This window comes from Pristis pectinata, chromosome 40 (assembly GCF_009764475.1).
Source record: "Pristis pectinata isolate sPriPec2 chromosome 40, sPriPec2.1.pri, whole genome shotgun sequence".
Lineage (NCBI taxonomy): Eukaryota > Metazoa > Chordata > Chondrichthyes > Rhinopristiformes > Pristidae > Pristis > Pristis pectinata.
Window position 1 is genome coordinate 807,543 of NC_067443.1, and position 72,089 is coordinate 879,631.

Here is a 72,089-nt window from a genome sequence, read left to right on the forward strand (position 1 = left end):
TTACAAACCTGTGCAAACACAGATATCAGCAGACACATTGAGCAACCAGACAACGACTGCAACGAAAACACCAAAAGAAACTTCTCAGAACAAAGCAAACCAGAACTACAAGGTATCTTACACCAACACAGCAACACATATTCTCTGGAATCATCTTCAAACGTATGAGGACTCGGACACATAAAGCGTCGGACGCATAATGCCGAAGGAGCATTAACCGCGTCAAACAACATGCAGCCCCGTGTTCCTAAAGGACCTGCGGCATTACTGTACCTCAACAGAGTGCAATGCATTACACAAGTTGGACACCTCAATATGCGCTAGAATCTCAGACCAACAGACACTGCAATTAGTAAAGCAACGTATCACTATGGAACACTAAATAACAGATCAGCTCATGACTATAATGTATTTTAAGTTCATTTAGCTGCACGGACTTCAAGCAAAGCAAATCAATGACATTACAGAAATCAGTCTCGTGAAGGTCTCAGACAAGCTATTCGAATTGACGTAACTGATAAGGTACATGAAGTATCACGAGTAAGATGACAGCACAGGTGTGGAGAACCAGAAATATTTGCCACGCCTCATCCTAAACGGGCGGCGAATGTGAGCTTGCATACAAAGACACAACGCACTTAAAATAAAAGTGAAACTCTGTCCGATATGTTACCAACAATAATTCAAAAGAACAGAAACTTAAAAACTACAAAAATCGTGGTTTCGTCCACAAATTCCCACATCCCCCAATAGAAGTATCAGGCCCAAAAGGCAACAAGAAAACACGAGACAATGGGAAATTATACAATAATGGGAACAAATATCACACCACGCATGTGGCAACACAGCCAGTGAAGAATATTCCAGGGCGGAAAGGAATCAAAAATAAACAATATAAAAATTCAAATGAATACAAAACCTCGGATTCATGCAAAATAATACTGCGTCGAGTTCGACCCATAAAGATCGTTAAAATAATGTAGATCAGACTAGAAAAAAACAAAGCAGCTCAAGATGGTTTTCCACCTCAAGTCCAACAATGACCTCAAAACAATTAAGTCGGTGAATAAATTTATCAAGCAGATCCCCTTTTCAATAACTTTCCAACTTGGAGGAACGGACTTGACGACATAATATTGCTCTGTTTCTACTGAGAAATTTTAGCCCAGTTTTTTTTTCTTTTTTTTTTCTTCTTTGTTTTTCTTTTAAAAAGTTTTTGTTTTTGTTTACTTTATATTGTTTATAATTTTTTTATTGATTTGGGTTTTCTTTTAAATTTATATAATAAATGTTTTTCTTTCTTTTATATTATATTCATTTACTAAGAGATCGTTGGATCTACAGATTTTTTTATATTTTATTGTTCTTTATGATTATATGCTATGATTGTTATCCTGATCTCTTTGTATTACATGTATAAATATTGATGCTTTATATCAATCTGTATTAATTTGAAAACTAATAAAAAGATTGAAAAAGAAAGAAAGAAATTTATCAAGCGTATTAAAATTTTAACCAGCCCACGGCAGCAAGTCAACCAGAATAGCAACAACTCAGGCCCATAACAGAGGTTGAATGAATATTCAATGTCAGACCTCAGTTCGATTTAAAATCTCAAAATAAAATAAATGTTGGGACGATAAAGCAGGGCCAAATAAAAGAACGCTGCTTCAGTTCCAGGCGGTTAATGGAGAATACAGGTGAAGGATGGGACTTATCAACACTTGGAATACCCAGGGGTAAATGAAGGGTAGCAAAAATCTGCTGCAGGAGTCAGAGGGCAAGCATCATGTATGAGGACAAAGTGATGGCAATGTTTCGAGTTTAGGTCATCAGGACTGAGAGTGTAAAGGGAATATAGCCAGTGTACAGAAGTGCAAAGAACGAATGAGAAAGAGGTTTCCAGGTGATCGGTGGATTGGTGCTGTTCCTTATACTCGTGCAGAATTTGACAATTCTTTACTACCTTTTCCGAGAACTCCCACTCTGACCTCAAATTCACCTGTTCTGCTTTATTTGTGTTATTTCTGACACTCCCTTTTATGGATCGTTTTGTCTCCAACTCAGGAGACAAACTATTCACGATATCTGCGGTAAACCCATTGTATCTCAGAGCTAATTTGACTACACCTCCTCCCACCTTGTCTCCTGTAAGGCCGCTCTTCTTTTCTCCCAGTTTCTTTGTCTCGGCTGCATCTGTGCTCAAGAGACTCTTCTTTTGTTCCAGACCTTCCGAAATTCCCTTGTTCATCAAGAAGTATGGCTTCCCCACTACGGTAGTTGATGAAGTCCTCACACAGATTTCCGCTATTTCCTGATGTCTGCTCTCATTTTAATTGTATGAATATTGAAGTTTCCAGTTTCAGGAAGCCTACATCTGCTGAATTCGTTTCCCACTCCGACCAGTTCACCGAGATTATCCCTCTGTTTGGCCACCTTTCCGACCACGCACCTCCTTATCCAGACTGACGCCGCTTGAACTAATAAACTCTGCCAGCAGTTAGTAATTCATCCCAGAATCCAGCATGCGCAGTTTCATTTGCCGCCTTCAATTGAAGTTAACGTGGTTTCGTTCGGGAGCAGATCTTTCTGAGCAATATGATCGATATTTTTTCGAAGAGGGTAAATGTAACCATGAAGACATTGTAATTTAACACCCAGGTACGTAAAGTAATCAGTCACTAATCTAAATGGCAATTGCCTATAAATTGGAACTTGCATATTTAATGGGAAAAGTTCACTCTAATTAAAATTTAATCTATAACTAGAGAAAACACTAAACTGAGCAAGTAGTGATAATACTGCAGGGATAGATTTCTCCGGGTTAGCGATATAAAGTAACAGGTCATCTGCATAAAGAGATATCTTGTGAGCCCCCTTTCCGCGAGTGATACCAAATATGTTAGAAGAATCCCGAATGGCAATTGTCAAAGGTTCCAAAGCAATATCAAATAATAAAGGACTTAGGGGGCAACCATGTCTAGTGCCTCGAAATAGCCTGAAGAAGGGGGATCTCTGATTATTAGTAAGTATTGAATCCATAGGTGTGTGGTAAATCAATTTGATCGCGGATATGAAATTTGAGCTAAAATTAAGTTTCTCTTTTCAATCTTTTTATTAATTTTCAAATTAGTACAAAATAATATATATAACCTTAGTAATCATACAAATGGTGCAAAGAGACCAGGAAAGAGAAAATGATAAAGATACCACTGAACATGCATCTTATAGACCTATTTCTTTATTGAAATTAAATTTCTCAAGCGTGTTAAATAAATATTCCCATTCGACTCTATCAAACGCCTTCTAAGCATCTAACGAAATAACACGTTCTCGGATTACAGATGAAGGGGTATATATAATAATCATTAACCGCCTAATATTAAAATGCAAATAACGATTCTTAATGAATCCTGTCTGGTCATCAGAAATAATTTCAGGAAGTACCTTTTCCAGTCCAGGAGCCAATATTTTAGAAAAAAACAGAATCCACATTCAATAAAGAAATAAGTCTATAAGATGCGCATTCAGTGGATTCTTTATCCTTTTTAAGAATTAAATAAATAGTTGCTTCATAAAAGGATTGTGGTAATTTACCCACTGAATGAGCGTCTTTAAAAAATTGTAACTAACCAGGGAGAGAGAAGGTCAGAAAAAGGATTTAAAATAACAAGTGGAACTAATCGTGCGTCAATAAAAAAGTAATCAATCCTAGAGTAATTGTGATAAACATGCGAAAAGCATGGAAACTCTTTATCATATGGGTGCAGAAATCTCCAACCTTCTAAAAAACCGGATTCAACTAAAAAGGAATTAATCAATATAGCAGATTTGTTAGGAAGTTGCAAGATTCGACACAGATATGTCCATCGAGGGGTTTAAACAACAATTGAAATCTCCTCCCATAATCAACGTTTATTCCTTTAAATTAGGAAAAGATGCAAATAAAGGTTTAAAAAACTCAGTATGATCCACATTAGGCGCATAAACATTAACCATAACAACTTTTTTGTTATGAAGTAATCCAGTAATTTAAAAAAATATACCATTCAGGTCTGAAATTGTCTCACGATGAACAAATGAAATTGTGGAGTCTATAAAGATAAAAGTCTATAAAGACTCCCTTCACCTTTTCTTGTGAGTTAGAGTGAAACTGTTGACCACTCCAAAATCTAAAAAAACGCTGATTATCCTCTCTCCTGATATGAATCTCGTGCGCAAAAATAATGTGAGCATTTAGTCTAAGAAAAACTTTAAAGATCTTCTTCCGCTTAATTGGATTATTGAAACCGTTTGTATTCCATGTAACAAAATTAATCATCTTATCCATTTTAATATACTAAAAAAAATATGGTATGTAAAGGGTTAACCTTATTGCATGGGAGATTCATTAACAGGAAGAGGAAAAAAAGTTCAAAGAGGAGCCGGAAATGACGACAATTCAGACATATTAGCAGTTTCTCAGTCCAGAAGAAGAAAAAAACAACTAAACTAAAAACAGCCACACACCCCCCGCCACCCACCAAAGCCCGAAAACTGGCCAATAGGCAGCCAGAATGCTACCCACTAGTACTTTACACCAATTCTTTTGGTGGTAAATCTCCAAGTTGAAAAGAATGCAAGGCACCATCAATAGTCTAAACATAAAGGCAGAAATACCCAAAACAATTTTTCAAAGTGGAATTAGACTTGCCAAGAGAGTTCAACACAGTCACAAATATAAACGGTCGACATTTAAGAAATACAGTCTTATTTTAATTTCAAAGAGAAAACAACAATCAGTTACTCAGTTAAATTCTCAATTATTATCCAAACAGAACATTAAAAATATTAAAGTAAAATATTAAAGAGAAAAAAATATTAAATTGAAACATGGTAAGTTACCATGCTCCAGAACCAAGCACGAAAATATTAACAAAAGGCAGTGAAGTATCTCCGAGCTTAAAAAGTCTTTAAACCTGTAAGTTAATCATTGCTTAGTAGACAAATTAAGCATAAAATCAAAGAAAAGCACATTTCTTGACCATCTAGAGTCAAAAAGTTCACCTTGGAGGAAATCTTCGGCTTCTTTAACGGAATCAAACCATCGGCGTGATTTGTCAGGAGGTAAAATTCTCAGGCGGGATCGGGGTTCGATGGCCGTCGCTGTCTGTAAGGAGTTTGTACGTTTTCCCGTGTCTGAGTCGGTTTCCTCCGGGTGCTCCGGTTTCCTCCCACATTGCAAAGAGGTACGGGTAGGTTAATTGGATTTAAAATGGGCGGCGCGGACTCGTTGGGCCGGAAGGGCCTGTTACCACGCTATAAATAAAATTTAATTTAATTTAATTCCCTTGATTAAACCGTGACATAATCAGTTTGTAAAGCATTCTCTTTTCATAACTTCTGGGGTGTAATCTGCAACCAGACGAAACTTCCAATCTTTATATTGAATCATTCCTCGATGATGAGCAATTCGAATCAAATGTTCTTTGGTACTCACATAGTGAAATCTTAATATTACTGGCCGTGGTTTTTGCTCTGCCGGAGGTTTTGGTCTTAACGCTCGATGGGCACGATCAAGTATAGGGCGTATATAAAACACTTCAGGGTTAAACACATCCATCAGAAGTTTAGTAAAGAATTCAATGGGATTACCAGATTCAGATTTCTCGGAGAGGCCGATGATCCTCACATTATTTCTCCGACTGTGGCTTTATGAATCAATAATAATCTGTCTTTTCTGTTCCAGTCTTTGTTTGGTCACAGTTAAATCTTTTTCCAGTAAGTTCAGCTTGCGATCTCTCTTTGCTAGCTTCATCCAGTTCAGCAATTCATTGCTGTTGTTTAGCATTCTCCTGTAAGAGTGTGGTTTGTCTGTCTTCAATACCTTTTAACAGCGTTTCCAAAGTGGCAAATCTCTGGTCAAGCTTTTTATCCAGTTTAGAGATAGTTTCCAAAGTGAGTTGAGGGTCTCCGTTACCCTTGCCAGCAGCTCCAGTCGAAGCTGTGGTATTCATTCCGACACTTAAAAATCAAAATCAATCTTATTAAAGGGTGGTGTATGAGGAAATAATAGGTGAGTGCAGCAGAGCCAAGATACGACCTACTCCATGCAGCGTCACCAAAACGTGCAAGTCCCAATTTATAGGCAATTACCATTTCGATTAGTGACTGATTACTTTACGTACCTGGGTGTTAAAATTACCAAGAAACACAAGAACTTATTTAAAGTTAACTTTCTACTTTTAATTGATTACGTTAAACAATTATTTACTAAATGGTCCCCATTCTCTCCATCATTGATTGGCCGAATTAATGCAGTTAAGATGAATATTTTCCAAAATGTTTGTATCTATTTCAGGCGATTCCAACTTTCAACTCGAAGTCGTTTTTCGACACCATTGATTCCAAAATACTTTCATATATATGGCAGAATAAAAACTCAAGGTTAAGTGAGAAATATTTACAAAAATTAAAAGAAGAATGGTGGTATGGTTTTGCCTAACTTCAGATTTTACTATTGGGCAATTAATTTTCTGGGCATAAGATTTAGATGCAATTCAATATCCTCGTTGGGTATACCTTGAGTGTGAATGAGTGCAAGGATTTTCATTAGTTTCTATTTTAGGAGCTTCATTCCCTTTTGCACTTACTAAATTGAGTAAACAAATCACTAATCCTATAGTTCAACATACAATACGGATATGGTTTCAATTTCGTAATATTTTTGGATTGAATAAATTTCATTTATCAAGTCCTATTCAATCTATTTTTTTTCTTTCAAGCATCCATAATTGACTCAGTTTTTTCTTTATGAAAAATGAAAATGGACATGTTTTCGTGATTTATTCATTGATAACTTTTTTTGTTATCTTTTGAACAGCTGTCTAATAAATACAATTTAAGTAGATCACGTTTTTTTCGATATTTACAGATTAGAAATGTTTTAAAAATTGCTTTACCTTCTTTTCCGACACTATATAAAATTGAAATTACGGAAAAAAGTAGGTTTTAATCCATATCAGAAGGGCCCGATAGCAATAATTTATAATCGGATTATGAAAATACGTCCAGAGGAACTTGGTAAAATTAAGACTGAATGAGAAAGAGAACTCCAGATACCTTCACCTACAGAGACATGGAAGTAAATTCTTCAATAAGTTAATACATCTTCAATGTGTGCTAGACGCTCTTTGATACAGTTTAAGGTGGTTCACAGGACCCATATGTTCAAGGACAAGTTAGCCCGACTTTATCATCATATAAATCCTATATGTTACAGATGTAATTCGAAGGTGACTTCCCTGACACATATGTTTTGGTCCTGTCCCCTTTTGGAAAAATATTGGAAAGACATTTTTAACATTATTTCATCTGTATTGAATATTGATTTACAACCTCACTCTATCACTGCAGTTTTTGCGTTACCAATGATGGAATCTGGCCATTAATCTGCTTCTGTTTGCGGCATGATCGTTTTTGTCACATTGATGGCCAAGCGAACCATTTTGTTCAAATGGAAGGATCCAATACCTCCCACCACTTTTCAGTGGTTCTCTCATGTTTAAACTTAGAAAAAAATAGTAGTGGTACTGTTTATCCGCTTAAATTTGAGGAAGTTTGGAGTCCTTCCATTCAATATTTCCATATGATATAAGCTGATCTTTTTCAGATCCCTTTCAATAACCCTTCAATACAGAGGAGCGGAGTTAACGACATAATAATTTTTTTTGATTGTAGAAATATCAGTCAAGTTTTTTGAAGTTTTTAGTTTGTTTTGGTTTATTATTAATATTTTTTTAATTTGGAGGTTGTTTTCTCATAGAATTAAACCTTCAATTCTCCTTTTGTATTATGTTCTTTTAAAAAGAGAACGGGAGGTCTAGATTACTTTTTTTACTCCTTGTGATTATATATTTCAACTGTTATCATTGTTATCCTGATCTCAGCACCATATCTATAATTATTAATGTTTTATATATTAATTTGTACTAATTTGAAAATTTTTTTAAAAGTTGAAAAGAGGGCATTGTAATTGATCAAGACAACATGGGCTTCAATAAATCCTTCGCACCAACAGAATCAAAGACAAGTTGGCAGAATGGATTCCAAAGTGATCCGGTATTGGTTTTGGTATTAGTTTATTATTTTCACTTGTACCGAGGTACAGTGAAAAGCTTGTCTTACAAACCGATCTTGCAGGTCAATTCATTACACAGTGCAGTTACATCAAGTTAGTACACAGTGCATTGATGTCGTCCAGGTAAAAAAAAATAACAGTACAGGGTAAAGAACGTATTTGTGGTGTTTTATGTTTGCTGGATTGTTTTGCAGCACATAGTTCGGTTCTGCGATACTTATTATGTGGTATTTACAATATCACAAGATCACAAGACAAAGGAGCAGAAGTAGGCTATTCGGCCCATCGAGTCTGCTCCCCACTTCACAATGAGCAAAACTATTCTCCTATCTAGCCCCAATTCACAGACTTTTCCCCACATCCCTTGATACCCTGACTAATTAGATACCTATCAATCTCCTCCTTAAACACCCCCAATGATCGGGCCTCCACAGCTGTATGTGGCAACGAATTCCATAAATCCACGACCCTCTGGCCAATGAAATTTCTCCTCATTTCTGTTCTAAATGAGTATCCTCTAATTCTAAGACTGTGCCCTCTTGTTCTGGACTCACCCACCAAGGAAAGCAACCTAGCCACATCTACTCTGCCCAGTCCTTTCAACATTCGAAATGTTTCTATGAGGTCCCCTCTCATTCTTCTGTACAATGAATACAGTCCAAGAGATGACAAACGTTCCTCGTATGTAAGCCTTTTCATTCCGGGAATCATGCTCGTAAATATTCTCTGAACCCTCTCCAACATCGGTATATCCTTCCTAAGATAAGGGGCCCAAAACTGCACACAGTATTCCAAATTAGGTCTCACCTGTGCCCCATAGAGCCTTATCAACACATCCTTACTTTTATACGTTATTCCTCTCGATATGAATGCTAACATAGCATTCGTTTTCCTTACTGCCGGTCCAACCTAGTGGTTAACCTTTAGAGTATCCTGCACGAGGACCCCCAAGTCCCTTTGGACTTCCGAATTTTGAATTTTCTCCATCTCCAGATAATAATCTGCCCGGTTATTTCTTCTTCCACATTGTACAAATATCGATTTGGATTTTAATGTAGGAAGTACGATGAGCTTGAACATGAAACGGAAAAATGGTGTTTTTTTTTTACAGTAGGAAGGATGGCCATAAGTTACATGTGGTCTTATTGACAGAGCTAAGGCAGGTGGAATTTAATCCTGATATTCGCTTCAGGTTCCTCATCAGTTAAACTACTGCGTTTCGTTTCCACGCCTGTCAGACAAGTTTCAATCCGCCGGGTTGCATTTGAAAATATCCCATTGTAGCGGTTGCTACCGCGAAATAAAACAAGACGCTAGTCGGAGGATTGTCGAACAGAAATGGTTTATTTTCCCGCCTCGCGCGGGCCCTTTAAGGGAGACTGTTCCCGCCCAATGCAACCGGCAATGACGTAAGTACTACGTCATCAAGACTTTCCCGCGCGCGGGTTCTCCCCGTCGCTCGGAAAGACGAGGCCCGCTGCCATCTTGGGCCTCGTCGCTACGACGCCGTTCGACCCGACTGCCGAGCCGGTTCCACCGACTAAACGGTGAGTCGCCACACGATCAAGGATACTGATCTCCCAGCAGTTCAGATGCAACCCGACCCTTTTGTACAGGTACCCCTGCTCGGGAAGAAAGCCCAATTGTTCAAAGTTGCTGATGGAACCGCACTTTGAACTTTTTTAATTCGTTTTAAGTAAGGCTGATTTTCAAGCGTTTTAATAGATTTCGGGAATACAAGGTGTTCCTTTCTGCATTAATAATTGTCCTTACGGTATGAATTCGCATCGAGCCCTCACATTGGCCTTTCTGTTTCTGTGCCTAGCAATATGTTTAACTGGAATTCTGGATTATTTTGAGGTGTGTTATGTATGTGTGTTCCTCTACTACCTTTGCCTTTATTGATTGAGAAGACTATTTCTGAGGACAGGAATTTGCTGTCTGAATTTCTGGCTCTGACATACCATGTTCGTTTGAGATGTTTGGAGAATGAAATGAGGCGTGTGAGTGATTCTTTTCAGTTTTGAAGTTATTTATTAGTCGAAGACTTCAATATCTACTGACAATTATTTAGAGAAACGGAGACGTTGAAAAGCATGCATTTAATTAACGGACGTTAAGTGATAACGGGCTCGTGTGGCAATATCCAACATTCGCTCGGTGTTGGGATTTCTTCTGACAAATACGGGCAGGCGTGTGGGGGCGTGGGTGTTGCTCTTTGTGTGATCTGCACCGAGTTTATTATGACGTTATCGAATTGAACTGGGGTCTACCAACGTATTGGGATAGCACGAATCTTCGGTGGTCCTCAAAGAGGGGGCAATGAGGATGAATAGGGGGGCACTCGGACTGCACGGAGACCCAATGGGGATCCCGGGGAACTGGCAGGGCAACGCGGAGACTCAATGCAAAGAAGGTCAACTTGGAGTTGGCTCAGGCAGGTCGATCAGACCGGACTGCGCCGCGGATTCCTCGGTTCCTCGTCACGATCAGTGCATTTCACAATGCGAGTGAGGGGATAATTCACCATCTCCTTCAACTGCTCCCTGAACTTAGTCTGGGTCACGGCGTAAAGAGCCGTATTTGTGCAGCAGCTCAGGAGCTGCAGCATGAAGCCAAGTTCGATTAAGGTAAAAGGTGTACCCCCATACACAGAATCCAAATTCCACAGTCGGTACCACACCGACTGCACCGTAAACAGCGCCCACAATAGGATGAAATTCCCCGAGACGACCAACAGTAAAATAAGGGATTTCCTGCGGCTCTCCATCTCTGGGTCTCTGGGACCCTCCCCACTGCTGAGAACCCGGAGACTTTTTCGGGACCTGCTCGCTACTAAAACGTGTCTGATGGTCAAAGAATTGAGCAGGAGGACCATAACAAATGGGACCACAGGGGTAAGGAGATAATGTAGGAACTCAGCAACTGTCCACCCAACTGACTCTAAAACACCGTCTCTTGCCCAGCAAAACCAGGGTTCATTACTAAGTTGGTATTCAGCTGACAGCATAAAATACCAGAAAATGTTCTTCAAACAACTGAACACAGTCACTGTCCCCAGAACCACAACCGTCGTTTTCTCGGTGCAATATATAGTTTTCAGCTTCAGGTAACAAATGGCCACACATCGATCAAAGGTGAAAGTGACGGTGAACCAGACAGAACAGTCGGTGGCTGCGTAAAGCAGGACAGCGTGGATATTACACATAGGGATAGACCACAGGAAAACAAATTCTTCCTCATAAGCAATTGGAATCTGCCTCAGTACCAAGTCTAGGAACACAGTCAGTAGATCTGCCGTTGCCATGGCCACCAGGTAGCGAGTGACACTTTTAGAGAGACCGCACATTCCCCGGGAAAGGACCAGAATCGTCACCACGTTCACTGTGAGGAGCGAAACGGACAGGAACATAACAGCGGACGGATCCAAGTTGGCAGATTCACTGATCGTTAAATTAAAATTTAAACCGTCTTCCGACATTCAGAGATGTATGCCTTGGACGGGGGCTATAACATAAACGAAATCAACCAATAAACTAACAAAAGTAGGCATCACCTCGACTAAAAAACAGATGAGATGCCTTGGCTGAGGAATCTGATAAATATCGCTGTGTGCAATTTCATGACATGAAGCCGAGAGATGGAGCAATTATTCAATCTCTTGCCAACTGACCTTCGGTTGTCGGAGTGGTAATACATTTCTCTGGTCAGTGTGCAGGAATTATTCCGGGTTCCTGATGATGTTTGTTGCCCAGTAGCCCATAGCTCAAAGGGGTTAGGGTTAGTGGAATTGGTATGGAGACTGGTTCACTTGCATTATTTATGCAGCGAATTCATATTAGTATAATTGACTTAGACCAGGATTCTGATTACCTCCAGTGAGCCAGTGTCAAATGTGTTATGATTCGCTGCATAGTTTATCAGCATAATTCGCAACATAATTTAGCTCCATCAGATACGATAAATACAAGTCATTCAAAATCCTGAAGATTTCAAAGCACACTGTACTATTGAACAGTCGGATCTAAAACCGGATTAGACTTCCTCCAGATACGAATGGGCCCACTGAGAATTGGGGATGCAATGATATGGATACGTAGTTTACTATTTCAGACCTTAGAATTATGAGTATTTTGGGGATTGTGTTAATCGGTGAGAATGAGAGAGTAATGTCAAAGAGCAGGGGCAGCCTGGCGTAACAGACTGAATCAGCCGCACCGAATATGCAGGAGGGTGGTTGCGGTTGGAAAACAGCCAAATTCTCAAGACTGAAATTAGATAATTACTCACACAATAAAAATCGATCCATTGTTTTCCGTGGACAGTTCTGACAGCTGGTTACAGAGATTACCAGATGCACAGCAGCAGTAAGGAAAGAGTGAATTACAGTGACTGCAATGTAGTCAGCAGTTGTTTACCGAATTAACGCCTGGAGTTACCGACACACCAGGCAGACCACACAAACATCAAGAGATGAGAAGTAATTAACACGGGAATAGGTAGCATTGAAGACGATCGATGGAAATGGAAGTTGGGCAGAGTGACTTACCAGGAACAGCCACAAGTGCGAGGACGGGATAGTAGACGGTCTGAATAGTCCGAAGTAAATAATAGATCCGATGGTCCAACGGCAGTGAATGATCGTTAAAAAATATAGAGGAAGCGTATGGGAAAACCTCCTTCCCCATTGCTGTAATATCCCAGTCTGCTGTTCCCAGGCTCCGACCCATTACTGTAACACGTCATTCCACTGTTCCTGGATTCCAGTCGATGAGCATAACCCCCTACTCTGTCATTGTCAGATTTTGATCCATTCAGTAACATCCCACTTCATTGTTCACGGATTCCGAATTATTTTCTCCCGCTCCGTGGAGCTGCTCCTCTCTGTCAGCGACGGGAAGTGCTCTCACTGACATTGTGGCATATCGTTGAATTTCACCATTTATAATACACGTGGGAAACTCTCCAGGAACACGACCGGGCTCCGCGTAGGCTGGCGTTAATTACAGTCAATGAACAAACATCTATGGTTAACCCCTTTATATCCAGACCGATGTAACGACACAGAAAGGTAGAAGTGACCGGGGCTAACGGAGAGCGGGTTAATATGGAAGACCAGGGCCGGGTATATACATCGGGGTGGTGAAGACCGGGATTATATCCAGTGGGAAGAACGAACAGGAACTGAGTGCAATCAATATTAGTGGTGATCTCAGGGCTTTATATCCAGAGTGATAGGGGAACAACAGGGAGCCGCAGCAGTCAGAACAGCGGACAGAAGCCTGGCGTTGTTGAGAAGCAGATTCATATTACTTTATTGTCATTTAAACCAGTGTGCAATGATAATCCATGCTCGGGTGAAGCTCACAAAGTAAACAGCAACGATGGTAATAATAGAACAACAACTATATATGCTCAAATTGCAAATAATACTATAATTCCAAACAAACTCATCTCCAAACAACATTGACCTGGAAATCAACACCTCCGTTTGTGACTCTCTGACCAAAAGACCGCAATCAGCAAGTACAGGCAGCAATACATCTGCCACAGTAATCCCCCCAACACGTCATCTTCAGCCCCTTACTTTACGCCCTGTACACTCACAACTGCATGGACAGATTCTGCTCTAACCCCATCTACGAGTATGCAGATGACACCACCTTAGTATGCCGAATCGCAAATAAAGATGGGTCAGAGTACAGGAAAGAGATAGAGAGCTTGGTGGCGTGGTAACCTGGCAATAACCTTTCCCTCAATATCACTGAAATAAAAGAGCTGGTCATTGATTTTCAGAACGTGGACAGGGTGGGTGAACATGGTCCCATTTAAATCAACGGTGCTACGGTCGAGAGGGTTGAGAGATTCTTTCCAAACAGTGAACATCACCAATAGCCTGCGCTGGTCCAACTAGGCAGAGGTCATGGCCAAGAAAGCGCAGCAGCGCCTCTACATCTTCAAGAGGATAAAGAAATTTGGCATGTCCCCTTTGACCCTCACCATTGTTATAGATGCACCATATAAAGCATCCTAGCAGGATGCATCACAGATTGGTATGGCAACTGCTCTGCACCGGTCCGCAAGAAACTGCAGAGAATTTTGGATACAGCTCACCATATCACGGAAACCAGCCAAGGACTCTGTCTACAATTCTCCCTGCCTCGATAAAGCAACCAACATATTAAATATCCAACCCACCCAGGGCGTCCTCTCTTACCCCTTCCCATTGGGCAGGAGATAATGAAGTCTGAAAGCACGTACTACCAGGGTCAACTACAGCTTCTATGTCGCTGTTAAAAACGACTAAACGGTCCCCTAATGCGATAAGATGGACTCTGGACCCCACAGTCTACCTCGTTATGGCCTTGCACCTCATTGTCTGCCTGCACCGCACTTTCTCTGTAACTGTAACATTTCATTCTGCATTATGTTATTGCTTTTCCCTTGTACTCACTCGATGTGCTCATGTAACGAAATGTCCTTACACTACCTCAAAGCACTGTTGTAATGAAATTATCTGCATGGATGGAATGCAAAACAAAGCATTTCACTGTACCTCGGTATATGTGACAATAATAAACCAATTAACCAATTTATGCAACATTAAATACAGCGACGAGCGGTAAACATCAGAATGATGCAAACGTTACAGTGCAATCTGAAGTAGCTTAAAAAATGTCAAAGTGACAACAATGGAATAACCGAGCGAAGTGGAGTTAAGAGCCTCTGAACGCGGCAGCAACACTGGCAAGGGTTGCTTTCCAGAAGTGGGGAAGAAGCTGTTCGCTCGGGATTTCAAGCCCCTGTATCTTCTCCCAGAAGGTAGAAGATAAGAAAAGAGAACGGACAGGGCGGCCGGTATCCTTGTCGACACTGTTAGCCTTCCTGAAACAACATACCAAGAACATGGATTACTTGAAAGAAAATGACGAGCCTATGATGGACGTATCAGAATTTTTATCAGGATTGAAACTGTTTCTTCAGAGTGAGAGGTTCCGATTAATCATTCCTACTGATGACAGGATGGAAATAAAAATTTGGGAAGTTTGAATCATTTAATCTAACATCACTCTGAGGGTAATTGCTGGAATGGATGGTCGAGATTGTTGTGATCGACATTTTGGACATTGTAATATTGAGGAGGGTCAATTTGTGTTCTGAAAGGTAAATGGCATTCTGCAGTCGACTGACGTGTTCTGAGCTGAAAACACGCAGAACTGATGAGGGTTAATGGTTTGATCTGGCGTATTTAGGTTTTCAGAATCTCTTCGATGAGACGCCAGGCACAAGATTATCACATGAAACTGGAGCGGTGATACGCACACGTGGGATCACCATTTGCTATCATAAAGAATGCGTCAGGAATAAACGAGTCATGAAATTTGAGAGATTGCGAGCACTGGATGTCAATGCTGTCTCCGCTTCTATCACAGCTTCTGCACGGGACTCAAAGGTGAAATAGCCAAGTCAGTTGAAGGAACAATGCTGGGTTATAGTGTGGGCTGTTGGAAGCATGCCAGCGGATTCATAGGGATTTCGGCAGGCTCAGAGATATATCTAAAATTATGAGAGGTTTCGATACGTTAGAGAGTAAAAATCGTTATCCCAGGGTAAAATGTGAGCAACTGGAGAGAATATGTTTACGGTGAGAGGAGAACGTTTAAAGGAGATATGCGCGACATGTATATTTTTACAGAGAGACTGTTTCGTACCTCGAACGCTCTGCCAGGGGAGGTAGAAGCAGATACGACAGCGACATTTTAAAAGAGCTATTCAGACATACACGTGAACAGGTATGGAACAGAGTGATACGGACCTTGTGCAGGAATATGAGATTAGTTTCGATTGGCATCATGTTCAGCGCAGACATGATGGGCCAGAGCTGCACTGCCCGATAAGGTAACAGGCAATGGAGATGGAATAAAATCTCCGCAAATGAAATTCTGCTTATTGGTGTGCCCAATGCCAGTGAACAAAGAAGGGGCATTGGATATTATAGGCGGATAGGATATAGGAAAACCCCATGACTGTTTGTGTGTATTAAGGTCACGGTGTTAACCAGGTAAAGAACAGGGCTGATGAGCGATCATAATGGCGATCTACGCGTGGAGCGGGAGGAGGCGGCTGTGTTCTTAAATGGATGATCATCTTCATCCACCAAGGCAAGGAGATTCTATCCGTCGAATTCAGGGTTGGGGATGATGAAATTCCAGAAAATGTCACAGAAAGAACGAGAAATGAGGTATTGTAGTCCGATTAAATATGCATGTCCCCAGGTCCTTATCAGGTGAATTGTAGCTGCAATGCAAGGCAAGCTGTAGATCACTGGGGCCCTGAATTCGTTATTGAAATTTTCGCTTGCCGCACGTGAGGTGCCAAAAGATGGACGGCAGCGAACGAGTTTCCTTTATTCACGAAGGACGGAAGTTATGAGACTGTTCCCTATAGGCCTGTGAATGTGGAGGTTATTGGAAGAATTCTGAAAGACAGTATTAATCTACAGTTGGGTAGACAGGTCACATTAAAAAATATTCAGCATAGCTTCGTTAGTGGAGATCTAGGAGGAAGAATTTGATCGAAGTTTTCGAAGTCGTGGCTGGGTAATGACCACAAGCAGGAATCTGGGCTGATACCTTCCCACACCCCGCCACGCACTAACCAAGCTTCATGGGTCATGATCGGGGCAGTACGTGAGGGACTGCCTAGACTGAAAGAGCCTGCAGGGAGACTGATCACGGACAGGACCTTGCATGGATATTGGTTATAATAAACTGCAACTTCCTATTCTGATGCCCCACAGTAATTGGTGTGGACTAGATAATGATACAAGAAGAACCATCTGGCACCTCCACTATGAACCGAAGGCTCACTTCCTAATATTGAACGGCAGAAAAGGAGACCATGCCCCTAACGCTGAATACGATGCCTTGGTTGGTGCAGAATCTTGGGCATTTTGCCCACACTAGACAGGATAAGATAAGATATCTTTATTAGTCACATGTGCATTGAAACACGCAGTAAAAATACATCTTTTGCGAAGAGTGTTCTGGTGGCAGCCCGCAAGTGTCGCCACGTTTCCGGCCTGATGCAAACTCTTGCGTTAATTCCTCCAAAACATTCGGGTTTCTGATATGGACGGGAAAAGAGGGCTGATCTTCCACATTAATCGAGCGTCCCTGGATAACTATCGCAAGCATTGTCTCGGATACTTGCCTCATAATAACGCAGGGTCATTGACTATAAACCAGGTGCCGTAATCTGGGCTGCTAAATGACACTAACGCACCGTCAAGTAACCTTTGTCTGCGCCGGGAACTGGGATGACTTCCCACACGCTCTCCGAGTTTATTGCCATTGCTATCGACCAATAATCTGTGCCGATGTCCCAATCCAGCCCAACGTCACCTGGTAACCTCCAGCAGCAGGACTCCGAGTTAATTCTCTTTGCCTAAACCATGTCAACCGGTTAATGATTCGGAGCATGGACCAAAGCGAATTCTCGATGTTAATCTGAGGTCAATGGTGACTATCGGAAGTGGAAATATTCCCTGATTACCCACATGAATCCAGTGTCACTGTTCAATGATCAAGAGCGTGAACCTGTGCTCGTACCCACAGACTGACTCGGGTCACTGGCTAATGACCAAAAGCGATAACTTGATATATTCACCAAAGCAAGCTCGAATCATTGGGTAATAATCATCGCAACAAACTCTGCTGAATCCCCAATAATTGCCAGCGATTCTTGGTTAAGTATCGAGAGGCATAAAGTGCGTTATTCCCATCACACTAATCCAGAGACACTGCCCAATAACCAAGAGCGGGATCCCCTGCTAATTCCGTCCATAATAATCCGAAGATCCTCCTGCGCTCTTCATTGAAACAGGTTTGATCCCACTGGACTACAGTAAAGCAGGGCGTTTGCCGGGCCACGAGGTTGCAGAGTGCAGTTGAGAACAATTCTTCTGCTGCTGATGGTCAAGTCCGAAGTTGCTAAATCTGTTCGCAGTCTGCGCCATTCAGCATGGGTGCAGTGGCACACAACCTGATGAAGTGTATATTCACTGAGAAAGCGGGATTTTGTCTGCACATCCACTCTACTGTGGGCACTTCTTCACGATAGAGTCATGGGCAGCCGTTTCTACGACAGGTAGACTAGTGAAGACGAGATCAAGTCGTTTTATTGCCCTCTGGTTGGTTACATAACCACCTGTCTCTGTCCTATTCCAGCAGCAATGTCTTTTATCACTCAGCCTGCTCAGCCGATACTGGTGCTACTAAGCCACTCTTGTTAATGGACATTGAAGTCCTCCACACGGCGCCTTTAACACTCTCAGTGTTTCATTCATGTGGCGTCCCAAAAGCCCAGAAGTCAGGAAGTGGTCATGAGCAGATGGTTTCCTTGCCCGAGTATAAACTGATGCCATGAGTCCGGAGTCAAAATGTGGAATTTCTAAACATAAACCACTTTGCCGCCGCCTCTAGCAGATCAGTCCTGTCGTTGGAACAGCGTATACGCAGGGATGCGGATAATGGTGTTTGGGACGTTGAGAGTACGCTATGTTTCCGTGAGTATGACCATGTCTGGCTGGTGCATAAATGGTCTGTAAAACAGGTCTCGTAATTTGGAACAATCCCGCAGATGTTGGGGAGGAGTACTTTACTGTGTCGACAGGATAGTTTTTGCCGCTGTTGTTTACTGTGCCTGGGTCGATTCTGCGTGATCCGTCCGGTTTTATCTCCTGGTGGCTTCGAGCGGTTTGTTACAGCTGAATGGCTTGCCAAGCCATTGCAGAGGGCAGTTAAGGTTTCACCACATGATAGATGGCCTGGAGTAATATATAGGTCAGACCCTGTAAGTATTTTATCTCCTACTGGACATTCATGAACAGGATGGGTATTTACTAAGGTGCTGAGGAGGGGAGGGTTGAGAGCTTGAAGTCCTTTGGAGTAAACATCACCTAAAGCCTGTCCTGGTCCAACCACATGGACGTCACTGCAAAGAAAGCTTACCAGCACCTCTACTTCCTCAAGAAGCTAACGAAATTTGGCATGTCCCTTTGACACTCACCAACTTTCATCGATGCACCATTGAAAGCATCCTATCTGGATGAATCACGGTCTGGTATGGCAATTGCTCTACCCGAGATCGCAAGAAAAAACAGAGAGTTGTGGCTAACACAGCCCAGCACATCAGGGAAACCATCCTCCCCTCCATGGACACTGTCTATACCTATCGCTGCCTTGGTGAAGCATCCAGCATAATCAAAGGCCCCACCCACCCGGGTCATTCTCTCTTCTTCCCTCTCCCATCAGGCAGAAGATGCTGGAGCCTCAGGGCACATACCACCAGGCTCAAGTACAGCTAGTATCCCACTGTGATAAGACTATTGAACGGTTCCCTTGTAAGATGAGATAGACTCTTGACTTCACAATCTACGTTGTTGTGACCTTGCACCTTATTTTCTGCCTGCAATGCATTTCCCTGTAGCTGTGACTCTTTACTCTGAATTCTGTTATTGTTTTCACCCTGTACTGCAACATTGCACTGTATAATGAATTGATCTGTACGAACAGTATGCAAGACAAGTTTTACACTGTACCTGGGTACAAGTGACAATAATAAACCAATACCAATACAGCAATCGCCAGTGGCTTTCATGGTCACACCTCTTAATTTGAGAAGGAGAAAATAATGAAAGAGGTATTGATGCCAATTCATCGAATCGAACGAAACGAGGATTATGTTTCGAATGCAAGAGATCGATAGAAACAAAAATGAAGAGTAAAGTCAAAGAGAGGCGAAGAGGGGAGGAGATATAACAGGTTTGCTGCGAAGGCGGCAAACAGTTGACCCAAATACATGATATATTTAAACAGAAAACTAAAATCAGGTTAAATTCTGTTTTAACGATAACGGGTAGAAAAACAATGAGGAAAGATGATATCTGTCTATCGGTTACAGGGATGAAAGAGTGAGGGAGACATGGCAGCGAGAATAAAATAGAGGAAGGTGGAGAGTCGAAGGAATCGTAACAACAGGCAATGTGAACATGAAAATGCTAAAACAATTTCGGAAGAGGGAAGTGGGAAAAAAAAGGAAAATTTCGAGAGGAAAATCGAGAATAAAGTGGAGAGTCAGAAGGCGTAAAAAGGGGCAAAAGAACTGAGTATAAGAGGGGAATACGGAATAGGAGAGAAAAGTAAATGTTAAAAAAAATACGCGAGGGTAAGAGATAAGGATAAAAATAAATTGAATAATCTGGGGAAGAAATTATTTCCTTTATGTTTGGATATCAGTCGGATTGTGATAAACAAGGGGGGACGTACTTAATCGCAAAGACAAAGCAGATTGTTCTCAATCAATGGAGCTCACTCTGAGTGAAGCTGTGCCCAGCAGAGAAAGGTTGTTGTTCATTTATCCCTTGCAATATCAGTCATACAGCATTTTCCGAAGTCCGGGCTATATCAAAATCTAACCCAATATAATTAAAAGTTCAACTTAACCAGTTGGATTTAACCGCAGTTTGCCCTTAAGCATCAACCTCAATGAAAATGTTTGTTTTGTTAAATCCTGATATCACTAAATTCCTGTTTATAAGCGCAGGACTTTTATTTTCCAACGATTTGTTCATCCGCAATTTGGAATCAGAGTCTGTCCTCAACGATGGAATATATGAGAAGCTCTTTTCATCGTAATCTCTACCAGAAGACAAAAATATATAATGAAGCGATGCATCATCAAGCAATTTTATTGTCTCCCTGTGCAGCGCCGACTGTCCTACACTCGTCCTTCCACGGACACTTCACCAGGAGACTCGACCTTCTGACAAAAACTAACATCTGATAAACATGAGTCTAATCTGGTTGATAAGAGTCGAACAGCTAGAGGGAGACACATCACGGAAACGGGCTCTTTGGTTCACCGAGTCCCCGTCGACCGTTAACCAACTCATTTATATGAATCCTTCATTGATGTCATTGTCCCCAAATTCTGTTTATGCGCCTACATTTAATACTCTCATCTACACACCAGGGGTAATTTGCATTGACGATTAAACTAATGACTCCCCATATTTTGGATGGTAACCTGATCTGTCGGAGGAAATCCAGGCAGTCACATGGAGAACGTGTAAACTCCACATCAACAATACCAAGGTCAGTATTGAACTCGTGTCTCTGGCTCTGTGTTTTGTTTTCGAAAATGTAACTAAGTCTGTCGATGACGGTCGGTGCAGTGCATATGGACTTTAGCAACGCCCTCAACAAGGTCGTAAATCGTCCAAAATGTTATTGAGCCAATGGGATTTTTGGGATTTGCAAACTGGATCGGGAATTGGCTTCGACGTAAGAAGCGGATGGCAACGGGCGAGGTTCCATTTTGAGGTTAGAAGAGTGTGAACAGTGAGTGTCCCAGGGAGTAAAACAGGACACCAGCCGTTTGCTGTGGATATTAACCGGCAAGAAGTAAACTGATGGAGCCACTCAGACGTTCAAGCAACCATCTATAAAGTCAAAGGGATAGTTGTTGCTTTTCGAAACACTGCATCAGGTCAGAATTTGTAGAAGGGAGACATTTAAGAAGAAATACAAATGCTGGAAATCAAAATTTAAACAGAACTTTCTAGAAATTCTCAGCAGGTCAGTTCGATGCAGAGTCAAAGTTCCAAGTCGAAGATCCTTCGTCAGAACTGGCAAAGAGACAAAATACGCTTGTTAATTTGCAGGGAGGGTTGGCGAGTGATATGTCTCTGATAGGGTCAAAGTAGAATGATCATTGACATGAGCTATAGGCTGATTTTGTGTCCTTCCCAATTGTCAAGAAGGGTATTTTACCTGAGACATTGACCTTTTCCCGCAGATTAGGCCTGACCTGTGAATATTTCTGCATGTTCAGTTTTGTTCCAAAATATAATTTAGTTCAGTGAAGTCATATAGAGGAGGACGTCTCCACATCCTGACACAGCCCGATCTCCCGGTGTTTCTGAAACCACAGAAGAGGGTTGAACCTGAAGTGATATCTCTGTCACGCCCTGGCTCAGGAGGTGTCAGCAAATGAATTAAGTCCGCATGTGAAGGTCATTGACCGTTTGAACTTGATTGCTTAAATATGTGACTTCTGCGATTAAGAATTAAGAGCATTGGGAGCTCGTTTCTGTCATTGGAAAAGGCAAATCATTTACAACTGGGCCGTGCAGCTCATGCATCGAGGTGAAGAATCTCATGAACTGCCGGCAGATTTTGTTGTTATTATTATTATTATTATTATTATTATTATTATTGTGGACCGGATACCAGAATCTTATTGTGCAAAAACCACATCAGTTTTCCTGAACTTCAAACTGCTGACATAAATCGACCAGCCCCAATCACCTTCATCGCGGTGATCTGTTCCATTATACCTCCTTCTCCTTCCACACATTTCAGTATATAATTGCAGGATGACCTCTTTTGTGCCGCATGGGATTTCTCCCAGCACCCGGCCATCATCAGCCGATTAATCACGCAGGTAAATGTCGGTCCCTCAAGCATTGGCCTCCATATCACTCTGTCGTATTGATTTTATCAATTCCCGTCACACACCACCACCACCTTCAAAAAATCATCAATATGACAGTCTCTGTGTAAATTGTCACTTCGAGAAATATAAATAAATACAGTTTATCGAAGCGTTGAGAACTGTGGTCACAGATTTATTGAGAACACAGTAAATCTCATCTTCACACGCGAATGGTGCGCAAGACACCAATGCGTTCTCAACTCTGAAGTCATTTTTCAGGCCCTTTAATCTGAAGCAGACTGAGGCATCTCTGCACCCATTCTATTTAACACCTGTGGTGCTCTCCTCTCCTCGCAACTTCACATATTTTGCCCTGCCGCTCTGTCACAAACCAGTTATTTTCCTAACACTTCCATTGATTGGCCTGGGCGAAGACATCCACGTGTTACACTTCCCTTCCACGGGAATGGTGATACTTGAGGAGAAACCTACGTGTAGTGGTACAGAGCGTGGAGGAAATAGAGAACATGAAGTAATGATGGAGTAAATGGAAACTGCCGGAGGGACGGTGCGAGAGGGAGACGTTGGGGAGGAAGGAACGGAAAACGGTCGAAGAGAAAACGGTAATTGCGAAGGTTGAGATGGTTAAGGGAGAGGATGCAGTGAGACAAGTGAGGCAGAAATTGGGCATAGGACAGAGTAGGTAGTGTGAAAGACCCGGGGATTGATATAATGAGGTGAGAGATAAGGTAGCGAGGATGGCCAGGGGAGTGGAGGAGAACAGGGAGTAAGAGCAGTGCAGTGCCTGATCAGCATCAGGGATGCTAAGGCACAACAGTTGTGGGATGGGAAGGTTAAAGAGAGTGAAGGACGCAATGAGCTGGAAAGAGCGAGGGTATGTATTCCCATGCATTTCTGAGTGGTGTCGGTCTTTGTGAATCAGTAGAGTGCGACTGCCCGTGGCCCTAACATTGGAAGTGTGTGTGTGTGTGTGTGTGTGTGTGTGTGTGTGTGTGTGTGTGTGTGTGTGTGTGTGTGTGTGTGTGTGTGTGTGTGTTTCGGTGTGCGTGTGTGTGTATGTGTGTGTGTGCTCGTGTGTTTCTCTGCGGCTGTGTGTATGTGTGACTGCGTGTGTGTCTGATTGTGTGTCTGTTTGTGTATGTCTACATCACTGTATGTGTGTGTGCGCGTCTCTGTGTGTCTGTATGTGAGTCCGTGTGCCTGTGCGTCTGCGTCTGTGCCTGTTTGCGTGTAGATGGGAGTGCACGTGCGTGCGTGTGCGCGTGTGTGTGTGCGTGCATGTGTGTGCGTGCGTGAGTGCGTGTGTGCATGTATATGTGTGTGCATAAATGAGCCTGAGCGTGCACGCGCGTGCTTTCGCAGATCCAGATCGTAACACATCTTTCAGGACGTCATCCCAAAGAGTGCTAAAGAAAAGTTACTGAAAGAGTTGGGCAGCGAAAACAGAAGGTGTGTCGCGGATGAGCAGGAAGAAAATCAGCGTTGAAAGAAAAGAGATTGTTTCCACCCTGCTTCCTAACCTGTGGCTCCAAATCTCGGCGTGGCCCTCTGCGGAAATATTTGGAAACACTGAGCAGCAGGCCTTGTTTGTCTCCACGGGCTATGGTTAAGCGCAGTTCAACAGCGAAAAGTGGGTGCTTGATGTTTCATTTTGTGTTCTTTTTAATATGTATTTTTTTCAACGACAACGGCACCCGTTTTATCCTCCGGTGTATTTAAATATCTGGAATGCAGTTTAATATTATGACGTTAAGCCGTTAACATTGTAATAACTAAGAGAGGAAATGTGGGAAAATATGAAGTATTTTTACATGCGACCAGGAGAGGAAGGGGATTGTGGGTTGTGGGGAGAGAGTTATGTTCCAGCACATGCTGGGTGCAGGGTGTTCGGACCAGTATTGGGTGGAGAATCAGCACCCACGGGGCATTATGCTCTGGATGTATCTGTCTCCGTTATCGGAAATGTAGGGTCAAATCTTGCGAGCACTACGTGTTAACAGTTCCTGGAGGATTGCAGTAGGGTGTCACAGTCATGAGTGTTGTGGTGGATGTTCGGCGCTCGCGGTGTATTGTTGATGGAGGAACAACCACACTCCCGGGGTTTGTGCGCTGTGTATCACCGACGTCAGTCAGAGGGCCACCATGCCACGGGTTATGTCAGCGCATTATTGACAAAGCAATAGCGACCACTGGGATATTGCATGAATGATAGAAATTGCTCAGCGCATTGTGAGTGCAGGTTCACCACCACGGGGCTGGGTTGGAATGGAATTGAAACGGAGCAGCCGCTGCAATTGTGCCAATGTTCCGGAACCGGGCGCTGTTTGGCTTCGCTAATCCCAACACTAATTCTGGATCAGTTCTTGATTTGTCAGTAAAAGTAAGTACCCGGAGCGATGAGGCAGCCGGATATTAAAACGCACTCTTCACTTCCTCCCTGAACTTGGACTGCGTGGCGGTGTAAATAAATGTGTTCGTGATGCAGCTGAAATTACTCAGAAATCGTCTGACGTGAAAAGGTATTTACCGCCTTCTCCAGTTTAGATATTGCCCCTGTGATCTGATAGTAGATTAAATTTACAAGGGACAGACACAGGATTACGAAATTGCCGGAGAGAGTTAGCAGTAAAACCACCGACCTACTCTTGCTCTCCATCTCTGGGTCACTGCAGTTCTCCCCGTTGCTTTGTCCCCTCAGACCCTAAAGAACCTGTGTGGCTATTGATATGTGTCTGACTGTCAGAGCGATCAGCAGCAGGATTACAGCGAATAGGAACAATGGATTTAAAATCTTGTCGATCAAATCAAACGCTACCCAACCCTTTTCACGGAAATAACTTGGCTGTGGACAACAGAACCAGTCAACTGTATTGTCAACAACCTTCTTATGTCCACATGTAATGATCTGAACGTTTTTAAGACAGTTGTTGCTGTAACCGCAGCCCCAGATTTCCCGGTGCAATATTTTGTTTTCAGCTTCTGCCGACAAATGGCGACAAACCGATGAAAGGGGAATGTGACGTTGAACCACACAAAATAGTCTACAGCGGCACAGGTCAATACACCGATAACAGTGCACACAGGATTAAAGTTCAATAAACTTACAGGGAAATAATGATGTTTGATCTGATTCAAAATGAAGTCAGTGCAATGACCAATGGATCCGTCGCTGCCATGGCCACCAAATGGTGAGTGGTGCAGGTGGAGAGGCCGCACTTTCCCCGGGACAGGATCACAATCAGAACAAAAAGACAAAAACATGAGGGTGGAAAAATCCCCAGGACCTGACCAAGTGTACAGTCGGAACTTCTGGGAGGCCAGTGAAGAAACCGCGGAGGCTCTTGCGGAGATACTTTACATTTCCATTGCAGAAACTTGGCTGTCGCAAGGGCAGTAATGGCTGCTGGATATTCTGTGATTGAGATGTTTCAAAAGGGACAGGAACAGAGGTAAAACAGGTGGGGGAGTGTCTTTGCAAATCAGGGACAGAGTCACAGTTGTGTAAAGGGGGGATGTCCTTGAGGGATCGTCAACTGAGTCAGTGTGGGAGGAAGACATAAACAGGAAGGGAACGATCACACTATTGGAAGTATTCCACAGACCGCTCAATAGCAGCAGAGACGCTGAGGAGCAGGCCGGGAGTCAGATTTTAGAGAGGTTCAAAAATAACAGGGTTTTTGTCATGAGTGATTTCAACTTCCCTCATACTGATTGGCACCTCCTTAGTATAAAGGGGATAGATGGGGCAGAATTTGATAGGTGTTTACAGGAAGGATTTCGGACACAGTATGTAGAGCGGCCGACAAGAGAGAGGCCATTCTGGACCTGTTACTGGGCAATGGGCCTAATCAGGTTTCAGATCTCTCGGTGGGAGAGCATTTTGGAGAAAGTGACCATAACTCCTTGGCGTTACCCATAACCTTAGAGAGGGATGGGAGCAGAAGATATGGGGAAGTATTTAACTGGGGGAGGGGGAATTATGATGCTGTTAGGCAGGAATTTGGGAGTGTAAATTGGGAACAGATGTTCTTGGGAGAATGCACTGCGGAAATGTGAAAGGTTTTCAGGGAGTACTTAGATGGGGCTCTGGAGATGGTTGTCCCATTGAGGCAGGGTAAGGATGGTAGAGTGAAGGAACCGTGGTGTACACGAGACGTCAAATATCTTGTCAAGAGGAAGAAAGAAGCCTACCTGTGGTTCAGAAAGCATGGGTCCCACGTGAGTCCTACAAGGGAGCCAGGAGGATGCTTAAGAATGGACTTAAGTTAGCTAGAAGGGGGTATGAGAAGTCCTTGTCGAGTTGGATCATGGAAAACCCCAAGGCGTTCTACACCTATGTGAAGAATAAGAGGATGACAAGAGCGAGGGTAGGACCGATCAGGGATAAAAGAGGAAACATGTGCCTGGAGTCGAAAGAGGCAGTGGATATCCTCAATTAATACTTTGCTTCAGTATTTACCAGTGAGAGAGACCTTGACGATTCTGAGGATGCCGTGCAACAGGCTGATATTCTAGGGCATTTCGACGTGAGTAAGAGGATTTGCTGCAACGTTCGAAAAACATTAGGATATGTAAGTTACCGGGGCCTGACGGTATATATCCAAGGTTCCTACGGGAGGTGAGGGAAGAGTTTGATGGGCCTTTGGCGATGTTCTTTGCCTCCTCATTGGCAACCGGAGTAGTGCCAGATGATTGGAGGGTGACAAATGTTGTTCCTTTGTTTAAGAAAGGGAGTAGAGATAATCCTGTGAGTTGCAGAACACTGGGTAATACTTGAGTGGTGGTCAAAGTACAGGAGAAAATTCACAGTGACGAGATTTATGATCATTTTGAGTAGTGTCGGCTGATTAGGGACAGTCATCATCGCTTTGTTCGGGGCGGATCCTGCCTGATTGAAATCATTGAGGCTGTGACAAAGCATATTGATCAAGGCAGAACAGTGGATGTGGTGTACATGGATTTTAGGCGTTTCATTAGGTTCCTGATGGAAGGCTCATTCAGAAAGTCAGGAGGCATGGGATTCAGGGAAACGTGGCTGTGTGGATTCAGAATTGGTTCACCCATAGAAGACAGAGGTTGGTCGTAATAGAGTGTATCCTCCCTTGAGGTCGGTGACCAATGGTGTCCTGCAGGGATCTGTTCTGGGACCCCTGCTCTTTGTGATTTTTATAGATGAGGATGTGGAAGAGTGGGTTAGTAATTTCCTTGATGATACAAAGGTTTTGTTGTGGTTAACAGTGTATAAGGTTGCTGCAGATTACAACAGGTCATTGATAGATTGCAAACCTGGACGGAGAAGTGGCAGATGGAGTTCAGCCCGGAAAAGTGTTAAGTGATACACTTCAGGAGATCGCATTTGAAGGCAGAATGTAAGGATAATGGCAGGACTCTTAGCAATGTGGAGGAACAGAGGGATCTTGGAATCCACGTCCATAGATCCCTCAAGTTTGACGCGCATGTAGATAGGTTTGTTAAGAAGGCGTATGGTATTGGCATTGGTTTACTATTGTCACTTGTTCCGAGGTACAGTGAAATACTTGACTTGCAAACCGATCGTACAGGTCAATTCATTACACAGTGCAGTTACATTGAGTTAGTACAGAGTGCATCGATGTAGTACAGGTAAAATCAATAACAGTACAGAGTAAAGTGTCTCAACTACAGAGAAAGTGCAGTGCAATAAGCTGCAAGGTCACCACAAGGTAGATCGTGAGGTCATAGTCCATCTCATTGCATAAGGGAACCTTTCAATAGTCTTATCACAGTGGGGTAGAAGCTGTCCTTAAGTCTGGTAGTACGTGCCCTCAGGCTCCTGTATCTTCTACCTGATGGAAGAGGAGAGAAGATGGAACGTCCCCGGTGGATGGGGTCTTTGATGACGCTGTCTGCTTCACCAAGAGAAAGAGAGGTAACGACAGAGTCCAAAGCGGGCAGGCTGGTGTCCGTGATGCGCTGGGCTGTGTGCAAAACTCTCTGCAGTTTCTTGCAGCCCTGGGCAGAGCAGTTGCCGTACCAAACCGTGATACATCCAGATAGGATCCTTTCTATGGTGTATTGGTAAAAGTTAGTGAGAGTCAAAGGGGACAACCCAAATTTCCTTAGCACCCTGAGGAGGTAGAGGCGCTGGTGAGCTTTCTTGGCCGTGGCATCTACATGAATGATGTTCACTCCAGGAACTTGAAGCTCTCAACCCTCTCGACCTCAACACCTTTGATGTAGACAGGTGCATGTACACAGCCCGCTTTTCTGAAGTCAATGACCAGCTCTTTTGTTTTGTTGACATTCAGGGAAAGGTTGTTGTCATGACACCATTCCACAAAGCTCTCTATCTCCTTCCCGTACTCCGACTCATCGCTGTTTGAGATACGGAGTACAAAGGTGGTATCATCTGAAAACTTGTCGCTGGAGTTTGAGCGGAACCTGGCCACACAGTCATGAGTGTATAGTGAGTAGAGTAGAGGGCTGATGACGCAGCCTTGTGGGGCACCAGTGTTGAGAATAATCGTGCCGGAGGAACTGCTGCCTATCCTCACTGATTGCGGTCTGTTTGTTAAAAAGTCAAGGATTCAGTTGGAGAGGGAGGTGTTGAATCCTAGGTCTCGGAGTTTGGTGACAAGCTTACTTGGGATTATTGTAGTGAAGTCAGAGCTGTAGTCAATAAACAATAATCTTACGTAGGTGTCTTTGCTGTTCAGATGCTCCAGAGCTGAGTGTAGGGCCAGGGAGATGGCATCCGCTGCATACCTGTTTCGGCGATAGGCGAATTTCATTGGGTCCAGGTTGTCTGGGAGGCTGGAGTTGATGCGTGCCATGACCAACCTCTCAAAACATTTTTGACGGTCAGTGAGGCATGTTACCTTGGTTTTCTTCGGTACCCGGATGATAGTGGTCTTCTTAAAACAGGTGGGAAACAGAGATTGAAGCAGGGAGAGGTTAAATATGCCTGCAAATACTTCTGCCAGCTGATCAGCACAAGATCTGACCACATGGCCAGGGAGCACTATCTGGACCAGGTGCTTTCCTCATGTTCACTCTCCGGAAGACTGATCTGATGTCCTCCACTGTGATCACAGGTTCAGCTGCGTTGGTGGCTGTCAGAGTGGATGGTGACAACCCACTTCCCATCTGTTCAAATCGCGCATAGAATGCGTTAAGTTCGTCAGGAAGGGATGAGCTGTTGTGGCCTGTTATGGCATATAAGCCTTGCCATAACTGACGGCTGGTCAGGGACTCTATTTTGAGTCGGTATTGCCTCGGCATCCCTGATAGATTTCCGAAGGTCATACCTTGATTTTTTGTACAGATCAGGATCACCAGATTTGAGTGCAGCAGTCCTCTCCTTCAGTAGGGAGTGGATCTCCCGGTTCATCCATGATTTCCTGTTTGGGAACATCAGTATTGCCTTCTTTGGTACACAGTCCTCCACACACTTGCTGATGAAGTCTGTGATGGTGGTGGCATACTCATCAAGCCTGGCAGCTGAGTCTTGGAACATGGACCAGTTCATTAGTTAGGGTACTGGGTTCAAGAGACGCGACGTAATGTTTCAGCTCTATAGAACTCTGGTTAGACCACACTTGGAATATTTTATTCACTTCTGGTCGCTTCATTGTAGTGTGGATGTGGAAGCTTTAGAGAGTGTGCAGAGGAGATTTAAGAGGATTATGCCTGGATTGGAGGGCTTGTCTTATGAGGATAGGTTGAGTGAGCTCGTGCGTTCCTCTTTGGAGAGAAGGAAGATAAGCGGTGACTTAACAGAGGTGTACAAGATGATAAGAGGCATAGATCGATTGGAAAGTCAGAGACATTTTGGCAGGGCGCAATTTGCTACCACGAGGGAGTATAATTTTAGGAAGACTGAAGGAAGAGATTAGGAGGATGTCAGAGGTAGATTTTTTACACCGAGAGTGGTGGGTGCGTTGAACGCACTGCCGGCAGCGGTGGTGGGGTCAGCTTCATAAGGGGCATTTAAGAGACTCTTAGATAGACATATAAATGATAAAGAAATGGAGGATTTTGTGGGAGGGAAGTGTTAGATAGATCCTAGAGGAGGATAAAATGTCGGCACAACACCGTGGGCCGAAGGGCCTGTACTGTGAAGTAATGTGTTATGTTCTATGTTCCATACTTGCTTCGTTGTTGGTCACTGGCGAAGTTCCAGAAGACTGGACGGTGGCCAGTGCTGTTTCATTGTTCAAGATGGGTAGAAAGGTCAGGCTAAGGTACTTCAGGCAGGTGAGCCTGACTTCAGCTGTAAGGAATTTACTGGATGGAATTCTGAGGGACAGGATCTGCCATCAATTGGATAGTCAAGTCCTGATCAGGAACAGTCAGCATGGTTTTTTGCGTGAGAGGTCCCGTCTGACAAATCCTTTAGACTCTGTCGAAGAGGCATCTGAGGGGAAGAGATAGGTATGGCAGTGGATGGTGCTTATATGGACCAGGGAGGTCGTTCCCAACGTTCCGCATGGTGGGTTGATCTGGAAGATGAGGTCGCATGGCGTTAAGTGAGAGCTGGCGAAGTGGATTCAGAATTAGCTCGATGATAGGAAACAGAGGGAGATCGATGAATTTCGATTCTCCGAATGGAGGCCTGTGACGAATGTGGTGCCCCGGGGTCTGTATTGGGACCTCTGTCGGTCATTATGTATGTAAATGATTTGGATGTAAATGTACATGGGATGATCAGCAACTTTGCTGAAGATACTATCTGAGGACATCGTGTTGACAGTGAAGCCGGTTACAATGACTTGCAAAGGGTTCTTGATCTGTTAAAGGGATTGGCTCAGGAGTGGTAAATGGATTTCAACTTAGATAAGTGCAAGGTGATTATTTTGGACAGTCAAACCAGGGCAGGACAAACAGTGAATGGCAGGGCACAAACGAATGTTGTGAAACAGAGGGGTCTGGGAATACACAAGTGCACAGTTCGCTGAAGCGGCTGCGCAAGTAGACAGGGTGATGAAGAAGGCGCTTAGCATGCTGGCCTTCCTCAGCCAGGGCATCGAGTTTAGGAACAGGGACATTATGTTCCAGTTATATAAGTCTTAGGTGAGGCCGCACTTAGAGTATTGTATACAGTTGTCGTCAATCTTTAACAGGAAAGGCTCCCTCAAGCTGGTGATGGTGCAGAAGAGATTTCCGAGGACGCTGCCTGGACCAGAAGGCCTGAGTCACAGGGAGAGGTTGGCCACGCTGGCTCTTTATTCCCTGGAGCGCAGGGGAATGAGGGGTGGCTTCATCGAAGTTGATAAAATCATGAGGGGTATGGATAAGTGGGCGGTGATAGTCTTTTCCACCAGGGTTCTGGAGTCCAAAACTACAGGGCACAGAAACACGATAAAATGTGAGAGATTTGAAAGTTAACTACTTTACACAGAGGACAGAGAGTACGTGGAATGAGCTGTCAGAAGAAGTTGTTGAAGCGACACAATGGAGAGAGTCCAAAACTAGAGGGCACAGGCACAAGATAACCATAGAACAATACAGCACAATACGGGTCCTTCGGCCCACCGTGTTGTGCCGACCTTTAAACCACGCTTAAGTCTATCTAACCCCTTCCTCCCACATATCCCCCAATTTTAAATACCTCCATATGCCAATCTAACAATCTCTTGAACTTGAACACGTACCTGCCTCCACCACTACCCCACGCAGCTCATTCCATGCACCAACCACTCTTTGGGTGAAAAACCTCCCTCTGATATCTGCTTTGAACTTCCCACCCATTACATTAAAACTATGCCCTCTTCTATTGAGCATTGGTGCCCTGGGAAAGAGTCGCTGGCTGACTACTCTATCTATTCCTCTTAATATTTTGTAAACCTCTATTATCTCCCCTCGTTCTACTTCTCTCTAAAGAGTGAAACCCTAGCTCCCTTATTCTCTCCTCATAATACATACTCTCCAAAATAGGCAGCATCCTGGTAAATCTCCTCTGCACCCTTTCCAACGCTTCCACATCCTTCCTATAATGAGGCGACCAGAACTGGACACAGTATTCCAAGTGCGGTCTAAGCAGTTTTGTAGAGCTGCATCATTACCTTGCGGCTCTTAAACTCGATCCCCCGACTTATGAAAGCTAACATCCCATAAGCTTTCTTAACTACCCTATCTACCTGTGAGGCAACTTTCAGTGATCTGTAGATACGAACCCCCAGATCTCTCTGCTCCTCCACACTACTCATAATACTGCCATTAACCTTGTACTCCGCCTTGGAGTTAGTCCTTCCAAAGTGTACCACCTCACACTTCTCCGGATTGAAATCCATCTGCCACTTGTCAGCCCAGCTCTTCATCCTATCAATATCCCTCTGCAATCTCCGACAGTCCTCCACAACACCATCGACCTTTGTGTCGTCTGCAAACCTGCTAACCCACCCTTCTATCCCCTCATCCAAATCATTAATAAATATCCCGAAGAGTAGAGGTCACAGAACCGAACCTTGTGGGACGCCACGCGTCACAGCCCTCCAATCTGAAGGCATCCCCTCCACCACAACCCTCTACTTTCTATAGGCAAGCGAATTCAGAATCCACACAGCCAAGCATCCCCGGATGCCATGCCCTCTGACCTTATGAAGAAGCCTACCAAATGGAACCATTTCAAACGCCTTACTAAAATCCATGTAGACACATCTACTGCACTACCCTCATCAATCTCTTGGTCACCTCCTCAAATAACATTATCAGGCTTGTGAGACATGATCTTCCCTTCACAAATCCATGCTGGCAGTCCCTAATCAGTCCATGTTTCTCTAAATGCTCATAGATCCTATCTCTAAGAATCCTTTCCAACAGCTTGCCCACCACAGACGTAAGGCTCACTGGTCTGCAATTCCCTGTACTATCCCTACCACTTTTTTTTTGAATAAAGGGACAACATTTGCCACCCTCCAATCCCCTGGTACCATTCTCGTGGACAACGAGGACTCAAAGATCCTAGCCAATGGCTCAGCAATCTCCTACCCGCCTCGCGGAGCAGCCTGAGGAATATACCGTCAGGCTCCAGGGACTTCTCTGTCCTAATATTTTCTAACAGCACAACACAACCTCTCTCTTGATGTCTACGTGCTCTATAACATTAACTTTACATAAGGCACAGATCGTAATAAAGGCGAGTGGAGCGGGACCAGGATAATGAAGGCGCGGGCCAAATCAAAGTGGCAGGGTCCAGTGAGACTGAATCTCCAGTAACGAGATCAATGAACACTAGAGGGATAATTTTCCCACTGCCTGGTAACTTAGAAACTAACCCTAACCCAACATATCCGCCCATTTCTCTATCGTTCATGTGTCTATCTAAGAGTCTCTCAAATGTCCCTAATGTATCTACCCCCACAACCTCTGCAGCTAGTGCGTTCCACGCACCCACCACCCTCTGTGTAAAAACACCAAGAATCCCCTTTTATCTTCCTCCAATCAGCTTAAAATTATGTCCCCTCGTGTTAGCCAATGCCGCCCTTGGAAAAAAAGTCTCTGACTGTCCACTCGATCTATGCCTATTGTACACCTCTGTCAGGTCACCTCTCATCCTCCATCTCTCCAAACAGAAAAGCCCTAGCTCACTCAACCTATACAACTCTTTACAAAGCTTCCACATCCTTCCTATAATGAGGCGACCAGAATACTCCCAAGTGTGGTCTCACGAGAATTCTATAGAGCTGCAACATTACATCGCGTCTCTTGAATTCAATGCCCCGACTAATGAAGGCCAACAATCCATACGCCTTCTTAAAAACCCTGTCGATCTGCCCGGCAACATTGAGGGATCTGTGGACGTGGACCCCAAGTTCCCGCTGTTCCTGCACACTGCAAAGAGTCCTGCCATTAACCTTGTATTCTGCCTTTGAATTCAATCACCCGAAGTGTATCACTTCACACTTATCCGGGTTGAACTCCATCTGCCACTTCTCAGCCCAGCCGTGCATTCTATCAATATCCCGTTGAAATCTACAGCAACCTTCTACACTATCCACAACACCAATTAACCTCTGTATCATCAGCAAACTTATTAACCCACCCTTCCACATGGTCATCCAAGTCATATTTTAAATCACAAGGAGCAAAGGTCCCAGGTCAGATCCCTGTGGAACACCACTGGTCACCGAAGTCCAGCTGGAATATGCTCCATCTACCAGCACTCTATGTATTCCATGGACGAGCGAATTCTGAATCCACACAGCCAGGTTTCCCTGGATCCCATGCCTCCTGACTTTTGAATAAGCCTTCCATGAGGAACCTAATCAAACGCCTTACTGAAATCCATGCATACCACATCCACTGTTCTACTTAGATTGGAGGATTGAAGTTTGAGGAGATTTGGTATGTCATCAAAGTGTCTTGTAAATTTCTATAGATGAACGAGGAGATAATTCCGACAGTTTGCTGGTACGGAGGATCCAATGCACAGGATTAAAAGAGACTGCAGAGGGCTGTGGATTGAGCAAGCTCCATCACCGGAATAACAACACCCCACCCGACCATCGAGGACATTGTCAAGAGGCGGTGCCGCAAGAATGCGGCACCCATCACTGAGAACCCTCACCATCCGGGATATGGCGTTTTCGTCAATACCATCAGGGATTATGAAAATCCTCACTCAACGATACAGGAACGGCTTCTTCCCAGAGACCATCAGATTTCTGGTTGGTCCATGAACACTACATGTTGTTGCTTATTTTGTACAATATATTTATTTAATAGATTCTCGCAGTTTTATGCCTTTGCACTGTACTACTGCGGCAAAGTAACACATTTCACGGCATATAAACCGGTGATAGTAGATTGATTCTGATTGTGAAGATGTGTGCGATCCACCGTGACTTGGCCGTTCGGATTCAGAAGTGGCTTTCCCATAGAATACAGAGGGTACTGATCGATGGGACTTACACTGCTTACAGGTCTGTGACTATTGGTGTTCTCCAGGGACCGTACTGGGACCTCTGTTGTTTGTGATTTTTCAAAACAACCTGGATGAAAATGGGGATGGGTTAGTAAGTTCTCAGACGATACAAAGCTTTGCTGAGTTGTGGACTGTTTGGGAGATTAACAAAGCGTACAGTGGGATAGAAGTCAGTTTCAGATATGGGCGGAGAATTGGCTGATGGAGTTTAATCCGGCCACATGATCGGTGTTGCGCATTTGGAGATCAAATATAAAGAGACTGTACACTGTTATTGGCAAGACCCTCAACAGTGTTGATGGACAGAGGGATCTTGTGATGGATATCCATAGCTGAAAGTGGCTGCACAGGTTGATATTCAGCAAATAAGGCGTATGGCATGTTTGCCTCTACTAGTCAAGGCACTGAGTCCAAGAGTCCGGAAGTTAGCTCGCTGCTGTTTGAAACTATAGTCAGGACAAATCTGGAGTATTACATTCAGTTCTGATCCCCCCGTTACAGGAAGGATGTGGAGTCTTTGAAGAGGGTGCCTAAGTTCCAGGATGCTGCTTTGATTAGAGGGCATGTGTTGTTAGGAGAAGTTGGACAAAACTTGGGTTGTTGTATCTGGAGCGTCGGAGGTTGAGGGGAGAACTGTTAGCAGTTCATCAGATTACGAGAGGCACAGACAGAGCAGACAGCCGGTATCTTTTCTTTTCCCAGGGAAGAAATGTCTGATACCAGAGTAAGGCGAGAGGCGGCAAATTCAAAGGAGATGTGTGCGGCGGGTTTTTTTACACAGAGTGTGCTGGGTGCCTGGATTGCACTCTCAGATGTGGCGGTGTGAGGGAAATACGATTGGGGCACATGGATGTACAGAGAGTGGAGGATTACGTACATTGTGTAGGCAGGGAAGATTAGTTTAGTTCAGCGTTTAAAATCTTGTTTAATTAGTCAGAATTTCGTGGGCGGTAGGGACTGTTCCTGTACTATACATTGTGTTCTTAGCCAGGTCTCTGGATCTATGAATTCAAACAGCAAACAGCGTGACGTAATTCTGCCTTGAAGAACCGACATCAGATAATTCAAAGTCAAAGTCAAGGTCGAGTTTATTGTCAGAAGCACAAGTGCATGAACGCACAGGTGCGATGAAAAACGTACTTGCAGCGGCATCACAGGTACATCGCGTTACAAAAGCATCATTCTCAAGTAAAACAAATTAAACATGAATTATACACTGTTCAAGGAAAAAAGCTGATTTAGAACAGAACAAAGTCACAGAGTTGAGACAATATTCTTTTCAGTTCACAATTCCAGGCCCAATTCCGCCTGTTTCCCTCCAGTGTGCTTTTGAGTGGGAGAGACCGAGTTAGTTCAGGCGGGGGGAGCGGCGCATATTTCTCAGCTCCATTCCGCGCTGAGCGCATCTCATAATGACAGTGAGGGGAGATTTCACTACCTCCTTCAGCTTCTCCCTGAACTTCGTCTGGGTCACTTCAGGAGCTGCAGGACGGAGCTCAGTTCCCTTATGGAACCAGGTGGAGGCCGAACCGAAGAAACGAACCGCAATCGGACCCACACAGAATTCTCCGTAGACAGCGTCCACAACAGGATGAAATTGCCCGATACAACCAACAGTAAAATGAGGGATTTCCTGCGGCTCTCCATCTCCGGGTCTCTGGGACCTTTCCCACTACTCTGACCTCGAAGTCTCCTGCGGTCTCTGATCGCAACTAAAACGTGTCTGATGGTCATTGTGCAGGAGAATGAAGACAAATGGAATTTCAGGCGTGAGGAGGTAATGGAGGAACTCGAGTGCGTTCCAAACCACTGAGGACAGAACACCGCCTCTATCCCAGCAAATCCAAGGCAAATTAAGCAACGCATAGGGTCCTCAGAGCATGAAATACCAGAAAATGTCCTTTAAACAGCTCAGCACGGTCAGCGTCCCCAGAACTACGGCTGCCGTTCTCCCGGTGCAATATTTCCCTTTCAGCTTCTGACAACGAATGGCCACAACCCGATCAAAGGTGAAAGCGACGGTGAACCAGACAGAACGGTCGGTGGCTGCGGAAAGCGGGACGGCGTGGATATTACACACGGGGATGTACTCCAGTAAACCAAACGCTTCCCAATATACAATCGGAATCTGCCTGAAAGTCAGGTCGAGGACGACAACCAGTAGGTTAGTCGTTGCCATGGCCACCAGGTAGAGAGTGACGCCTTTGGAGAGACCGCACTTTCCCCGTGACAGGACCACAATCGTCGGCACGATCACTGAGGAGGGAAATAAACACATGACAGCTGGCTTGAAGAAACGTTAGCAGATTCACAGAGTTAGGAATCAAATGTAGAAAGCTGTTCTTGGATTGAGGGTTGGAGGTGGTTGGACCCCGCACCATGGTTGTCTGTTGGAAATGGCGATGATCGATCAGTGAAATCAACCAGTAATTGGAATTTCAGCGGCAGCACCTCGACCCACGGATAGGCGAGAAGCTGTGGTTCTGTGGTCCGGGAAAGATGCCTGAGCAGTGAACAATTCATTCCGTGTTCCAGTTCATAAAGATCAAAGTCTACACTATCTGAGCTTCGGTTGAGGGAGAGGTGATATATTGACCGTTCAGAATGCGGAATCAGCCGAGCCTCCTGATCCCGATCATTGCTCAGTGCTCTGTGAAAGCGTCGCTGATCATTTTGTGGTTACCGGGGGTCAGTGTGGCTTGGAGACCCGGTCACTCTTCCCGCTATTTATGTAGAGACGTTATGTTACTTGTGGGTGAATCAGCCCAGAGTTCTCCCTCTATTTATTCCCCTGTGCACCAGCGTCAGTGTGTCGGGGCCGCCACCTGCGACTGGTGGATACATGACGCAGCCACACAGGAGTGTGTGGTGAAATTTGCCCAGGTCCCCGACGGAGCAGTCTGATTCAGCCGCACGTAGTGCCCGGCAGGGGGATGGAGGCGGTGGGAAACTACCAGAGGTTTCAGCTTGAAATTAGACCATGACTAATGCAACAATATCAGTTTACTGATTGCCGCAGAGAATTCCGACAGCTTGGATCATCAGACATGGCAACAGTGAGGAGAGTGTAAATTACAGGAATGGCTGTGCAGACAGCAATTGTTTATCGAACAACAAATGTAGTTGGGGACTCCTTAGCATATGAGAATATAGGATCGAGAAAGGAAGTATAAATAACACGGAGATAAACGCCATTAAAGGCGTTGATCCCCGCACACGGACCTGGTCGATGTGTGGCATCTCCCTCAACCGAAGCTCAGTTGGTGAGGAGGTTCCGCTGTGTTAACCGGCACACGTAATGAATACTCCACCTATCAGACCTCTTTACCGGAGCCCTTGACAAGGACTTATCCGGAACAGCAACAAGAGCGAGGATGGGATAGTAGACGGGCTGAATGATCAGGAGCACATAGTAGATCCGTTTGCTTACTGTTATCCAAGGAGCATGCGATAAAATTAAGTCAGCAAATAGGAGACAATATAGAAGTAAGTGCATTAACTCATGCAGGAGACGTGGAATCAAACAAAAGAGAAAAACACAATTGATCAGCGATACAGGAGAGACAGACAAGAGTTTGCAGGTGATTGTTGTTATGAGAAAGGTTCTTTAGGATCTTAAAGATATAGATATCTGGACACAGTCTTTGTACTTCAAAAAAGGAGAATTTTATTTACAAAGACAGACGTGGGAACAGAATGAGAAGGAACAAATGCACACTCGCACACTCGCACTCGGGTGATCGCGAAACGTGGGGGGAGTCGCAACAGGGGTGAAGTGCACACATGATCTCACACACACACACACACACACAAAACGAGCGCGGCAGCAATCGGAAAGAGAGAGAACTGCCCACATCTTTTATAGGGCTGTAGCTGGGTGGAACCCGTTCAGGTAATTCAAACAAGCCAATGATTCAGGGTCAATAAGAAAGGTGAGTTACAGTGGTGTAGCTTACGATCCGACAGGCAATGCTATCTTCAGACCATGGGTGTCAGTAGTATTGTCACTGCCATCTGACCCCTGGCCTTTCATACTACATTCCACCCCTCGGAAGTTATACCAAATGCCAATCATGGGGATAGCTACAACTAAGCTGACAGAAATACGCGTCCGTGTGCGGTACTTAATGGAAGGCAGAAGTGGTTCTAATAGGTTGGCATGCACAGCACAAAATGCAGACCGCTATTGCAACTGAAACGAGGGTGGTGGCCCAATGGATGATAGTTGTCCACCATCCCCCAGAGACCCAAACGGCCACCAGTTTCCCCATGAGGTGTTTTGCTGGAGGAGCTGGTCTCTTGCCTTTTGAGTTTTAGTTACCGAGTCCCCAATCTGAGCATCCAGGTCCGTGATGTTGCTGGATGCATCTGGGATAAAGGTACAGCACTCCCTCCCGACCACTGCATAGCTTCCACATTCTGTAGCGAGTAGGTAGTCCAGGGCCATCCGTTTCTGAAGGGCCATCAGCCTGACGGCAGCCAGCTCCGCTGTTGTCTGTGTCAGGGCAAACCCTGTACGTTGCAGTGACATCTTGGTTTCGTCAGCCACTGTCTGGAGCACGCTGGTCATCCTTGTGACTTCTCGGGACAGTAGAGCCGTGCCGTACATGGGAAAGGCAATCATCCAGAACCTTTCGGCTTCCGTGATGGCTCTTTTGTGCCGGTGGCCGCTGTATGCTGTGTGCTCCCCGAGGTCGTCGAGTGCATGGATGTAGGGCACAACAAACGCTGGGAAGCAGCCAACATACCAGCTCGTGGGGAGCCACAGGTAGGCACGGTGCCCCCAGACCCAGTGGGTGCCGTTCAGGGTCCAGCGAGCTCCCAGCTTAGCGGCGCCGCTGATGGTGGTCACTGTGGCCCCTGTGTACCAGTTGTTCTCGCAGTCACTGTAGCTGACTGTAAAGGTGGAAGTGTGGCCGTTTTGAAGTCTGCACCAACATTCTTTCGGCCGACTGGATGGCTGCGGGGTGACTCTGAGGATGGGGACTCGGGTCGAGGTCAAATTGTAAGAAGTACCAGCTCCTGAAGCACCCACCCCATCGGGAATCACTGGAAGAAATATTCTGTAATGGTGAGGGGAGTGGTGGGGGACTACTGTCCCCCCCCCCCCACAAACCGATAGACCGAACCCGAGGGGCGCAAGAAGTCTAATGCGTAAGCAGTTCATTTGGAGATCCTCAAAGTGGAAGAGCTTCACCGGCGTGTGCTGGGGTTCGGAGGCAAATCCAGCAGTCTGATTGATTGGACGTGTTAGTGAATTCACACGGGACGCGGAGGAAGGTGATCGTAGGTTCACTGATGCCGATCGTCTCAGTGAGGAGGAGGCGTAGCTGGAGTAGCGCCATTCTCCTGTAGGGTGGGGGGGAGGGACAAACTCATTCTCGGCGGGTCAGGTTTTGGGTATGAAGGCAATCCAACGCGTGTCCCTGGGACCGAGTGCAACGACTTCCCCCTTCTGAGTGGAACGTGGCTGTCGGACCCAGATCCTCCCGGAGTCCTCAGTCTCGGGGGGTTCGGGGTCTCGCAAGTCAATTAGAGAGGAGTGGGCCAGGTGACGGGATAATGGAGACCCCCGTTGGCCAGTGGGCCGTGTGTTGAGCTGATCGACGGCCGGCTGCATCACACCCGACCACCCCTGCAGTGTGCAGGAGGGTGTCAGCGTGCGTATGGTTTCTTTCAGCAGGCCGGTTCATTCTGTCTATCAGGCCCGATGTCTGGGGATGGTAGGGGATATGAAACAGCTACGCGGTCCCCGCCTCCGCCGCCTAGTTTTCTACCGTAGCCCCCGCGAAGTGTGAGCCCTGATCGAATTGCACCTCCCACGGGACTCCATAGATGGAGGAGAGGTACTGCAATCCTCTGATGGTGCTGTTCTGGTCGGCCCTCTCACAGGGCACCGCCACCAGGACACCCGAGTATGTATCCACCATCGTCAGGGCGTACTGTTTTTTTTATTGTGGAGTGGGAGCGGTCCGATATAGTCTATTTGCCACACGCGACCCGCTCCCATGCCACAGCGAATGTGACCCGGTTGCCCCGCCGGTCAGCCCCGTGGTTTTACCTGCTGGCAGGTGAGGCAATTTGCGACAGTGGTTTTGCACTGATCTACTGTAAGGGCAACCCCGAACTGTTCTGCCCAGCGCCATATACCATCAGCCCCTAAGTCAGCGCTCCTATGGTGCGCCGTTGCGGCTAGGGCTCTGAGGTCGGCTTCCTCTGGGGGAACGGTAGCCTAGCATATCTGGGCAGCCTGGTCCAAATCGGCATTATATATGGCCTCCTGAGTATTCTTGTGGGTATGTGCATCCACGTGGTGGACTGATATCTGTCTCTGGGCCCAGATATAGCGCCAGTGTTCCTGTCCCCAGAGAGGGCGTCCGTGAATTTCCCACCCAGTCTCATGCCACCGTGACATCCAACACTTCCATGCGGTTGGCTACCTGCCCAGGGGTCGGTATAGATGTGGAGTGGCCCGGTGGTGTCCCGTAAAGCGAGTGCTACCGCCGCTAGCTCAGCCAATTGACTGGACCCTCCCACTCCCTCTCTTTTTAATGTTTTCCCCGTGGCGGGATAAAGTGCCCCCGCTTTCCGATGTTGTTACCCGTTTTTCCAGCGGCTGGACCCGTCTGTGAACCAGGCGTGCAGATTCTGTTCGGGGTCAAGGGAGTCGAAGGATTGGCGCCAGGATACGGGAGAGGGCTTGATCTCAGGTAATGCCGGGGGTGGGTCCTGGGACTGGGGGAAGGATATGACCTGTTCGTGGAGGCGCCTGACCCCTTCCGGACCGGGACTTGACCCAACACATTATGGGCAGGTGGGGGCGAAGGACCACGGGGTCAGTACCGGTTTGGTTCTCGGTTGCGAGGAGCGCCAGGTAGCAGGCCAGCAGCTGTAGCGGGTGGTGGCCTCAGGCAGTGAATTGGTCCAGAAGCCTACCGGGACTCGGCGTCCTTGGACCTTCTGCCAGAGGCTCCACTCGGCCACCGACTCGCCAGCGGAGACATGTAACTCGGGGACACCTTCCTGTAGCAGGGAGAGGGGCAGGCCTTGTTCCACCGTCTGTTTGGCTGCTTCAGGCCCCCACGAGAAAGTGGCTTTCTTGCATGAGATCTAATAAAGCTATCTTAGGAGTATGGTCAGGTGAGGGATGCGTTGCCGCCAGTAGCCAAGGAAGCCCACAAAGCTCTGGGTGTCCGTCTTGTTGGTGGGGACAGCAAAATTTAAAATTCTCTTCTTCGTGGTGTCAGGAATTTCTCTTCTACCTGCAATGCCATTGTATGCCCTGGACCAATACATTCTGGGCTGGACCTTGTACTTTTTCCATATTAATGGCCCAGCCCCGTTCTCTTGAGGGAGGATATTAACATATCAAGAGCCTCTGAGGCAATAGCCTCCGAGGGTCCCTGCTAAAAGTACGTCGTCTATGTAGTGGGTGACTGACACCCCTGGCGGAGGTGAATGGCTTGCAAATCTCGGGCCATGACAAATGGCGGGGTTATGCATGTAGCCTTGTGGTAGATGTTGGAATGTATATTGCCTCCCGTCCCAGGTGAATGCAAATTCGTTCTGGGAGGTCTGGTGCAGGGGGATGGAGAAAAATGCATTAGCTCGATCTACCACGGCATACCACGGTTTGTCTGGGCGTCCTGCAATACCTTCCACTAAGGTGAAGATGTGGGGTACCGCGGACGCGACGGGGGTGGGGGCAGCCTTGTTTAAGTGTCGGTAGTCCACCGTCATGCGCCACGTCCCGTTCTTTTTGCGGACGGGCCATACGGGGCTATTAAAAGGGGATGATGAGGGTCTAATGACTCCTTCCCGCAGCAGGGCTTGGACTGTGATATCTCGGTGTTCCCCCCCCCCCCCCCCCCCCGGCACCCATTATTGTCTACTGAAAATGACCTTGGAGGGAGGAGGAACAACGACTGGCTCCCACTTGGCCGCCCCTACTACCACTGTAGCACAGGCGATTCCAAAGGTGAACTTGCCCTTGTTAGTGTGCATGGACTGTCCCTTTAAGACGTTGATTTCCCCCCCCCGGTATACATCCTTGGAGTTTGTGATTAAAACAGTCATATTTCAGGGAGGTTGGTTCCCGATGGTCATGCGGACAGCCCTTTGCGGGCAGAAGGGAACACCCCAACCCCTCTATCTGCATTTGGGCCCCTTTCCACGCAGCGAGGTTCCCCGGGACGATAGTGTGCTGGGCACCCGTGTCGACGAGTGCTATCCACCTCTGCACATTCCCCTTTCCCCAGTGTTCTGCTACGGGTATATGTGTCCTCAGGTCACCTGGGCGTGGAAGGGTGACGAAGCAGACACTTTGGGGACCCTGACCTTCATCCTATGAGGGTGGGGTCGGGGGCTGCCACCCCGTAGGTGAGGATTCCTGCTGGTGGAAATGGGACATTTCTTGTCGCAGCAGGTTCTGGAGCTGAGCCGGGAGGGCAGGAAAAGCTGTTTCAGGTTAGGGAGGTGCGGAGGCAGTATCAGTGTCTGCAGGTGCAGCCCACGTGGTCCTGCGGTTGGGGGCGCCCCCGTGTGGGGCTTGGTCCTGGGGTGGTTGCTGTGCGTCCCCCGGCCAGGCTTTCCTCCACAGAGATCCTTCCATCGTGCGTGGAGAGCGGGGGTCGGGATCCCATCTGTGGCAGCGCAGTCCACCCCTGCCCGCAACAGGTCCAGGTACAGCTGATTGCGCGTGAGACTGGAAGTGGTGTCGCCAGCCCTCGTCTCCGCTCTACAGAGCTGTGTGGGCAACCCCGCCGCATGTATTCTAACCCCTCCAGGAGGGTAATGGCTTCCCGTACGGTCCTCCTTCTGGCGGGTTCCATGAGGGGCAGGACCACTGGCCTCAGGTCGGGGCGCGCGGTGGCGACCAAGTTATCCCGCTAGTGCACTGGTCGCGATGGTATTTTTAAACAGCCCGAGGTCAACTATCCCTGCGTATATGGCGGTCACTAGTGCCCATTCCCTGATGACACTCTTGCCCTCACTGACTGTGCTCCACTGTGGTCGCGCGTATAAATCCCACTCGAGGAGGGTAGGCTACCGAACGCTCACGGCGGCCACCACCCGATCCCACAGGGCAACCGTGTCCCCTATCCCTCCCGGTGGCGACCGCAGACCGTTATTAATACTCTTTTGGTCCGACAAGCTCCCCAGGGCACTCGCCTCCTGGTGAGAGAGGCTCACGTTGGGGGTCCCCTCATCCCACAGTCGGAGCAGACACGCAGCCAGCGGTTCGCCCGGCCGCTGGCGGTACCGATCCGCCAGCTGGGTGAGCTCTTTAACGAAAAAGTCCCGGGTCTCCGAGGGGCCGTGGGTACCTTCCCCTGCGGGGGTCTTATCCTGACTACCTTCCCTTCTATGGCGGACCTGGGACTGCGTGGTGACGGGTCGAGCCTGCAGGGGCTCTGGCGCATAGGGCGGGGAGCGGCTATGATGGGCTTCGGGATCTTCGGGTACCACCCTCACCCTCATCCATCCAAATGTCCCCATCCCCCAGCCATGCGTCCAGCTTGTCACCGCTCTGGACCAAGGCACGGATTTTAAACGGGTCCGGTTGCCAGCCAGACCTGCAGGCGGCTTGTGCATGCTGTACTTGAATCAGCGGGCAGGCGACCTCGGTACCCCTGGCCTCGAGGTCGTTGGTCCGAGACTAGACAGTCTGGACTGCCTCCTGCAGCGTGCAACATCGCTGCCGAAACGTTTCTATCTGCTTTTCCCTCTGTAGGCAGGTATCCCGTAACTGGTCAGTAATCTCAACCTGGAGCCTCAAAAGGGATGCCAGGAGCCATAAGGAACCCCTTTGACTCCCTTTGGCTCTGGGGAACCCCGACTTCTGGGGGAGGGCCACCACGTGGTTACCCAGTTTCTTGCCACGTGGATCTAATTTTTCAGCCCAGTTCACTGGCTTCCTGTGGTCTGCCAGCAGACTGACCAGGCTCCCAAATCCCTCTCTCCCGTCAGTCCATCCTGGGATCCTCTCCTCGGTGCCTACACTTTCCATCTTCCCCTTGTGCTAGAACATCCTACCCGCGTTTGTGTCCAGCCAATACCCTTAAAGACCCTGCTCGCAGCGTCAAGTGTTATGAGAAAGGTTCGTTTGGATTTTAAAGATAGAGATATCTGGACACACAGTCTTTGTACTTCAAATAGGAGAATTTTATTGTTACGGACTCAGTGAAAGTCCCTTTAAGATAGAGAGTGTGTGTGTATGTGTGTGTGGGGCGTGCTTACGTCAATAGAAGATAAAGGACGTAATGACGTTGTTGAAGAAGTCAGAAGAAGAAGAAGAAAGAGAGAGAGAGAAGGGAGAGAGACACCAGCCTGCTTGTTTTCTCTATCGATGGATGAGAAACAATAACTGTGTTTGCTACTGAAATCCATGTATGGAAGTTGGAAGTAATCCGGTGGAGTTCACTTTGTTGCTGACCTGTAGAAGGAAACAGGTATTTGTGTGTGGACGACCACGGTTCGGATGCTTTTCGGGGTGAGGAAGTCACTACCGAGCAAACACTGAAGTGTCGTTTGGGTTCCATCGTGGAACATTTGGGTTTCGTATGTACTCTCTCTATGTTTTTCTACATCTACATCTTATCTTCAGACAAAGGTGGTTGTTGAAGAAGCCCTTGCTCATGTTTCACCTTATGGCTTGCGGAACTGAACTTAAAGAACCATTCCGGAACTGGGAGTTTTGGACTTTGTCACACACACACACGAAGAGTTTAGTTTTGGGGTTAACGTTCGAGGTTTAACATTCTTGAATTCTAACATACTAACATTTTTTTTTAACTTTTATTTTACGTATTATCATAAGTAGTGATTAATAAAATAGTTTTTAACACTGAATCATGCTCAGTGTGTTTCTTTTGTTGCTGGTTTGTGACAAAATTGGGGGCTCGTCCGGGATAGTTCCCAAGGTTAACGAGTGTCATCTGGGATCGTTCCCCAGATTGACGAGATTTGTTCGAGATTCAATCCAAAGATTTTTGAGGGAGGTCTGATAAATTCTTTTTAATTGGCTTGTGTGTGTGGAAACCAGCAGCAATGGATATTAAGGCATTTTTGGAGTCACCAACCCAAAAGGGATTGGAGGTGGCGAAAAAGGATGATCTGATAAAGATTGCTACAAGGCTAAACCTTACAGAAGTAAAGCAGTCTATGAGAAAGGCAGATATTCAGAGACTGATAGCTGGCCATTATGTGGAAAAGAAGGTGTTTGAGAAGGAAGTGTTAAAACAGTTTCCTGGCAGTGAAATAGCAATTTCTGAGGCACAGGTGCAGCTGGCAAAGATAGAAGCTGAACGAGAACAAACCCAGTTAAAGATAGAGGCTGAACGAGAACAAACCCAGTTAAAGTTTGAGGCAGAGGAGAAGGAAAAACAGAGGCAGCATGAGTTACAAATGAAGCGAAAGAGTTTGGAATCTGATTCTGATGATGGTTTTTCAGCCAGCAGGGAGGTTCGATTAGTCCCTCCGTTTGAAGAAGATCAGGTTGATCAGTATTTCCAACATTTTGAAAAGGTTGCTGTGAGTTCAAACTGGCCAAGGAAAGGATGGGCTCTTATGGTACAGAGTGTGATTAAAGGTAAAGCTCAAAAAGCTTATTCTGCTTTGTCTGTTGAGGATGCAGCTGATTATACCAAGGTAAAACAAGCTATTTTGAAGGCCTATGAATTGGTCCCTGAGGCTTATAGACAAAAATTCAGAGACTTGAGGAAATCTGCAGATCAGACTTATATGGAATTTGCCAATGGAAAGAGAATATGTTTTGAACGATGGTGCCTGGCTAAAAATGTAGATGGGGATTACGATAAATTGACAGAATTGATACTGGTGGAAGACTTTAAAAGATGTGTTCCAGCTGAATTAACAACATATTTAAATGAAAAGGCAGTGGAAACTTTACAAGAAACTGCTAGGTTGGCAGATGATTATGCTTTAACCCATAAATCCAAATGGGGACAACCTAAAACCTTTCAAAAGAGTTACAAAGACAATCCAGGTAAACCAGAGATTAAATTGGGAGGTAATCAAAAAGGAAAGGATGAAAAGAAGCCAGGGCTGGAGAAACCTGTTGAGCGTACTTGTTATTACTGTAGGAAACCTGGCCACGTGATATCTAATTGTGCCCTTTTGAAGAAAAAGAAGGAAGCTGGGCCCAATGCTTGTTTTCAGGCAATTAAAAATCAAAAAGGTTCAGGAGATGCTGTTAAAGATCAGTCCTTGCAAGAGGGAAAAGCGGAAAAGTTGGAGGAGGTGAGAAAAGAATTCCGTTCGTATGTATCAGAGGGTTTTGTTTCACTGAATGATGAGTCACCCCAGGTGCCAGTGAAAATTCTTAGAGATACTGGGGCTAGTCAATCTCTCTTGCTGGACAGTGTTTTAAATTTTGGTGAAGAAAGTGACACTGGTGAAGTAAATCTAGTACGAGGCGTTACAGGTGAGACCATGTCTGTCCCTTTTCACAGGGTGATTTTAAAGTCAAAGTTCGTAGAAGGACCAGTCGAGATAGGGATAAGACCTAGTTTGCCAGTGGAAGGAGTTTCTTTGTTATTGGGAAATGACCTTGCAAATGGAGAAAGTGATCCTGTGGTACGGTTAACAACCAAACCAAGGATTGATGAGTCTGAGGATGATCCAGATGTTTACCCATCATGTGCAGTGACTCGAGCTAGAGCTAGAGAATTAGCCAAGACAGACAGTCCGGTGCAGTCTGATGTGGTTCCTTGTGACAGTCCTAAACAGGAAGAAAATTATGATGCCTTATCTGAGACTTTTCTGTCTTCACTGGAGGATCAACATCCTTATAGTGAGCCTGAATTTAAAGATTTGTCTTTGTCGAGGAAGGATTTTATGGTGGAACAGACAAAGGACCCTGAGTTGACAGAATTGAAAGAAAAAGCTCTCTCATGTGAGGAGATTGAAAAGGTGCCAACTGGATACTATGTCAAAAATGGAGTGTTAATGAGGAAATGGAGACCTCCTCATGTTCCTGTTAATGAGGAATGGGAAGTTATTCATCAGGTTGTTGTTCCAAAAGTTTATAGGGATGAGATTTTAAACCTGGCCCATAGTATGCCTTTGGGTGGTCATTTTGGTGTGAATAAAACTGTAGGGAAGATCTTGAAACAATTCTATTGGCCTGGTTTGAGAAAAGATGTGGTGATGTTTTGTCGAACCTGCCACACATGTCAGATGGTAGGTAAACCAAATCAAAAACCCCCTGTGGCTCCTTTGAAACCAATTCCTGCTTTTGGTGAACCCTTTTCGAAGGTGATTGTGGACTGTGTTGGTCCATTACCAAAGTCTAAGACTGGAAATCAGTATTTGTTAACCATCATGTGTGCCACTTCTAGATTTCCAGAGGCAATACCCCTTAGAAATATTAAGGCCAAGACGGTGTCAAAGGCTCTTGTAAAATTTTTTACCTTGTTTGGTTTGCCAAAAGAAATCCAATCTGATCAAGGTAGTAATTTTATGTCAAAAATTTTTCAACAAATAGTCTATGAGCTGGGAGCAAAGCAGATTGTATCATCTGCATATCACCCAGAATCTCAAGGAGCTCTGGAGAGATTTCATTCTACTCTCAAAAATATGCTGAAGACTTATTGCTTTGAAAACACAAAGGATTGGGACGAAGGTATCCATTTACTTTTGTTTGCCGTTAGAGAATCGATCCAGGAGTCAATCGGATTTAGTCCGTTTGAGCTTGTGTTTGGACATAGGGTGAGAGGACCTTTGGAGTTGTTAAGAGAGCAATGGGTTAATGAGGAAGTTCACTTGAGTCTGTTGGACTATGTCCAAAAATTTAAAACTCGGTTGGAGAGAGTCTGCCAGCTAGCGAGAGAGAATTTGAAAACAAGCCAGATAAGAATGAAGACATATTTTGATAGACGTGCTCGGCCTAGGACATTCGCAGTGGGGCAAAAGGTGTTGGTATTTTTCCCTAGCCAAAATAATCCCTTGCAAGCTCGTTTTTCTGGACCCTATGTTATTGAATCTCGAGTGACTGATCTAACATATATAATCAAAACACCAGATAGACGCAAGAAAACACAACTCTGTCATGTAAACATGCTAAAACCTTATTATGAGAGGGATTCAGTTGTGGCCTTGGTGGATGGTGTAAAGGTTGTTTCTAGAATGCCTGATGTTGATGTTGAGGAAGGCCAATTTAGACCAAATATTGTTCCATCGAAACTGAAAAACCAAAATATCCTGGAGAACCTTGAAACAAAGTTGGACCATTTACAAGTTTCACAAAAACAACAGATGAGAGAATTAATTTTAAAATTTAAAAATCTGTTCCCAGATGTTCCAAACAGAACATCGATAATTACCCATGATGTTGATGTTGGGGATGCAAAACCAATCAAACAACACCCATATCGAATGAATGTGGAAAAAAGTAAACTTGTTGATCAGGAAATAAAATACATGTTGGAAAATGATATTATTAGACATTCTACTTCAAATTGGAGTTCGCCCTGTGTTATTGTACCTAAACCTGATGGAACTGTTAGATTTTGCACAGATTACAGGAAAGTGAATGCTGTAACAAAGTCAGATGCCTACCCTATTCCTAGGGTGGATGATTGCATAGACAGAGTGGGAAAGGCAAAATTTCTTACAAAAATTGACCTATTAAAAGGGTACTGGTGTGTTCCATTAACAGATAGAGGAAGGGAGATTTCAGCCTTTGTAACCCCTTCTGGATTGTATGAATACAATGTTTTGCCATTTGGAATGAAAAATGCTCCGGCAACATTTCAAAGAATGATTAATTCGGTGATTCATGGGTTAAAACATACAGATGCCTACATTGACGACTTAGTGACTGGGAATGATACTTGGGAAGATCACATCTCTGCGTTAGAAAGGTTGTTTGAAAGACTTTCCAAGGCTAACCTTACAGTTAACTTGGCTAAAAGTGAATTTGGCCATGCCACTGTGACGTATCTTGGTTATGTTGTAGGTCAAGGCAAGCAAGCTCCTGTTCAGGCAAAAGTTCAAGCAATATCTGAGTTCCCTATTCCCACAGGTACAAGGACTGTTAGAAGATTTTTGGGAATGGTTGGATATTACCGAAAATTTTGTAAAAACTTTGCTGATATTGCTCTTCCCCTAACTAATCTTCAGAAGAAGGGAGTAAAGTTTGTTTGGACAGATTCTTGTCAAGAAGCATTTGAGAAGCTGAAAGCCATTTTATGCTACCATCCTGTGCTCAGAACACCTGACTTTGAAAAGCCATTTTCATTAGCAGTAGATGCCAGTGATGAAGCTGCAGGAGCTGTGTTATTGCAGAAGGGTGACCTTGATGATATTAACCATCCTGTAGCTTACTTTTCAAAGAAATTTAATGAGCATCAAAAGAATTATTCCACCATAGAGAAAGAATTACTGTCGCTTGTTTTAGCCTTGCAACATTTCAGTGTATATGTTTGCACCGCTCAGAAACCATTGACTGTGTATACAGATCATAACCCATTGGTGTTTCTGAGCCGAGTCAAAAACAAGAACAGAAGGCTGTTAAATTGGAGTTTAATTTTGCAAGAGTTTGATCTCATGATAACTCACATTAAAGGCAAAGATAATGTGATTGCTGATTGTCTTTCCCGATGTTAAATGGGAAACATGTATCTGTACTAATCTGATAGTCTGTAGTTGTGTAGCATGATAATTATTAACATTACTAACTGTATGCGCGGTTAAAATTTTCTTGGGAAAATTTTTTTTTAGGTGGGAGGTGTTACGGACTCAGTGAAAGTCCCTTTAAGATAGAGAGTGTGTGTGTATGTGTGTGTGGGGCGTGCTTACGTCAATAGAAGATAAAGGACGTAATGACGTTGTTGAAGAAGTCAGAAGAAGAAGAAGAAAGAGAGAGAGAGAAGGGAGAGAGACACCAGCCTGCTTGTTTTCTCTATCGATGGATGAGAAACAATAACTGTGTTTGCTACTGAAATCCATGTATGGAAGTTGGAAGTAATCCGGTGGAGTTCACTTTGTTGCTGACCTGTAGAAGGAAACAGGTATTTGTGTGTGGACGACCACGGTTCGGATGCTTTTCGGGGTGAGGAAGTCACTACCGAGTAAACACTGAAGTGTCGTTTGGGTTCCATCGTGGAACATTTGGGTTTCGTATGTACTCTCTCTATGTTTTTCTACATCTACATCTTATCTTCAGACAACGGTGGTTGTTGAAGAAGCCCTTGCTCATGTTTCACCTTATGGCTTGCGGAACTGAACTTTAAGAACCATTCCGGAACTGGGAGTTTTGGACTTTGTCACACACACACACGAAGAGTTTAGTTTTGGGGTTAACGTTCGAGGTTTAACATTCTTGAATTCTAACATACTAACATTTTTTTTTTAACTTTTATTTTACGTATTATCATAAGTAGTGATTAATAAAATAGTTTTTAACACTGAATCATGCTCAGTGTGTTTCTTTTGTTGCTGGTTTGTGACATTATTTACAAAGACAGACGCGGGAACAGACTGAGGAGGAACAAATGCACATTCGCACACTCGCACTCGGGTGATCGCGAAACGTGGGGGGAATCGCAACACAGGTGAAGTGCACACGCACGCGCGCGAGCACACACACACACACACACACACACACACACACACACAGCTCGAACAAATGATCAGGGAACGAACAAATACGTTTCCTGAACCCCCTGAATCTGGACAAACAACGGCTCTACGCTACTGGGAATCTACTTAGGACGCTCCTAGACCGCTGTGGAAGCGCACCATCTCACCTGTGGTCTCGACCCCGGCAGCAATCGGAAGGAGAGAAGACTGCCCACATGTACCATCTTTTATAGGGCTCTAGCTGGGTGGAGCCCGTTCAGGTAATTCAAACGAGCCAATGATTCAGGTTCAAGAACAAAGGTGAGTTCCAAGCCAATCCTTAGGCATGCGCTTGATGGGTGGACCCTTGATTGATATTGGTGTAGCTTCCGACCCGATAGGCAATGCTATCACCCGACCATGGGGGTCAGTAGTGTTGTCACTGCCATCTGACCCCTCGCCTTTCATACTACAATTGTGTTGCATGTACAATCAGGAGAGTGGAATCACACAATGCAACACAGTCGGCCTGAACAATTTGAGGGTCACTCCTGATTAACGAACTGCTACTGTGACTTCGAAAACATAACATTCTGAGGACATATTTTGCATTAGTTGTGCAGCGATACGTTCTTCAGCGCTGTCAGTTTGACGAATTTTGACAGTGTTTTAATCCACAGTCATGTTTCAACTTAATCCTTCAATCCATGGACACAAATGACAAGCTCTCCCGTCCGATCCCAGAAGGGTCCCTGGCATAGGAAATGGCATTAGAGAATGAAGCTGATTGGAGCATATCGGCCAATCAATGAGACATGAATAGATGGTTCTGGTGGTGTGTGAACCTTATCCAGCGTCCTAGAAGAATGCTGCGCCCGATTTTTTCTTTTGTTTTTGTGATCACATTTTGCAATCTGTGTAGTTTCTCAATTAAAGCTCTGAACCAAACATAATATTCCCCAGCGGGAATTTCACGCCCCTGTCGTCATCTGTTGGTTCATTTGTTCATCTTTATTGTTAACCATTGAATCGTCAATGTCCACATGGAGATCCGAAATTATATAAGAACTCCGGATATTTCATTGTAACACTAAGACTGACATATTGCCACCGACAGAATGTGGGAAACATATCAGAGTGTGGAGAGCATATTGTACGTGATCATTGCCATCATTGGCGTTCCTGGTAAGAGAGCACAACGATAGAAGTTGTGTGACTTTTTGGTTCTATTTCGACGTGAACAAACAAGTCGGGAAACGTGTCTTATGCAAAAGGGAAACTAAGGGAAATAGGGCTGCAGAAAGTAATGGGACTGGGAGCAGATAAATGGCTTGGAGCCGAACATCTGCATTGCAGAACACGACAAAGGCAGCCATGGAAATAGTGGGTGCGTTGTTCTCTCATTTTCCAGTTCTTCAAATCATGAAAAGTTTCCCGTACTCCAGTATTCCAAAACAAAAGAGAGAAGGAAATATTGATCGTTTATCTAATTTTAATGACAGATAGAAAAATTGATTTTCTAATGAAGGATGCGATCATGGACACAATGAAAATGCTAACGAGGATGGTAGAAGTTAGCAACGATTTGTTGGAGGGATATAATCTTTGATAGACGTAAGAGCTTCCTTTTGAGGATGCAGCCGTAAGACGGGAGAACCAACGGATATGTGCATTTGGATTTTCAGAAAATGATTAATGAAGGCCCACAGAAAAGTCAGAGAGGAATAGAATTTTACGAAACAGAAACCGGCTCTTCTGTCCACCATGTCAATGTAGACCATTTTGGCCACTTACACTAATCTCATTTGCCCGCATTGAGACCATATCCTGCTATGCCTTGCCTATTTGATGTGAGTGCGCAAATACCCAGCAGACGAATCATAACATGGTTAAATCTGAAAATACTCAACTTGGCAATGAAATGGAGAAAGGCCAGGTCTTCCTTCAGTGGTGAAAGATTGGAGAAAAGATGATGTAGAAAGGGAACCGGATGTTGTTGAACACAAGCCATTGAAAAAGAAACAAGCAAATGCAGAAAACAGTAAAGAAGGTACATTGCATGTTGACCTTCACTGCGTGAGTTTATCAGTAGCGGAACATTGATATATTGCTTCAACTCCAACGGGCACGGGTGATACAAGACCTTGAACATTGCGGGTAGATTTCTTTCTCCTTATCCGAGAAAAGATATGAACGTCAAAGCAGGAAGACAACTGTTTCTGCAATGGCAGGAGTGCCCAGTAACTGTGCCTTCCTTAGTTAGATTTTGGAAGTATTTAAGGACTTCTGGTTGAAATGTAGAGACTTCGGAATGTGCTCGGAATGCTGGATGAAAGGTCAATATTTTCCCTCAACGGGGACCCGGAACAGACGCCATAGTCTCCAAACACGGGGTAAAAAATTGTGATAGGAATCAGAGGAAAATTCTTCGGCCAGTCTGCGGTGAAATTGAATAATTCACTACCACAGAAGGTTGTGAAAAACAGTCGATGAATACATTTCAGTTGGAGGTGCGTACATTTCCAGACATAAAGGCATCAGTGGTACGCAAAAACAGCGGCACTATACATGATATAGAGATAATCACCAGTAATCCTGTTGAAGGGAGGACCCGGTTCGATATGCCGAAGGGCCAACTGCCGCCTTTAGTTTTCTGTGTCTCTTTGAGATAGTCTGCTACGTTTAAGATGTTTAAGTTGCCCTATCGGTGAGCATTATGAAGAGACAAGATAAATTATATGATTTCTTCCGCTGCCCTTTTACTACACTTAGTCAACCGAAAGCATATCTCTTATAACTCCCAGGACACATGAGACTGGCATTACTGTCTTATGAGAATTCGGTGTGAGACACTCTGAGTGTCCAGAGGCTTCGGTAACACGTTCGATGCCAGTTAAATCTGAGTGGGGATCAGGTTTGCGCCACATAACGTTGATGCTCTGCTTGTCAGGGCAATCAGCGAAAACAAATTATCATTCGTGCGGGTGGATAGCAGCAGAATTGGGGAGACCAGTTAATGTGGATGTGAGAAGTATGGGATCGGTGTACAATTAGTGCAGGCGGGCGTTTCATTGCTGGCATGGATGCGGTGGGACGAAAAGCAAGTTTGTTTGCTGTGTAACTCTCAGTTTGAGATGTGTTTGTCGTCTTTGGAATGTTGTTGCTGATAAAATCAAGTATTTTGCACGGACCGGAGAATTTGTATTCAGTAATCTCCAGCTTCTGTTCCATTTTCTTTTTGAAGTGAACTTAATTGCGATTGTGATCCTTTCCCGGGGAAAGTGCGGCCTCTCCACCTGCACCACTCGCTACCTTGTGGCCATGGCAGCGGCGGATCTGCTGGTCATTATCGTTGGTGTCATTTTGTTCTCGCTCAATGGCCATTACTTCCCTGTGAGTTTCCTGAGCATCACCCCCGTGTGCAGTATCGTCCTTGTACTGACAGGAGCAGCCACAGATTGTTCTGTCTGGTTCACCGTCGCTTTCACCTTTGATCGGTTTGTCGCCATCTGTTGTCAGAACTTGAATACAAAATATTGCACCAGGAAAACTGCGGCTGCGGTTCTCACAACAACTGGAATTCTGCTCTATCTGAGAAATGTTCCCTACTACTTCGTGTATAAACACGGCGAGATCATCGACAGTATACCGTGGTTCTGTGTTGTGAAGCTAAGTTACTACACTGACCCCGGGTGGGTGGGATTTGACTGGTTCGATACGGTTTTAACACCGTTCCTCCCCTTCGCTGTAATTCTGCTGCTTAATGCTCTGACAGTCAGGCACATTTTAGTGGCCAGTCGAGTCCGCAAGGGGCTGAAGGGTCAAAGTAAGGTGGAGAACAGCAGTGACCGGGAGATGGAGAGCAGGAGGAGGTCTGTAGTTTTACTCTTCACGCTCTCCGGCAGCTTCATCCTCCTGTGGCTGACGCTTGTTGTAAATGTAATCTATTATCAGATCACCAGTACGGGGGGTGCATGGAATGAGTCTGAAATGATATTTAATTACGTCGGTTACCTGCTGCGAAATGTCAGCTGCTGCACGAACACATTTATTTACGTGGTGACTCAGTCCAAGTTCAGGGAGCAGGTGAAGAGCGCGGTGAAATATCCGGTCACCTCAGTGCTTCAGTTCATTTATAAAACCGCACACTAAGCGCAAGGTAAGATGTGTCAGCAATGTCTGCGTTCTGGGCCCCAACTCCTGACATACACTACCGCAGCTAAAAGAGGCCACAGTGGTCAATGATCGAACAATCACAGCGGTCTTTCCGTTCCATAACAGTTCCGGTTCATGGCCGGGGATTGGACTGAGACCCTTTATCCACATTACCCGTGGAGTTGACCATCCACCCACAATCCCAGGATATAGTTGCTCGTACCAACAATTCATTGCAACGGTGATCCGTCAGCCAAATTGCCAGTGCCACAGGTACAATACCCACAACTTTAGAAAGGATTGAACTCCGAACTGTAATTCCAGAGCATCAGGTACTCCAGGCAACCGAACAAGTGGATCAGAACTGCCGGATCCAGTAGCCCTGTGCAAATGTTGCTCGTTGCACTTTTGTTTCTGTAACTTCCTTCAGCAAGCCAATCCTTTGAGTTATTTTTGCTTCTCCTGTTCTGTTCTTTTCTCGATTTCTGTCCTTGCGACCACAGATGCCTCAAAGATTGCGTTCCAACCGCAAATCACGAACTTGAAACTTTCTGATTTGCCTAAATACCCGACGCTGCGTTACATCCACTCCGATCACTCATGACCACCTCCTGAACCCCCTGGTTCTTCAGCCCTGAGCCTTTCAAATTTGGTGACTTCCTTCAGGCCACCTCTGTCTGCTTAATGCATCAGAAGTCAATGTATTCTGTACACATAATGTATGTACACCGGAACCTGCAGGATCACCTCCATATCTCACCATCCTGACATGGAGAAGTATCACTGGAGCTTCACCGTCGCAGCTCTAAATGCTGGAACTCACATCACCAACAGTACCAAAGGGGAAAGTACACTAGAAGGACTGCACCGGCTCACGAAGTCACCTCACCGGCCTTCTCAAGGGCAATGAGGAATAGACAATAAAAACAGGCGTTAACGGTTGCAATCAATAAATGACGAATCTGTGCTAACACGGCTTGATCTTGCAGAGTCTTTGGACCCACGAAGAAATATTAATCCTGAACCACTCTTCCTACCAAGTAAGCTGGCTAATTTGAGAGTCAGCCACAGAGCTTAGGTTTACTTTCAGGAAGCTTGACTGTTTCATATTTCATCAGTTCATTATTGCATTATTTCCTTTGGGAGTTGCAGATTTGAAGCGGGGTTGAGTCACGGAAACATGCCGTCAGTTTGAATGTGCTGCTGTCCAGTGTAGACTTCAAACACACGACCCTCAGAGTAAATGTCCCCGCCTTCTCTGCAGAGGCATCCAGGTTGAAGTAATGGGCCTCCGTAATGTTTACCGACAAATTATACTCTGGATTACCAGCCGTTTCATTGTTCAAGCCCTTGAAGCCCCTGCAGCCCGAGTCTCATGTACTGTTTGCCACACTATTCCAGACTCTCCGAGCTCTGCTTCCCGCGTCCGTGTCTAGCAATGGAAGCTGTACAGTCCAAATCCAGATCATGGGTGTAACTTCGCATATTTGCGCTGCAGAGGGAGGGCAATTTTGTTGTTCTATTGAAAAGCATGACCAAAGTTTTGATCACTTCTCTCTTCACTTTTCCAGCGATGAGCTGTGATGGGGAGTGCTGGTCTAGTAATGGTGGTGATGTCAAATTGAGTTGAGTGGCAGTGTTCTCAGCCTTCTCCATTACAAATGAGAGGCCATAGTTGGAAGAACAGCATTTCATATTCTATTTGGGTAACTTACAATTCAAGTTTTATGAACACTGAATGCTTCAATTTCCGGCGACCAGTACACCCGGTGATTTACTTCCATACACAATTACCGATCCACCAAGATTTCTTCTACTTTTGTTCAGCTTTCCTAACTTTTACTTAACCTGGTCCTCTCTGTCCTAAATCTCCTCCTCATATGGTTCCAAGCATCACCCACCAGCCTCGTCGCAGCGTTCCCCCCCCCCCCACCTGTTTCCATCTGTGCATAATCCTCTATCTCTCTCCTTCTGCTCAACACAGACAATTTCGCTCCTCTTCCCCAGTCCTGATCGAGGGTCTAGACACGAAATACCGACTTACAGCTTTTGTCTCCACAAACATTTCACCCCCTGAGTTCATCCAAGTTCTGTTTTTCGGAAGCACTTATCCAAATCCCATCATTTGCTAACTCGAAATTAAAAATTGTCCTATTTCAGTGCCTAAAGCGGTGACTTTTCCCCCTTCTCTCTTCTTTGTTAAAGCATTCATTGTCTGTTGGTTCAATTATTTGTTTTCTCACTCTCCAATTACATTGTCCATCCTCCATAGCTTTGTTACAATCCCTAGCTGAATTCTGCAACGTTTCCCGGTTTACTCTTCTGTTTTCCAGTACGAGAAGTATTTTCCTTACATCTAACACCATATTTAACGTATTTGATAGATAGATGAGGTTGAACAACGTTTCCTGTATAGATTATGTGTATTCAATGAGCCCCTAGTTATTTTATAGTAAGTAATAATTATTGTCCTTATTTAGTTTATAGTATGCGTTCACTCTTTTCATATTAGTCCATGCTTTCCTGCTCACGCATTTTTCCGATCTACCGCGCTACCTTACACTTCACCTCTCCCTAGTTTACATTGTTTAGATATGCGAGCTTGCCTCTCGCAGGCATTTAGACTCTTCCATACACCTCCTCCTGCAATGAAGACCAGCACTTTATTTTCCTTCCTAATTACCTGCTGCGCCGACATGTTGGTTTTTGGTGACGCGCACAGGATTCTCTACTCTCTTCAACAGTCGACATGTCCCAGTGTCTCATTGCGTGGTTTTGGTTTCTACCCAACAAGTTTAATTAACGTATATGTGCCACTTTATATTCCATTTGCCGTATTTGTATCCACTTAGTCTGTTGATTTACATCTGCTTCGAATCATGTATGTGTCCTCGACACTGACGACATTCCACTTAATATTACATCTAACACTGAAAGTTATAATATGGTGTCCTCGTCCAATTCATGGGCATAGATCGTGAAGGTGCGACCCAAGAGCCGGTCCCTGTTACGCCTTGAATCACAGCCGGCCAACTTGAATTTATTCTTGCCATTTCTGTTCTTCCTGTTATGCAATCCCCAATCCAAGCCGCGCAGCAGCAAAAGCAGCTGAAGATGATGGAAATCCTGCATTGAAATCGACAACGAGAAGTCAGCAGTGTCATGAAGGTCGATCACCTGACCATATTAAACGTTAAATTTGCTCTTATTCGGCCAATTTTCCATAAATGAGGCGTTTACCGATTTTACATGCTCTTCGACTTCCAACACGAGGCTGATGTGTTGCACTTTACCAAACGCATCTGTGGTCTAGGAGTACTATATCCACCGCACTTAGCTCATCAATCCTCCAAGCGTCTTATCAGCAAACTCTATCGCCTTCATTAGAAACTATTTGTCTCAAACAGATCCAAGCTGAATTTCTCTAATTGGTTCACGTTTGTGCAACTCACTGCTATCTCTGTGCAAGAGGATTAATTTAGTAGTTTTCCCATCACTGATATCGAGCTGTTTGGCCTGCAATAACTCAATTGAGCCATACACCTTGTTTTTCACAAGGACAACACTTGGACTGGCCACGGGCAAGCCTTCGTTATTACACCCATGGCTTCTACAATGTCCACCATGGACATCTCTGTTTTGGTCCAACCAATGAGGGACAGGCGACTTATTAATTATTAATCTCAATACATCTTCACCAGCTGTCAATCCAGCAACGTTTACTTCCTCAGTGGAAAGCGATGGGCAATGTTTATTTGCACTTCAGTCATAACATCAGGCCACTCTGATAGACTTTCCCTTGGCTCTCCAATCGGTCCGACCCTGTAAGAAAAATAATTTCAGATTTCTGCATGTCTACAATACATGTTCTGTCCATTATTTTCCTGTTGAAACTCTATTCCTCATTATCTCTACCTATCTACCTGTCACCGCTGTCCCTTCCCCTTTCTCCCAATTTGGACTTCGTTCTCATTCTCGTTAACAATCAGAAGTATGCCGTTTTCTATGTGATTTGTTGCTTTGTAGAAGTAACTATCTTCATTGTAAGACAGGGGGCTCTGACTTTAACTTTTCCCCCTTCTCACGTGTTTTGATGTCAATAAATTGAATCTAAAAATAATCTGGACCTCCAGGGTCTTCCACTGTCTTATTCAAGGTTTGCGTGCCATTCTTTGAGTCCATTTCCTGGCCTAAAGCTTCAACCCCTTATTGAAAACGGATTAATAAATATATTATAATGCAATTTATTATTGTTTCGTAATTAGTTTTATTTTCCATATTTTGAAAATACCTATTTTGACTGATTTTCAAAATGCAGTATCCCCATGGAGATTCCCACGGAGCATAAATTAAAGACTTCAGGAAGGAAACTTCTCGCAGGCATTTTCATACGGAGACGTACTCTGAAGCACACTCAAGCGAATTGATTCACTAAGAATATGATAGAAGCTTTTGACAGTGTCCGTAAAATGTGCTGCATGACCATTGCTGTTATGGGTGTTCCGGATAAGCGACTGCAAACTTTTAAGACTTTGCAATCTATATGAGCTATTCGCCGCCTTCTCTCCGTGTGCCTGCCAGTATTTCCCACGGTCCAGCGGCGGACAGATGTTGCAAATTATCTGTATATTTTATCAAAGTCGTCTCGCCTGAAAATAATTATGTTTATAATTGGCTTATACAGAACGTTGGAACAAATCCAAATTTACGCAAATCTCTGAAATGTAAACAAGCAATAACCGTTGCAAGTTTTATGAATAGATTGTCGTGGTTCTGAGGTAGAATCTGGGGATGTCGATCTGAATGTCCGGAGAATAAATTTGGCTATAGAATTGTAAATTGGTGCGGAGTGGTCAGCGCGGACTCCGTGGGTCAAAAGGTATGTACCCTGTTGTGACGTATGCCGTATTATGTCGTACTTTACTGAAATTTGTGCAGAAATCCGATGTCCATATTTTACCTTGAAACATGTTACGTTCCGTGATCACTCTGAGGGATGGTGACTCAAAACGGATTCTTCGTTGACGAAGGCTCAGCTGTGAAATTCACGGCTTTTCTTCCAGATTTATAATGTTGCCCTTGGTCACATATTTGTTTTTTTTTTGCATAGATGCCACATAGCTGACTTTTTGTACTCCTCCAATTCCAGCCTCTGTCAGATCAGCTGCTAATCTGTTCAATCCGTAAATGTTCCACAAAAAGTAGCATAAAGTTAATTGCTGGGGGAACAGAGCGATCAACCATCATCTGTGGGGACAAAGGTATAGCAGCCGTTTCGAATCAAGATCCTGCATCAGAACCGATAGTGTAGAGGTGAGATAACCAGTATAAAGTGGTGGTAGAGAGGGTGAGACAGGGCGATGTTTGGAACCCGATAGGTGGGGAGTGCAGTTCACTTCCTGCAACAATTCTACTTTAAACCCATTTCCTCTTGCGACAGGTAATATTTCATCTGGATGCTTGTCAACCATTCAAATAAGGAAATCTGACGTTTGTTGTAATTGGCAACAAAATAGAATTCTTAAACAAGAAGTGTTTTGCTCGTCTGTTGTATTTAGAACCAATGGTCAATATTCAAGGAAATCCCCGTTTCAAGATGATGGCTTCACCCAGAATGCAGGGAGGCGTCGGAATTGTCGACCCAAGAGGTCAGCGAGATTTCGTCACTCAGGTCAGAGAGCGGCAGATTTTGAGATATCAATGGAAAGGGGGTGGTGGCCTGAAGTTCTTGCAGGTCGGCGAGGAAGGACTAAATCGTCGTCCATCTGTTTAATGGATGGCGAATCAGGTGCGAGATGCTTCCATATTTTTCTTGCTTGTATATGTTTTTTTATCACGGTGCAGAACATAACAAGAGGCCGGATATTTCACTTTGAGAACTTTCAATGCCTTTGGTGTTATTTCTTTCAACATTTTTCCAGATGCAATCGACAAACATGGAAGATCGTGAGCGGCACCACGCTGCCCCCACGTTCATTTCGGCTTGCTCACAGTCACCGCCATCATTCAATCCTGCAAGTACACAATTTAACACCTTTTCATTCGTTGACCCACGCCATGCATTTGAGAAATTATTTGGCCAGAATCCCCTCCACTTCTTCCAATTTCCCATACGGACCTCCTTAGCCTTAAGCGACAGGTGGGATCTGAATGGTACGATGATGTGGCACCGAGGGACGACATTCGGAAAATCCAGGTTGTGTCGGCTCGTCAATCAACTGATGTAATTAATCCTAGGATATTTTATGTTATTTTCACGGTTTACTCAATCTCTAATAATTAGTTATTTCCATTTTGAATGCAACAATTGGCTCTTGAGCCGATGGGACAGACTACTCCGATAGATATAATTTGGTGTTTAAAATAAATGCTGACTAGTGCCACCGCTAATGCATTTGTCTGTTTACGTTCAACCTTTTCCCCGGATTTCCAACACGTCAGGAAATGTAGTCACTATTTGTTCCATCGAAAACTCAAAGCACCAATGATGGACACATCCGTCCGAGGACCGGGATTTTCGGCACACCTTGTCCTTCAACTGCCCATCCATACGTATCCCATTTACTAGAATTTAGTCGCTTGCCTTCTGTGGCCAGGTAAATCATGTGTTCGTCTCGATATTTTCTGAATTAGAGAACACCTGCCTTCTCCACCACCGCAGAAGTAGGTAACATATTCCAATCACAATGTGCATTCATCCAAACATCTTACCCTTCAGCCAAACTTACGCTACGGTTAAAAAGTCTCCTTCTGCCTACTCTATATAGGCACCTCATAATGTTGTGTGAATACAGCCCTCATATTCCAAGGAAAACAAACCAAGGGGCTCGAGAAGAGAAGAAGAAAAGACGCCGGTCGCTCGCTTCCTGAATTCTTCCTCAGGTTGTGTCCTTCCTTTGTTAGTCCTCTGAAACTTTATTACGTCGCCCTTTTCAGGATTAAATTCCATCAGCCACGCCTCTGCCCATCTTTTGCAACCGACCGACATCGTGCTGCGCCGCTGTTACGAGATGAAGAGCTTCAGATCAGTCTGCCTCTACTGGCGAGAGGAATAATTCCTGATCCTCCATATTCTGTCGAACTTTCCACTTCCTGAGATAAAGATAAATATACACTGTACCCGAACGGATTTCCTGCTGTGGGCAGTTGGAAACTAAAACCAACTCTCCAGCTGAAGCAGAAGTGGAGCTGTAATTATCAGTTGGTACGTTCCCATACCTGATTTGATCTCAGCTATGAAATCTATTGACGTTTGCCGCAAGTCGTAATAATCGTTCTCCATAATTTTGCGCAGCTCCAGATCTCTCTGCTGAAACCTCCAGCGTAAACACGTCAATAAGTAGGAACAGAAAAACACTCAGTGGGTTAGGCATAAAATGAGGAAAGAGAGGCGGTTATTGTTTCAGGGTTCAAAATATCTCAGAAAGTTAATGGTTCCTCTTTGCACGGATACGTTCTGAACCGTTGAGCAGTTCAACAACCTTAAAGGTGGAGAGTCACAGTATGAAATAGGCCAGTCGGCCCACCACATCCACGCCGAACAGTACACATTCATCCACATTAATCCCGCTTCCAATATTTGTCTCGTTGTCTTGAATGATGAGGCGATTCAAATTCTCTGGTCGACACATTTTAACTGATGTTAGCGACCCCGCTTGCACTACTCTTTTGGCACTTCATTCCAAGTAAACTCCACTCTCTGGGAGTAAAAAGGTCCCTCTAAACAGCCTCGAAATCTCGTACCCCATACACTAAAGTTATATCCTGTAATTTATCTGCCACGGTATGGGGTAAAGTTCCTGCAGTCTACCATAAGTCGACTCCACACAATTTCATACTTATTGATTCATGTCCCATCTAACTACCAATCCTTCGAATGAAACCTAGCCTCTCCAGACTCTCCTCATAATAAATATACTCTATCCATTTTTTTTAAAAGTTTGCTTCAGATTTTCAAAGTCTTTACGTTTCTTTTTCAATTTGAATTTAAAGCTGTTCCATTTACACAACGTGTCCGGGAAATTTTGCTTCATGAAATACGTAGGCCTCCATATTAAATTTATCTGGTCGTCCGCCCCTTTCACCAGTTGTCCGTGCCCTCTGACGCAATCACTCTCCATTCTCAGTCCTGAAGGTTTCAACTTGAAACGTCGACAATTCCGTTCCTCCCAAAAATGCTGCTCGGCCCGCTGAGTTTTTCCAGCACGTCTTCTCTGACTCTTAATCCCTCCGCATACTAATGTCCCAATTATGGAGATTAAGATATTTGGCGAAAGAAAGAGGAAATGGAAAATGAAATTCAGAAAGAAATTTGGAAACTATTCTCCCAAAATTCACCGAGACCACTAGAGCTTCATGTAATGAAGAACAAATGTCCAATTTCATTTTGCCTTTACTGTTACGGGAGGATCACCGCCACGCTCTTATCATTGGTAATAACGAAATACTCGAAAATGTACAGGGTAAGGGGGTTTTGTCTCCACCACTCATTCAGAAAGTAACGTCACCACCCGTCGCACGAATCGCGCTGAATCTGTCATGAGCATCCTTTCGTCGCTGGTGCTGGATCTCTGCAATTCTATCCTCAGAACGGTTTTCGAACAATCGGCAGATTTGTGGCTCTGGTGATTTGGCACAGAGGAGGAGTTGACGACTCGGGCAGTTCAGCCATTAACGGACTGGCTAGAGGGAGAAGCTTGAGAGGCCAGAGGCTTGCTCCTGCTTTAGTTTTGTTGTATGCTCACAGGCTCATTACTGTGGGAGTAACACGCTTGATTCCAATGTAATTATCATACAAGTGGGATTGTCATACTTGAGGTAAGTATAATTATCAGACTACGACGACAGTCGTTGGGGAAATGTAAGACTTAATGAAGACATATGCAACAACTGCACATCTGGAAAATATTAGTACCATTGAAAAATGTATTTATCAAAGGGGAATCACGTTTGACAAAAGTAATCGATCTCATCGAAGATTGACCGGCAGAAATGATACGGGATGTAGGAACGTGATGTTTCCGGTTTTCGGTACATGTTCGAATAGGTCCTGCTGAAGGATTTTTGAAGAACACACAGAACTGTGGGCAATATATTGACGCTGATTGAGAATTGGTTATGGGGCAGAAAGTAGAAGGCAGGAATAAACAAATGCTTCTCTAATGGACGGAATGTAACTCCTGGTGTACCACGGGGATCGGCGCTTGGACTTTGGATATTCGGATATTCACGATCAATATTAAAAGTTTGTCTGATAAAGATAAACGTCATCGCTCTACAGCAGTCGATAGTATAAATTAGAAAGGAATGCGCGTCGGCAGCACAAAATAAAGAGATTTAGAGACCTGTTAGTTCAGCACAGTAAACGCTCAAGTACATGACAGGTCTAATATAATGTGGGGGAAATGTGAGAACATCCACTTCGATGCACGAACAAAACCGTAGACTTCTTCTCAATGGTGACACCGGGAAAGGTTGATGTGTAAAGGGACATTTCGTTGAACAGCTGAAAGGTGCCATGCAGGATCAAAGGGCAATGCTGGTCTTTACTACGAGGGAATTGTAGTATGTAGAAGAAATGTCGTACTCTAATTAAACAGGAATTAACTAACAACGCACCTGAAGTATAGTTTGCTTTCCTTAAAGCAATTGTAGAAAGAGGCAATGACGATTCAGCAGAACTGTTCCAGGGAAACCGGGTTTGCACAATGAACACTGTGTTGGCTCTGCCTGGTTTATCTAAACGTTGGACGAATAAGAAATAGGTTCACACAACGCTGACAGGGCTTTCAGTGTGAATGCCAGGGAGATGTCTCCCCTCGGGGTTCGAAAACAATGGTCACATTTAGAAAATTAAAAGGAGGTTTCCCGTGACAAAATGGTAGAAGTTTCCAGACACAGGGTGATGAATGTTTGGAAATTCTTCACGCAGACAGTTCTCGAGGCTCGAACATCGTGGGAAGTGAAAACATAGTTCGGTATGTTTCTGGCTATGACGCGTGGAAGTGGTTATAAGATCGTGCAGCTTGTGAAGCAGAATTAAATGGCGAACCGATTAATGACCTTAAGATGAACTTATGTTATGTATTAAAGGCCAACATACCATTTCCATTTCCAATTGTTTCTTGACTTCATATATTTTAGTGGGTTTGCAGCTTTGCAAGTCATGGTTTATTGAACACTGCAGAAGCAATGCAACAGATGTTCCGGAGTAATTTTAGGATTGGACGAGTACAGAAGGGTGTAAATTCGTGTCGTACAAGCAGGGGAATTCCATGCCTGCACAAAGTGGTTGGAACAGTTGCGAGAGATTGCATTATCAATTTTTAAGCAAGGTTTTCATTAGTGCGTGGAGGAGTAATTAGACAAGTGCCCGCTGATCTTTTCTTCAGTAAATGAGTATTGCTGTTTAACAACCTATGATCCAACAGACTGACTCGCAGGAGAATTACTTTGTGTATAAATGACAGTTACATTCCATGGCCAGCCTTAGATTTTGCATTTTGTGCGCAGTGCATGATCGTCACGGATTATGGGAAAATCAATCATTCTTCTTATTAATAAGATTGGTTATCGAACTCTCGCCACCGTCGGTCTTCCTGGTAAAATATTTACATATCCCTTGTCGGTCCATTTAAGCTGTCCAATCTTCTTCACTGTATCTCACAATTTCATACGCTTCAAATTTTTATAAGTTGAATGGTTGGTCAACACCACACCAAAGTGGCGATCTTTGTTCTGCATTGCCCGCGTTCCCATCGAACTGATCATCTCGCTATGGAACGTAGTTCGTTAAAGCTGGGCTAATGTAGTACATTGCAACTGCGCACCATTCTGTTGCCTGAGCTGAGTGAGCTCTCGATTAACTGCTAAAATGTTACGCTTGTCTTGGTATCTGCCCAAATGATCAGGTGCTCAAAATTTGCAGGTCTTCGCTCAAGCTAAATGGAGTATAAATATTGCCCATATGAAGTTATGTTGTGGGTAATAACTTTAATATTTCAAATAACGAACAACTCTCTCTCCCTCTCACTCACTAACTCACAGCGAACTTGTTGACAATTGGAATTCTCTTTCGAGGCAACTGCGGCCTTTCGAAGTGCATTTCCGTCCACATGATGACCATGGTAAAAGTGGATTTACTGGTCATGAACATCAATCATGAACATCAATGTAATAATGTATCATACTGTAAGTCGCTATTTTTCGAGTTCATTCGTATCTCACACACATGCATGTACATTCCTATTATAATTGACTGTTATCACCTTCGATTTGTCCGTTTAGTTCACAGTCGCCTTGACATTTAACAGCTTTGTCGCTCTCTGCTTTCAAAACTTCAAAACAAGGTATTGCACGGAGAAAGTTGCCACCACACCGATTTCAGCTTTCTCCGCGTTGTGTGTATGCAAGAACATTCATGTTTTGATTGCATATGAAAGTGAGCAAGAAGTTGACGGCGTTCAGTGGGGCTTCCGCTCGAGGGAGAGATGTTTTTTCGTCGCCAGTAGGCGTCGCGTGTGTCTGGTTTCACAGTGTCAGGCTCATTTGGTTTCCCTTCACTTTGATTGTCCTGCTTAACTCCCTCACTATACTCCAGAGAACGTTAAGAGTGCACTCTGTGGTCACAGAACTCAAAATGATCCAGAGATACAGAATCGATGGAGATCTATCATTTTGCGCTGCTCGATATCTGGCGCTTTTATATTGTCGTGGCAGACAGCTGCCGTGAGCTTTGTAACTACCAGACAGCCAGCGCCTCTTTCCCAGTGCACCAATGCTCAAAACAGAAAAACATGGTTTTAAGGTAATTGGTGGGAAGTTCAAGGGAGATGTCAGAGGGAGGTTTTTCACCCAGAGAGTGGTTGGTGCATGGAATGCTCTGCCTGGGGTGGTGGTGGAGGCTGATACATTGGGCAAGTACAAGAGATTGTTAGATAAGCATATGGAGGAATTTAAGATGGAGGGATATGTGGGAGATAGTCTTAGGTGTGGCACAACATGGTGGGCCGAAGGGCCTGTATTATGTTGTATTGTTCTATAGCTCTATCGTTCCATAAGCATCTCGAATTACCAAGGCGATTATACCAAACTTAAATATATCGCCACTGAGACTGGAGCCCTCCTTAAGTTCCTCAGTTGCATTCAAATCCCTTGTATATATGCAGTTACTCAAAGGAAATTGAGACAAGAGATGGTGCATCTGTTGAAACTTTCTTGGAGATTTTGAATGGATATGGAGTTATACATCACGGAAACAGGCTCTGCTGTCCAATGAGTTCACGCCGATCATCAGCCACCCTTCCACACCAATCTTCTGTTGATACCATGCATTATTCTTCCCATATTCTCATCAATTCCTTCCAGACTCTTCTGTTCACTGTTGTAACCGGGCCGATTTACCAATGCCACTTAATCTTCAACACGCATGTGTTTCGAATGTGGGAGGAAACCGGATCAACCGGAGGATGTCCATGGGGCCAGAGGTAAAATATGTTCAAACTGCCCACATGCAGCACCCAGTCAATGGTGAAACAAGTTTCTGGCGCTGAGAGGTAGCGCCTCTATTTGATTCACCCCACCCCAATCGAAGAATAGTGGCTCACGGACATCTCTTTCTGTTTGATTATTTTTCACCAAAGCCGTTACTTTTATTCACAAATTTTGAAATGATGTTTAAAAAAACATATATTTAAAAGAACATTGCCATTTTCGCAAATATACCTTTCCTGGTCAGCGATAAAAATTGAGGAGTTCCAACCATTGGGCGGACTGTGCTCAGCAAAGGAGTCCATCCTTGTCTGTAGATGCTCGGATTTGCTGCGCCAGGTCAAGTTATTTAGTTTTCTTTTTTATAGACGTAAGAAGTTAAAAAGGGGGTTCGGTCCATCGACTCTGTGCGGATCAGAATGCTCCCATTTTACACTAATCCTGCAAGAATCCTATTTCATTCTCCTTAAGTTCCCACCAACTCACTCCAAACTCCACTGCTCATCCAGACGTTCGGAACCGCTTTTGTGGTCGAATAACCTGTTGACTCTTTTACAGAAGCAGCCCGGGAGCCGTTGGACCATTAGGTCCCTTTCAGGTACTGTGGGTGTATTTAAAAAATCTTAATAAGTGAAGGGTAGCTGAAGGGTTGAACAGAGTGTTGATTGGATGATTAGAGGGAGTGAGTTCTTGAGGTAATTGGCAGGGACAAACGTAAGGAGGGTTAACTGAAAAGGAGCGGCCAGTGTGTGACTGGCTCAGGGCAGGAGTGGAGCTTTGAGGCTTTGGGACGAGAGGCTTTGTCGAGCGGAAGCTGAGAACGAGCTTGCTCCCAGAGAGGTAAGGCCGGGTAAATTCCTTTAATTAATTTTATTCACATAGGAATAGTTAATGAGGGCAACAGTTAGGGCAGTCGAGTGCTCCGTATGCAGTATGTGGGAAGTCAGGGACGGCACACTTGTCCCTGATGACTACACCTGTAAAACGTGCATCCAGCTGCAGCACCTGACAAACTGGAACTGCAGCTATGAACTTCGGATCATTCATGAGGCAGAGGCAGAAATTTCAGAAAAGAGACAGGAGTTTCAGGGATATAGCCACCCCTAAAAGTCATGAGGCAGGTAGCTGGGTGAATGTGAAGAGAAGGATGGAGTTTGGACAGAAAGAGCAGAACATCCCTGTGGCCGTTCCCACCGACAATAAGTATACCGTTTTGGATACTGCTGGTGGGGACGACCTACCAGGGACAAGTTGTAGTGGTCTCGTCTCTGGCACCGAGACTGGACCCTCAGGTCAGAAAGGAAAGAGGGAAAAGAGGAGAACGGTAGTGATAGGGGATTCGATAGTTAGGGGGACAGATAGGAGGTTCTGTGGGAGAGATCGAGAATCCCGGATGGTCTGTTGCCTCCCTGGTGACAGGGTCCGCGGTATCCCGGATCGAGTTCACACCATCCTCAGGAGGGAGGGTGAGCAGCCAGATGTGGTGGTCCATGTAGGGACCAATGACGTGGATAGGAAGGAGGAGGAGGTCCTGCAAAGAGTATGGAGACTTAGGTGCAAAGGTAAAGGACAGAACCTCCAAGGTTGGAATCTCCGGTTTGCTACCCGTGCCACGTGCTAGTTAGGCTAGAAATAGGAAGATAATGCAGCTTAATAAGTGGCCAAGGAGATGGTGCAGGAGGGAGGGCTTCATGTTTCTGTATAATTGGGCTTTGTTCCAGGAAAGGTGGGACGCGTTCCGATGGGATGGTTTGCACCTGAACTGGAGAGGGACTAACATACTTTCATAAGATATCTTTATTAGTCACACGTACATCGAAACACACAGTGAAATGCATCTTTTGCGTAGAGTTTTCTGAGGGCAGCCCGCAAGTGTCGCCACGCTTCTGGCGCCAACAGAGTGCCCACAACTTTATGACCCGTACGTCTTTGGAATGTGAGAGGAAACCGGAGGAACCCCATGCAGACACGGGGAGAACGTATAAACTCGTTACAGACAGCGGCGGGAATTGAACCCAAGTCGCTGGCGCTGTAATAGCTTAATGCTAACAGCTGCACTACCGTGCCTGCCCTTGCGGGTAGGTTTGCTAGTGCTGCTCCGGGGGGTTTAAACTAGATTTCAGGGGGAGGGTAACCAGAGTGTTACAACAGGTAGTGAGGTGGAGGAGGTTAAGCGTCTTGCGAGGACTGCATGTGTAGACAGAAATCAAAAGTTTGTACGCGATAGAAATGTTCTCGGGTGCATCTATTTCAATGTAAGGAGTATTGTAGGTAAAGCAAATGAACTTAGGTCGTGGATTGAAATGTGGGATAACGACATCATTGCAATTCTTGAGACTTGGTTGCAGGAGGGGCGGGACTAGCAGCTTAATGTTCCGGCGTTTCGTTGCTTCAGACGTGATAGAGGCGGAGGGATGAAAGGGGAAGGAGTGGCATTGCTAGTCAAGGAAATTATCACAGCTGTGCGTAGACAGGACAGCCCGGAGGGCTCGTCTACAGAGGCCATATGGGTGCAGCTGAGGAACGGGAAGGTGTGACCACACTAATTGGGTTGTATTATAGACCATTCAATAGACATAGAGAATTGGAGGACCAAATCTGGAGAGAGAGACCGATGTAAGAAACAGAAAATTGTAATCGTAGGGGTTTTTAACTTTCCGCATATTGACTGGGATTCCCACACTGTGAAAGAGCTGGATGGCTTGGAGTTTGTCAAATGCGTTCAGGAAAGTTTCCTAAATCAATATATAGAGGTACCAACGAGAGAGAATGCAATACTTGATCTCCCATTCGGGAACCAGACAGGTCGGGTGACTGATGTATGTGTAGGTGCATATTTTGGGTCCAGTAACCATAATGTCATTAGTTTCAAGTTAAAGGATAGGTATGGTCCTTGAGTTGAGGTTCTAAATTGGAGAAAGGCCAATTTTGTGGTAATGAGAAAGGATCTAGGATGAGTGGATTGGGATAAGATGTTTTCTGGCAAGGATGTGTTTAAACAGCGGAATTTGCACATTCCTGGCAGAATTTGCACATTCCTGGCAGGATTAAAGCCAAAATTAACAGGCATAGGGAACCCTGGTTTTCACGGGATATTGGCGATCTGGTTAAGAAAGAGAGGTGTATAGCAGGTATAGGCAACTCGGAAAAGATGAAGTACTTGAAGAGTATAGAAAATATAAGAAAATACTAAAGAAGGAAATCACGAAAGCAAAAAGAAAACATGAGGTTGTTCTGGCAGATAATGTGAAGGTGAACCCGAAGGGTTTCTGCAAGTATATTGAGAGTAAAAGGATAGTAAGGGACAAAATTCGTCCC